At 42.2% G+C, this 71,835-nt stretch overlaps 1 protein-coding gene across 1 annotated transcript; it reads left to right on the top strand.

Moving 5' to 3' along the window:
* Window positions 1-22,150: 22,150 nt before the first annotated feature.
* Window positions 22,151-56,072, top strand: LOC126272716 (pyrimidodiazepine synthase-like). The gene is made up of 5 exons (XM_049975755.1): window positions 22,151-22,244; window positions 31,721-32,052; window positions 40,462-40,594; window positions 52,955-53,067; window positions 55,728-56,072. Exons 1-5 carry the CDS (start codon window positions 22,220-22,222, stop codon window positions 55,848-55,850), a joined length of 726 nt encoding a protein of 241 aa, XP_049831712.1. The 5' UTR covers window positions 22,151-22,219; the 3' UTR covers window positions 55,851-56,072.
* The last annotated feature ends 15,763 nt before the right edge of the window (window positions 56,073-71,835 follow it).

Below are 71,835 nucleotides of genomic sequence, written 5' to 3'. Positions count from 1 at the left end.
ACTTTTCTGGTTAATTCTTGTTAGTAGTACTAGGATGGATAACTATGTGTGCTTGCTGTGTGCGGATGCTGGCTGCAGTTCACAAACAGATGAAGACATTTTTGGTCACGCTCAGCGGTCTACAGGCTGTTGCCTCAGAGTGTAGCGGTCGCGGAGGTTCAGCGCGTCGTATGTGGCACCTCGGGTGTCGCTTATTTCGCCAACCGGCTCTGCTGTCAAGACACCTTCCAGAGCACCCGACTCGGGTGACCCGCCTTCACCGCACGACAAGTGGCGATCTGTTACGCGGTCCGTCGCTTGAGGTGGAGAGTGAATATGGAGGCTTGCCATCTGGCCGAGCCCAATCGCCCTGTGGTTGGATAGGTGGTCGCTTCTTCAGCAGGGTCTGAGCAGCCACACAGGGAGAGGAGTCGCAACCAAAGGCACTGTCGACAGTCTGACAGTCTTGGTTGCAGATTTCTTGACATACGGTATATGGTGGAGAAGTGTTTCATGGGTCACAGGTGCATTACTCAAGGGAAGCGGCCACTTGGGTAACAGAGTACTTATGGAGTGCACATGCAGGCCTACGGGCTAGCCAGATGTCTGTTGTCTTTTGATGACACTCGGCAGTCGATACACAGGGAACGAAATGAAACCCACATTCAGAGTAAATACACTTATACTGTCAAAACTTTAATAGCAAATCGACCAAGTATTCGACATCAAAGATCCTGAATTCACTGCCCTCCAGCAATGTTATAAAAAACGTTTTCTTCTAGCTCACTAATTTTTTAAACACGTTAGAACCGGTTGCATTATATCAGAGAAACCTGGAGGGTATTTTTCTTGATATTTTTTTTTGTTTCTCATTTTGTCCTCTGGGTTTTTTCTTGTGCTGGTGGTGTGTCAGGTTTTTACTGCTGCTGTCCCATTTCTTCTGTTTGTTGCTTGTTGAGCTGCCAGACGACAGCTGCCAGGTGAGAGAGAGCTGCCAGTACAGCTACAAGATATTCTTGAAGAATGCATAACAGAAAATGATTTGGCCGAACCGTTATCTAAAGCATCAGATTTGACCATTGGGGCTAGGATAAACTGTCTACAAATCGTAAATAGTGAGTATTTGAGTTACACACTTCATTCAAATTAAGACGTTTCCATCGATTTGTTTCAGATGTAAATACACTATTGCCTTTGCCTCATTGCGTATAAACATTCATTGAACGCTCCAGATTAAAAAGGAATGTTTTGCTTGGAAAACGAAGTTTATTCCTACACTGTTTTCAATGGAGACTGCCTCCGTGTCATCTATAAACGAAGTTATCAATTGCCGTCCAAACAGTGCAGACATGCTAATCAAGTGAGGCGGAGGTAAATAGGCAGAGTGAAGCAGAGGGCATGGTGTGATATCTATATCAGTCATGCCCATTTTCTGAATATGTCATTCGAGTCAGTTCTCTCATGCAGATGGGATCTATATACTGCTACTGCCACCTGCCAGCATCCAAATGGATTGACTTTTGTTTATTTCTCAGCCAAATATTAACCTTGTGTTGATATGTGGGATTCTTTTTACCATACATAATTACATAAGCTAGAGTGCCAGGAGGAAATTTATCATTATCAGTTACATGAACATGCAGCACTTTTTAATTTTTATTTTTTTAAATATCAAATACATTTTTCCTATGAGTCTTATTTATGACATAAATTGGATAATCAGCTACAAAATTATCCATATCTGTATTTATATCAACATCGCCTTTCAACTCTGTAATTCATTTAAAATTCAGAAAAGAATTGTAAGCATTCAAATAATTATTTGGTGGGTCTACGTTCCACAATTCTTGTGGAGAAATTTCATTTCATTCATTCTTAACATAAACTGCACACACTTTACATGATCAAATAATGACAAATCAGGCAACTGATTAATTTTTTGATTTGTCTGAAATGTAATGAATATGAAGTAAGACATTTGTGATACCGCTGAGTTACAGAAATTTGTAATATCTAATTCAGAATTCTTCTTACTACACAATGCAGCGACTTCCATAGTTTGTAATTCATACAAAGATATTGTTTTTTGGGATTTTTCATTATATTTCTTGTTGCTCTTGCTCATTATTTGGCTCAATTTCGATAACATATACCAACAGATTCTAAAACAATTCTACATTCATTAGTAAAAGAATCTCTTATTTCAATTCCAGCATCACTGAAAACGGACCATCTAAGACCAACTTCTCCAGCATTATAAGACCATGCAAAAATAACAGAAAGGTCTCCATATAATCTTTGAAAAATTCAGCAAGATTTCCAAAAGGATAAAGCACGTCTTTATTCTTGTTCTTTATTTTTCCACTATAAGTATATGACCTTCTATGCTAATGTTATCAGCAAGAGATGACGTCTAATGCTACAAAACTGATGATGAAATAAAAGGGTGTTCAGTACAAGATAAAATATTGTTTCCTTTTTTTATGGTTATAGAATCAAATAGCTTTGCCACATAATTACCTATTAATTTTTATTGGATGTTGGGTAATCCGACCCCTCAGCTTTAACTGTCTTAAAGCTGGTGTATAATAGACCATGATTAAGATGAAGCTATCCATCTGCTATGTGAATGTCAATTTCACTAACCTTGTTAGGAACATTTAGGTTGTATTTACTTTTGTCATTCAGAGGGCATAAGCACTACATAAGTCAATTAAATTATCATATACATCAATTACAGTAATTTCTAAACAGTGACTTTTATTGTGAACTGCAATATATGCAGGATAATATAGTTCATAAATTAGCAATACATGACATTCAGCATTAGGTTTGAATGAAACAGTAATGTTACTTTCTGATCTGTATGCTTTACAAACATTCCATCAGCTGGGATTAAAATTTATGTTGATTAACTTGAATGGAATAATTTTAGCAACATCATTAGCAACAGTCTTTTCATTAACAAGAATAGTTTGGCTACTAAATCCAAACGGACTTCCAATACTGTAATTTATATCCATACGCAATTTAACATGACTTTCAATAATAATAATAATAATAAAATAATAAAATTTCATATTCCTTTATGTGAATATATTAGTTTTTTCTTTTAAATCAGTAAATGTTTCTAAGCTTTTGAACGTCTATTGACCAACAGGAATTTCTATTGTCTCTCCAGTACAATACAGTTTATTATTTTTCGATTTAATACTTGGAGCTACAACTTTTGTATAAAAACCACTTGGTACAAGACTGCTGTAGTTTTCTCATATAGGAAGTGTCAATCGCTTTCCGAGAACACAATGACTTCCCACGCAAATGAAGTAAGTGACTCATTTACTATAAACAAAAATATTATTCATTAAATGAAAACTGGTTGGAAACCAAAACTAAGAAAACCAGAGGAGAAGTCGAAAAATAAACATGATAAGCTCTAGCCTAATTCTATTAAATGTGGAATAACAGAGTCAAGCAGAGGTGGAAACCTACATTAATGATCTACTATTGTATTCTAGCTTCAGGATGATTGAATTGGAATAAAACCAAGCATCTGTATGTTTACAAGCTTAGATCAACCAAAATATCAAGGTTTTATAAAAATGTGCAAAAGACTGTAAGATGAAAATAATCATATGATTACTACTTTAATTGAGAATAACAAAAAAATTATAACAATAAATGACTGTCAAGGTAATTCACTTGTAGTATTCGATGATTCCATTCTTGAAAATTAGGATTTAGTTACATAAGATTTTACTAGAGACAGAAGTAAAGGAATTAGGTTGTTTTTATTAAAATTAGCAAAACAATTAGTAAGACATGATCTAAATTTTTAAATATACTTACACAAGATGATACAAATTTAAATCATATTTACCATAAGTTTGTTGATGGTTATTCACAGTTTGATCACTTTAAAGAACATTGAAGTAAATGCTGAAATGACGATGAGTTCGAATTTTTTGCAATAGTTATAACTAGAAAACCCACTGAAGGTAGATACAAATATCAAATTAAAGATTTTTTAACACATAAAAATAATTTGTTAATGTTTGTCTATAGTAAATCGTTGCAAAATATAATCGTCTGAAAGGACTTAGTATGCAGAATGTGTACAATTCAAAAGTTATTAGAAAAGCTAAATAAAATAAAAAACTGAAAAATTGAAAAAATCATTAAAACTTTAGAAATAACAACCAAGAACAGATAATGTAAATGTTAACAAAGACAACCAGCCTGTTATTGATGCAATCAAGCAGGTAAAACAAGGAATTTCAGGATTAAATGATAATTTTCTGAAAGCTATTGCAGAAAATAGGGAAACTGAAAAATAAATCATTACATATCATAGGAATTTTCTAGGATATCAAAGTCCACATTACTAACAGTCTGATGATAAATGTTCTATGTTTGATTATACATTGAGTGAATGAGAAATACTGGTGCCACTGAATAAATATGAAAAATTAAAACAATGTGAAAGTCCACAGTTTGATCACACATTAAGTGTATCAGAAATGCACACTGCAGTGAATAATTGTGCAGAAGAGAAAAAAATAAAAAAGTGGAGCATGATGTTAACATATAAATATAGGTGAAAACTGATAAAATATATCAACTGTAGTAAAGTTAAAGTTTTACAATTAACACCTTATGGTAGGTTTAAATTTGTTTGTTGTTTGCCAGATGAATTCAACAGAAATAAATTAAAAATCGTTGAATAAGAACATGAAGGTACAGATGGACAGATGAATCTTTTAACTAAAAACAGATTACTATGGATTATTTGATTACAAAATTGAATACTGTTGATTTATCAAAGTATGTGAAGCTATTGTACCAATCATGAGCATTATGTTCTGATCATAATCCCAATAAAATAAAATGAAAAAATGGAAATTTAATGAGAAGAGATCAAGGAATTAATCCATTAGATGAAGCTTGTAAGCAATGTGACATCGTCTATAAAGGTCATAAAGATTTAGAGAAAAACCATGAAGCAGATAAAGAACTTCAGTTAGCTGTAAATGAGAATGCATGCTTCTGATGCTTTATGAGGAGAAAAATAAGCTGCAACAGCAGTTAGAGGAATAATGTATGGGAAAAAATTAGGTATGGACATTGAATTTGATGAAAATAGTCGAGAACTATAAAAAATATTCATCCTCATAAAAATGTTCACCTATACAGGGTGCTAAAAAAAGGTACAACCAAACTTTCAGGAAACATTCCTCACACATAAAAAAAGAAAATGTTATGTGGACATGTGTCCAGAAACGGTTACTTTCCATGTTAGAGCTCATTTTATTACTTCTCTTCAAATCACATTAATCATGGAATGGAAAGACACAGCAACAGAACGTACCAGCGTAACTTCAAACACTTTGTGACAGGAAATATTCAAAACGTCCTCTGTTAGCGAGGTTACATGCATCCACTCTCCGTCGCGTGGAATCCCTGATGCGCTGATGCAGCCCTGGAGAATGGCGTATTATATCACAGCTGTCCACAATACGAGCACGAAGAGTCTCTACATTTGGTACCGGGGTTGCGTAGACAAGAGCTTTCGAAGGCCCCCGTAAATTAAAGTCAAGAGGATTGAGGTCACGAGAGCGTGGAGGCCATGGAATTGGTCTGCCTCTACCAATCCATCGGTCACCCAATCTGTTGTTGAGAAGCATACGAGCACTTCGACTGAAATTTGCAGGAGCTCCATCGTGCATGAACCACATGTTGTGTCGTACTTGTAAAGGCACATGTTCTAGCAGCATAGGTAGAATATCCTGTATGAAATCATGATAACGTGCTCCATTGAGCATAGGTGGAAGAAACTAAAATGAGCTCTAACATGGAAAGTACGCGTTTCCGGACACATGTCCACATAACATCTTTTCTTTGTGTGTGAGGAATGTTTCCAGAAAGTTTGGCCGTACCTTTTTGTAACACCCTGTATAAAAGAATAACTTCAGTGCTGTTTACAAATCGCTACCTAGCGGTAAAAACTAAACAAAAAGCAATTAAAATTAAACTTAATAATGAACACTGGCATAGCATTCAAAGTTTATAACTAATGCTCAAAAAAGAAAGAGATAAAAAAGGTAGAAATTTTCTCATAACATTAAGTATACCCATTGTGGAAAAACTATTGAATATCTAACGAAAAAGAATACGGCTCTAGATTAACAAAGCAAGGAGGATTTTTTCCATTAATTTTGGCAGTATTATTATAACTGTCTGCAGCTCACAGTAGCATTCTTGCTTCCCGTGCATAGGGTCCGGGGTTCGATTCCCAGTGGGATCAGGGATTTTCCCTGCCTCAAGATGACTGGGTGTTGTTGTGTTGTCTTTATCATCATCATTCATCCCCATTACAGTCAGAGGAAGGCAATGGCAAACCACCTCTACTACGACCTTGCAGTGTTGCAGGTCCCCCACATAATTCCCTATGCTCCTCGGAGTAGGGGACCTCATCTATTATAATTAACTGCTATTTGTTCATTAGATGATGGATCAGCTGCTGTTGCAAATATAATTACAATAAAAATAAAGGTGATAACGAATTGGAAAACCAAAAATGGCACAATCAAAAAAACTGATAAAAAAAGGTTCAGGTTTAGAAAACGAAATCCAACAAATAATCAGCATGCATCCAAAAACATTATGTGATTTGGACATAGGAAAGCTTGCAAAACAATAAATATTAAACACTTTCAAGGCGTCTTCATGACTGATGAATTATGAGAAAAACCAAAAAATAACAAAGCTGAACTGGTAAATTTACATTTATCTAATTATGCACATGCTGGATTTGATACTATAAAACAAATAATAGAAAAATTATTTTTGATTCGTTTGGTGGCAACATACCAACATACCAAAATTTTGTCAGTCATTTGTAAGCATTTGTGTGTATTTGTACAATAACTATTGTCAGATAATTATAAATTCAATAACACTTCAAATTTAGTAAATGGACAATTTTTGCATATAAGATAAATGAACAAACTATTACTAAAGTAATAGGCGCTGCTCATGCAGTGACATATCTGAACAATCAAAAGGACTGTGTCTGTGATACAATATCCACTGTCAAAGTCTGTCTTCAGGAGTTCTGGGAACTGGAATGAAGCAAAACTTTTTTGATGTGTGTATAATCTCAGTAATCCGTTTATCTTATCGGAACTGATACTAAATATTTTAGTTTATAACTTCTGACTGCTAATTCTGTATGCAAAAAAGATCCTGTTCAAAGGTGTATGGTTGTACCGTCAAAATGTGTTTCATTTCCTATTAGAAAATGTTTACTGTGAGTGTAATTTCTATTTCTATTTTTCGTGGCCGGCAGTTTAACGTGGTGCCTGGTTCAATTAGTAAGATGTCCCACATATTTCTGTGAACGAAGTTTAGCGTTTTAGTAGCTGTATATTCTGTGTGATCTGAAGCATTATTTATTACCAGAATTGCAAATCGCTGTTCTGTAATAAGCGTCGAAATTAAATGAAATGCCGCTTGTTTTTTAATTTTAACATTGTTATAACTGGTTCAAATTTTGCTACTGTCAGGAAATGCACGTAATCGAAGTTTCCAATTTGTCAGTCTCCGAATGTACTCTGTAGCCAATGTGACACATTCTTAGTCGTTGCTCACAAGTCTCTAAATTATTTTCGACGCTGTTACATTAGGATAGTGGAGGAAAATTCCTACAGTGGAGGAAAATTCCTTTAGTAGGAGAAAACGAGCGTATTAAGAAACTGAGAAACGGTTAACACCCAGCACGGGCAGGCATCGTTTGACAGTCAATATGCATAGAAATCACATTGTCGCTGGTTTTGTAATTCTTGCGCTCAAATGCTCAGTATAATAACGCGTGTCTTCAGAGGAATTCTACCTTTCTGCTTTCTCTGTTACGTAATCATTTCTTTCTGATTCTTTGAATATTCTACCTGTGACGAAGTATTTTCTTTCCGTGTCCTACTTGTGTCCCTCACAGACCTAAAAATTCTTTCTGTGATTTATTATCCCCATTCAGTGACTTACATATTTTAGCTTATGTCTCTTGCACTAACCTGTTATACTCATCCACACTCTCGTTTAACCAACTGCATTCTCAACTAATTGCCATAAGAAAAATCAACTGTGTCAAATTTCTACCCCTCACGAAATAAATTATTTTCAAACACCAGTCACAAAAAACACAATATTGAGCTTTTCTGTAAATACAACAAGAATGAATTCAATATCTGCATAACAAAAAAATTGCGCGAAAAATCTGTACTCTGACGTTGTCTATCCTAAGCGAAGAAGATCGACATGTGTAAGCTTTCTATCAAAAACTTTCTATATGTGAGAATACTTAACATATGCTGATTTCAAAAAACTTTCACCTCATGTAACGTGTACGCTAGATATCTTATTCAGTTTCTGATCAAAGAGGTTTTCAAGAATCCCAAGAATGTCACACCAAAAATCACACACAAGTATGCCAATGAAAATAACAATAGCTGAAAGAGAAAATACAAATGGTAGTACATATAAGCATAGCGGTGATTTGCTTTCGAAAACCTGTGTTGCAATCTAGTCACGCAAAACCAGAGGTGTATCGTAGGCGAAGAAGTTCGACATGTGTAAGCTTTCTATTAAAAATTTTCTGTATATGAGAAAACATATACTGATTCCAAAAACTTTCACCTCATGTAACGTGTACTTTAGATATCTTATTCAATTTCTGATCTAAACTGACTGTTGGTTGGCCCCATGCTGCGCATGTGAACAGTCTCATGAAACAAAATTTAAGCATAATGAAATGCAAAATTTGAACTAAAGAAAATCGATCTAATTAAATGTCAAAGGAAACTAATTATGCGCTCAATGAAAACTATATAATTAAAACTCAGTACCGAAGTACATTACGAACGCTGCGTGATACGAAGTGCAATGTTAGACTTGGAAAACACACAAATAAACTGCGACTCTACTCGAAAAAAAAAACAACCAAAACACCTCACAATACTGAATATACACAGATTGCTCGAGAATGTGAGATCTGCCTGAAATAAAAGTGGTCTCTCTCTTGCTCAGCATGCTATTTTTGTGACTGGAGTGCTTACGTTCTGGAAAGCAAATACGAACCAGAATATGCTGTAGCTGAAGATAAACAATCTACTCCATTTTTCTTCATTTGTCGCAGCAATCTGTGACTTTTTATGGCTTAAGGTGCGAAGCACACCCAACAAAAGTTGTAGGGTAAGTGGGCTCTGAGGACACCTTTGATATCAAGTTGATAAACCAATTAATTAAACTAATCAATTATTATCTCCCACCCGCCCCTATAACCCACCCCAGTTGACGCCATGTGTTTTCCCCAGCTGGCACGTATGTCCTTGTCCATCTCCATGCCCACCTCTACGCCTCCCCCACCTACCCTATTTGTAGGAATTACGAATTTTGGTGGGAATTTCACATTTTGGAGGGCATTTAGAATTTTGGTTGGAATTTCTTCGTCCCAGGGCTGTGCTGACGACCCATTCTACCCGTCACCCTGGAATTGGTGGGAAATAAAAATGGTGAGCCCCTTTCTGGGACTTGAGCCCTGGTCCTTCTGGAGAGAAAGCCTAAGTGCACCACCCCAACGCATGGAAACTGTCCAGATGCAGGGGAGAAAATTTAGGTAAATGTTCTATATTTATATTCGTTGGGAAATTGAAGTAAAGATCGGTCCTAATTCCGTAATTAATCGTAAAGATAGATCCTAATTACATAACTATTTGCACAGTGCTACACACGGAGTGCCTAAAATCGCAATACAGTTCGAAAATACAACTGGCTGGGAAAAAATTTCACAATACCACTCGATACTAGTGGCACTCTGCGTTTAACCTACAGCTTGGCGGGAAAATGGATGGAGTGGAAGGTACTGTCTTATTTTTTTGGCGGGAATTGTGTTCAAGTGAGAACATGCTGGATTTGGACAGAGAGGGGTTTAATAAGTGTGTGACCTGTAAGTATACTGCTGAAGACTGCATATTTCGCTGCTTAACATCATAGTTCGCTACAGACACCTCCCCCTGCATTGCTCGACAATGACACTTCAGCCCACGTAACCAAAGCCAATACACGCTACCACAACTGACGGGAAACGCTTCACTGTTATAATTACACATCAGAATGGTCGTGAAAAAAAAACCAGCACTCGTGATCAACAGGTCAAAACACAACACATGTACTGGGGACTAGGGAAAATCGTGTCCCAAAATATTGCGACAGGAGAGAGGTGCTGCAGTCGAACGTGCATTCTCCTCAACGTATGATCAGGAACCAGCGAAATTAGAGGCACTCTTACCACCCCTCATCCCTTCCTCTCCATCCCTCCCTCACTCGCTCCACCTACAGTGGCGACACAGAGTTTTTCAAACTGTCAGTTGCTACTGCGCACCAGTCTCTTCTTTGCAGCATACCGGACTCCCTCTGGCGGACTAGCACGCGCTCGCCGGTCGCACCCAGCCCGCCTTGGGGTGATGCCGGCAGCACTATTCAGGTAGCAGCTCTTCGCCAACACAGAAGGCTTAACGTCCACTAAACAATGTGAGATAAATGACGCTAATATGTAACAGTGACCTGAGCAAAGCACAGCTGCCTCTGGAGACCACAGACACAGTGGGCCTGCCCCCACACCGCACCCCATAAGCGCCCGTCGTTCTGCAAGGAGAGGACTTCATTGCAATAATTGTATTTAACATCTCTTATAAGTGAGCGTCTATTTAAGAAAAAAAACACATAAATAGGCACAGTTCATTTTCTTATACTTGTATGAGCAGAATGGCAATATTTTGAGAGCATTCATTGTGTTCAAGTCAGAAATCGTCATGCACGAGGGCATTCCATTCTTCTTTTCAGATGGTTGAATTATCAATATAGATCGGCATGCATGCAGTCATTCTTTTACATTCGACTGTAGGATACAATTCACATCTCTCTCTCCCGTCGCCTCCACTTATTTTGTGAATTCCGTGAAGTGAAAAAAAAACTTTAGCCCTGCCGCCGATTACAGATCTGCAGAAGTCAGTATTCAAAAGTGGTATATCTGACAAATTATTAATTTATTTCACATCTCCTACACAGGTCCACCGTGTATAAAATCGAAGAAAACTTCCACTATTTTTGTTACGAAAACTACCGAACATTGCAGACTGCCCTCGTCATTTCGAAGTCACCAAAGTAAGGAAGTTTGCAGCTCGTGGTCTTGCGGTAGCGTTCTCGCTTCCCGCGCATGGGGTCCCGTGTTCGATTCCCGGCGGGGTCAGGGATTTTCTCTGCCTCGAGATGACTGGGTGTCGACTCGCAGGTCGCCGAAGTGGCGTCAGCTAAAAAGGACGTGCAATGGGGTCTCCCAGCCAGCAATGCTATACGATCATTTCATTTCGTTTCAAAGTAAAGAAGAAGCGAGAATTTAAACTCTCAAGAAAAATCATCTATTATAACCAATTTATTTAAGCATGATGGACAAATTACACGGCCTGAGAGACTCCCTCACTTTCAAACCAGTATCTATCAACTAATTGTTATGCATGTGTGTATTACAAACATTTCAGACATGTGAAATAACATTGCAGAATACAGCCTTTCGTGCCATTTGCTCACATATCGCAAACAAATTCTTTTACTTTCAACAAGCTACAATTCAAGAGGGTGTTACTGTTTTATACAGTACGGCAGGTCCTATTTTACCATAGTGATGTCATATCACACTCAACAAATTGTGAGAGCATGTTTTGCAACAGAACCTCCTATAAGATTTTACCGTGCCTCTCTTTTCTGTTACATCGAAAACAAATACCACCTGAGTGCTTACATTTGATATTTCTGCACCATAACTCCCTTCTACGGACCTGCCTGTAAAGTTTCTGTCATCCAGCAGACAATCAACTGATTTCTATTAGTTTTATTAGGAAAATAGGTGTAGTTTTGAGAGGACTATCCGTATCCAAACTTTAAACAGCCATATCACTCCTTGTAATAGAATCTCCTGTAAGATTTTACTGTAACAAATACCTTTTGCATGTTGACATCGAGCATACTACATATAAACAAGTCGCTCCACTGGAGCAGGTAGCCAGTGGTTGATGTCACTTGCAAGGCCTGTTTAGAGTTTTCTCAAACTTACTGGAGGTAGACCATATCCAACAAACTACCATTCACAATATAGGGATCCAGAGTTGTGCTTTCATAAGCAGCTTAATAATAAGTGAATAGCGCTAGTTTTCTTTTGTTGTACAGTATTACTGTTCTACTAAAGACCGATGGAAGATCCGGTTAAGCAGGTTAGTACATTGGTTTTCAAATGTAACACATCTAAGCAGTGTATGACATCAGCTTTGTCCACCACCACACATGTTGTTTTTTCCCCATGACTTTGAGGCCTGTGTCCGGTGTTAAACTTACATTAACACATTTCGATTCATATGCTCTCACGGAAAGCTGAACATTGCATGGTGTAAACCATGCAGCTCCAACAACACAAACTATGCCAGAAAAAAAAAACAAAGAGGTTATATCTCTCACTGAAAAAACGTGTAAGGCACCGTAACACATGGAAATGGGATAAGTCTACGGCATTGAGGAACGCTGCCAAACAGCTGTCTGAAGGTGATGATCTCTACATTTTATCCCGTACTCCACAGTGACAAATAGCAGATATTCAGAGTTCCACCAAGGCTCTCTCCACCTCAACCAAGTGGTGTCAGTCAATCATTATGTGATAATCAACAGTGTACCACTGGACTGACATAATGTGGAAGAAACTGTCAATATAGGAGGAAGTACTTAATAAACACTGCAGTAGATACTGTAGTCAATTTTATCAATTTTAACAGTTGTTTTGTAATTTCAACGCCAGCCAATAACACAGCAAAATGCCTCCCAATCTCCGTATCATCGTAAAATCTCCTCTCCATTGCTTTGCAAGTACCATACACTAGATTGCAAATGCACATAAATGATAGTGCAGTATGTACATTTGGTCGCATACATCAAACTATAACAGATAATGCCCTATAACGACGCAGTTAGGTTATCCATATACACTCCTGGAAATTGAAATAAGAACACAGTGAATTCATTGTCCCAGGAAGGGGAAACTTTATTGACACATTCCTGGGGTCAGATACATCACATGATCATACTGACAGAACCACAGGCACATAGACACAGGCAACAGAGCATGCACAATGTCGGCACTAGTACAGTGTATATCCACCTTTCGCAGCAATGCAGGCTGCTATTCTCCCATGGAGACGATCGTAGAGCTGCTGGGTAGTCCTGTGGAACGGCTTGCCATGCCATTTCCTCAGTTGGACCAGCGTTCGTGCTGGACGTGCAGACCGCGTGAGACGACGCTTCATCCAGTCCGAAACATGCTCAATGGGGGACAGATCTGGAGATCTTGCTGGCCAGGGTAGTTGACTTACACCTTCTAGAGCACGTTGGGTGGCACGGGATACATGCGGACGTGCATTGTCCTGTTGGAACAGAAAGTTCCCTTGCCGGTCTAGGAATGGTAGAACGATGGGTTCGATGACGGTTTGGATGTACCGTGCACTATTCAGTGTCCCCTCGACGATCACCAGAGGTGTACGGCCAGTGTAGGAGATCGCTCCCCACACCATGATGCCGGGTGTTGGCCCTGTGTGCATCGGTCGTATGCAGTCCTGATTGTGGCGCTCACCTGCACGGCGCCAAACATGCATACGACCATCATTGGCACCAAGGCAGAAGCGACTCTCATCGCTGAAGACGACACATCTCCATTCGTCCCTCCATTCACGCCTGTCGCGACACCACTGGAGGCGGGCTGCACGATGTTGGGGTGTGAGCGGAAGACGGCCTAACGGTGTGCGGGACCGTAGCCCAGCTTCATGGAGACGGTTGCGAATGGTCCTCGCCGATACCCCAGAAGCAACAGTGTCCCTAATTTGCTGGGAAGTGGCGGTGCGGTCCCCTACGGCACTGCGTAGGATCCTACGGTCTTGGCGTGCATCCGTGCGTCGCTGCGGTCCGGTCCCAGGTCGACGGGCACGTGCACCTTCCGCCGACCACTGGCGACAACATCGATGTACTGTGGAGACCTCACGCCCCACGTGTTGGCGGTACGTCCACCCGGCCTCCCGCATGCCTACTATACGCCCTCGCTCAAAGTCCGTCAACTGCACATACGTTTCACGTCCACGCTGTCGCGTCATGCTACCAGTGTTAAAGATTGCGATGGAGCTCCGTATGCCACGGCAAACTGGCTGACACTGACGGCGGCGGTGCACAAATGCTGCGCAGCTAGTGCCATTCGACGGCCAACACCGCTGTTCCTGGTGTGTCCGCTGTGCCGTGCGTGTGATCATTGCTTGTACAGCCCTCTCGCAGTGTCCGGAGCAAGTGCAGAATTTAAAAATATTACTATCTTTCCCTGTGTGGATAGGCGTCACACAATATTCTCGCATTCGTAGAATAAAGTTGGAGCTTGACAGATCCCCCGCACTTTGTCATTGATTAGTCCTCCCTGCAATACCGTCGCAGATTTAATCTGCAGCTGACCAGAAGTATGAGGGTCCTATACCCATTACATTCAATGTCTCATGAAGGAACAGAACAAGCCGTGTCTACAGCTGCTGCTCAGCGAAGACGGTTTCACACCAATCTTATCCACAGCACCCATCCAAGTCCACAAGATCTCTCCGGATCGGTCACGTCGAGGAGTTGGGGAGCACCCCTTATTGGTGTATTGTAGACAGAAGGCTGGTGCAGTGACATACAGATGGTTAAGAAGAAATGTGTGGTTTATACATGGAGCTCCAGACGGAAGGAGTTTGAAACATTTCACTTACATCAACTGTGCTATAAATTGTGAAGTATTATTGGAAGTTGAAAGTTGTGGTCAGGTCTTATGGGACCAAACTGCTGAGGTCATCGGCCCCTTAGCCTACGCACAACTTAATCTAACTTAAACTACGCTAAGGTCAACACACGCACCCATGCCCGAGGGAGGACTCGAACCTCCGACGGGGTGAGCCGCACGGACCGTGGCAAGGCGCCTTCAGACCGCGCGCCTACACCGCGCGGCGAAGTATTATTCCACTGTCTGGAGGCAGAACCAGAAAGGTACCAGCATGAGAGAAATGATCGTAGAGCATAAACCCAAACTCCTATGGTTACATCGTTCTGCACTTAATAAAGCTATATTATTAAAGCCGTATGGATTCCCAATTACTAGTGTCTGGAACGCAATGCTCTTAATACTCTAATGCAGGATATATTTGTCCAACTTCAGACATACAACCACCGTGCACGTCCTACCCCAATCACTAAGGTGACAAACTTTAAAATGATAAAACTACTTCCTTCTAAACTATTCTGGTGTTCTAGGAAGGATCGTCAGCATTTATCTGCTGCTAGTGCTGCTTATAAACCAACTACAACGAAGTCAGGAGACTGCTGTTCTGTCTCTTACGTAATAAATGTATTTTATACGTCTCTGTAAGTCGGAAACGTATGTATCCTCAATCACACTTCCCACGTCAGTCACGCCCATTATTAGTGATAGTAGTGGTTTCGATGAATGCCGGTATGCCTCACTAGAAAATACAAAGAAGAAAAAACGACATGAATATTTTAGACAGTTGGTACATTGAGTTTCCTACCCATGCCGTGATGCACGAAAATGCACACGAAAAGCGGCAACTTCTTATAAAGGGGTAAGCCCAACGATTAGTACCCAAAAGAGATTTGACAGTGTTATTGCTGGTTACAGTACCATCGCCACGGCTCTGGTAGCATTCCTCTTGCGCAAAGAAGTATTGGTCTGATGTTAGGTAGTTTTGCTCATGTGAAGGATAATAGAGTAATTTCGTCATAACACCAGCATGTCTCTCAAGTACAGCCTCCTCACAATGTTAAAAGTGATATACGTGGCATCGGTACACTCACCAAGCAGAAGAATTTAGGGAATGTCTGATAAACGTATTGATTATTCTCCTTAATACTTAGGAACTAACTTTGCTTGTGAGAACCAAGCGTAATTAGCTAATATCCATATTCGACTGCATGTATGAGAACACAAATCTGTATTGGGACACACATGTTTTCCGTGCTTTAATACAGCGCCTTTGTGTATTACTTCTATCGCCTTCGTTGAAGAATGTGTTACGAAAACCCAGGTACTTTACAGGAGGAGGGCGAGTGGGGGTGGTGGTGGTGGTGGGGGGGGGGGGGGTGGGTAGGTTAATCCTGAATGCAGACAGAGAATAATTTTATAATTTTTAACCTTTCCTTGGTCTTGCGTGTCAAGGTGCCCACAACCTATCTCAATTCCCTGCATTTCATGTTACTTTTTCTGTGATTTTATGTAGCCTCAGTCAATTTAAGTAATTTTGCAAGTTTTTCGGAATTTTACACAATTTTACTTATTTGCTATCAATTTGTCGCAATTACACCAGGTTTTCTTAAATTTTTGCCGATTTTATGAATTTTTTCATATTTTTAAAATAGGTTTCCATGTGCATATGATCATATTCCTGACATGCCCATGCATTGTTTGATTTGAGACGAGGACATTTGCTTGTCCTTTATACCCGCCTACTGAAAAGTCCTATGAATTCCCCTTATCCCCATGACCTACATGCATGCCTTTTGGCTAGGAAAACTTATGAAAAGTGTAGTAGCACTCGCCTCGTACTTTGATGAGGCTCAACGAGTGCTGCAGATTGGAAACTCATAGTCTGGAAACAAATCCGGGTGTTGCTACGACACATCAGAGAACTTGTCTGCAGACTCATGTAGCGATGCACTTGATGGAAACTCACAGTCTTGCACCCTTCTACACCTTCATCTGACTTCCACTCTACCGTGTAGGTATCTGCAGCAGACAGCAGACGTGTGCACACAGCTGATTTCTGCTGCTGCTCTGATATTTTTTCCCCTTAAGTGTCTGCTCTTATTGCTTACGAGATCAGCTTAGCTACTTTTGTTTATACCTTCGAACTCTGATATGTCCCCAAACACCGTAAGGACATCTACAAACTGTAGATCTTGGGTATTTTTTTACTATAGTAATAGGTTATTCCTTAGTTGACAGTGTGTCGACACATCCTGGAACGTGAGAGTTTCCCTTCGTCATATCTACAGAGTGCACATTGCTGACAGCGTAATTTGTAGACTAAAAGTTCGAAAGTTGTGCATTCGAACCGCAACAGTCCGTCGCAGAGAGACTGTGCATGCAATTACCAATCGCGAAGTCTAGATTTCAGCCACTTGCACGTTATTTTAGACAGTGCCAGAGCCCTGCAAGGTATACACTACGCACAACGATTCTATAGGCCGTGTATGCACATTTAAATTCGTCCTGCTAACGAGCAGAGCATCTTAGATGCAAGTTATATTACGTATATTTCGTAACAATACTGTATAGATCAACAACTAATAACAACAAACGAAGGCTTGCTGCGGCTGTCACACCTCCTTTTAAACTCTTATGGATGCACAATAACGGTACATGATCATCCTATCCTATACGTATTACGCTATTGTGTGTGTTAGATGCCCGTTGGAAGATTGGAGACAGTCTTTCCTGAGTATTATTTTTATGTACAAGATAGAACAGCACATTAGTTGGACTGTGTAGTATAGCAGAGCTCTCTAATGGACCCAGTCACTCACAACCACATATTCTACAGAGCAATGCATTTGCTCTTTTGCCATTGCCAAGAAATGCAGGAGAAGGCGTCTGTAGCGAACTACGACGTCAAACAGCGATAGATACAGTCCTCAGCTGTATGTTTACAGGTAACACTCTTACTCAACTCCTTTCTGTTCAACACCAGCATCTCGTCAGTTGAACACAATTCTCGCCAGCTTGTAGTTTACGGGTAGACTTCCAGAGCGTCTGCCACTAGTTTCATGGGTTATCGTGAAATTTTTTTCCAAGCAGGATAACAACAGTTGTATGGCATCGTCAGTTTTTGAGCTGTGCTTCGATTTTAGGCACAGCTTATGTATGCATATAGTTGTGTAACTAAGACCGATCTTTATGATTAATTGCCGTGCGGAGTGGCCGCGTGGTTAGAGGCGCCATGTCACAGATTGCGCGGCCCTCCAGCCGGAGGCCTTGGGCATGGGTGTGACTGTTGTTCTTAGCATACATTAGTTTAAGTTAAAGTAGTGTGTATGTCTAGGGACTCTAGGGACCGATGACCTAAGCAGTTGGGTGCCTTAGGAATTCACACACATTTGAAAATTTTTATGGTTAATTACTTAATTAGTACCCATCTTTACTTCAGTTTCCCAACCAAAATAAATAAAGTACACTAGCGTAACCTTCCTCTCCTCCATCTGGACAGCGTCCATGTGTTAGGATGGTGCGCTTAAACTTTCTTTCCAGAAGGACCAGGGTTCAAGTGCCAGAAAGGGCCCCGCCATTTTTAATTTCCCATCAATTCCCAGTCGTGGAGTGGGGTGGGACGTCAGCGCAGCACTGGGACAAAGAAATCCCCACCAAAATTCGACACTCCCGCCAATAGGGTAGGTGAGGGAGGAGGGGAGAGGAGGGGAAGGGGCAGGGACCCACATGCTCGCTGGAGAAAACACATGTCGTCATCCAGAGGTGGTGGTTGGGGTGGGTGGGGGTAATTAATTGATCAATTTAATTAATCTGCATATCAATTTGATATCAAAAGTGTCCTCAGACCCCCTTCCCCATTGCTAACAAACTCTTCACAACTTTGCTATGAACCATGGAGATAGATTTTACTCTAAAGAAAATCGCTCTTGAGAAATCAAACTCTTAGTATTGAGAAAAAGACAGCAAAACACAAGAAGACTCTAACAATTACACAATTCTCTCATTACAAAAATTGCAAATATTGATTTAAAAATCCCAAAATCTTCTCCAAGAGAATAAAGATCAAGAAAGTATTATAAATGAGTTTTCATCTGTATAGTGAAGTATTGCAGACAATTGCCTCAGACTCACAAACAACAGAACTCTTTCTTTGAAAAAGGCAACTGCTCCCTACTATGCCTGAAAGAGAACGCCCCAGCGCTGCACAGCTGACAAGCAACTCAGCTGCAGACGAAACTAAACACAGAGTTAAGGACCTTATTCACTGTGCATGCAGTGCGCTCTTTGATCTCGGTGCCAGTACACTAAAGATGAATTATTTACAACAGCAGAAAACATATGAAAACTTTACAACGGGAAAGAATTGTAGTTGAGAAACGGTAGAAGACTACAGGATGTCTAACGTAGGATTCCTGTTTGCTGAGATGAATGGCAGCTTGCTCTAAATGTAAAAAAAGTTTGAGCTAATGTACGCCAGAAGGGAAACACAATCCTATAATGTTCGAATACAGTATTAGTGGTGTCGTGCTTGACATAATCACTCCAGTTAGATATCTATGTACAACGCTGGAAAGCGATATGAAATGAATCGAGCACGTTAGGACTGCAATAGGCGAGGCGAATGGTCGATGTTATTTTATGGGGATTATTTAGGATAGTGTAGCTCATCTATAAAGGAAACCGCGTGTCGAACGCTAATGTTAAAAAGCAGACCAAGTGGCGGGATTTTTCCAGCTTGGTAGGAAAACGGCAAATGATGGACGAGTCAAGTAGCCGCTAAGGAGCAGACGAGCTCATGAAAGAAAAGTTTTCTTGCTAGAAGTAGTCTACTAACTAAAAAACATTGCCCTTAATTTCAGGATGAAATTTCTGAGGAATTGCATTTGGAGCACAGCATTATACGGAACTGAATCATGGACTGTGGGGAAAACGAAAAAAAATAGAATCGAAGCAATTAAGAACGACATAAGGATGACGAAAATTAATTTTATTGATAAGGTAAGAAATGAGGAAGTTCTTTACAGAATCGACGAGGAGGGGAACATCCTCACACACCGACAAGAAGAAGGAACAGATGACAAGGCATATATTAAGGCATCAAAAGATAGCTTCTAACGTACTGCAGGCTGACACAGAAGGTAAAGACTGGAGGGGAAGACAGTGATGTGAATATATCCAAGAAACAACGCTGGATTCAAAGGCTACTCAGAAATGAAGACGACGGCACAGAAGTGGAATTAGTGGCGGGCGGCACTAAACCAAAGGTGTGACGATCCTCATACCGACAAAAAAAAGTGAATATGTCAATATAGATATGGAGTTTTAAAATAATCGTAAAACTGAGTTTTGGTATTTTCGTTGCAAAGGAAACTATAAATACTGTATTACAAATGACGTTCTCTGCTTTTGATGATAATTCTAGTTCATCACGGATCATAACCACTTCTGCACTTAGCCATCCACCTGACATGACGAATAATTTTTTCAGCATAGGAAGATGCTCTGCAATATGGTGCGACGCCAAGAAAGATCGCAGTTAATTCTAAACGTTTTGTTGCTTCCGTTGTCGAAACAAAGCTTCTAATTTTGCTGCACAGTTACTCAGCTCATGTGTCCGAATCCGTCCTTTTTGCTAACAAAACATCACTTCCTGCACAGCTGGTTATTTTATCCCCACATTCGAGCAGAAGTGACCAAGTAATGAGCTTGCTAGCCGGCAGAGATTGTGTGCACTGACCGTAGTTTCCACAGGGGCCGCCGTAGACGCTGCGATTGCGAGCCGTGTGTGAAGTGGGCGGAGGCACTAACTATTGCAACAGAGGTACTCCTCTTCATGTCCACGGCAGTTCGCTGTCCTATAGGTCACTATTATTTAGGTCTAGACATTATTTCCCACTTCGTTAAAGTACCAGATTGTTTCTTCCACCTTCTTCGAAATTACAAGATTTGGCCTTCCTGGCAGCTCCGTTGCACTGTAGTACGTTCTACATTAAGAACGGTAATTATATATCTGCATTGGTGCCAATATGGCGTGACCCTTGCAGCTGATTTGCACACCAGCATATTGTAAAAGAAAACCATTAACGTTATTTTCGAGTTATTTAATGCGAGTAATGCCCCCGTAAATAAATGTTCTTCCGTAAATGAACCGAAGATATTATTCTTACTATTAATGTTTCCTTCTTACTGAATACTGTAACTTTTACAAACGTTAAAATATATCTAATTCTGGTCGTTTGTTGGCAGTTGTTTCAATGTGCCTCTGAAGCTTCGTTGCACAAAGATGTGGGGAAGAATAATTTTGATATTTGTACAGCAACTAAGGCTTGTTTCACATATTTCCAGTGATATTGCTCCACGTGCATATATTCCACATTTTACCAGTTCAGAAACTTGGTCAGATGCAGCATATCCCTTATTAGGTACCTTTGTCGTTATAAATAGTGGAGAACCTGAAAAAATTCGCCAGACTGCGTGCTTTTCCTGAGATTAAATATCTGTTTCGATATAACATATGGCTTTAGTTCTGAATGAAAATCTCGAATGTATGGCTAGGAGGTCATGTTTCAGTATTTTCGATGTTAATTGTATAAGGAATATCATATGAAATGACATGCGACTATGTCTGTAGCATAGCTAGATTAAAAGGTCCACTTAATATTACTTCATTCTGTTTGAAAAAAACATTAACAATGCATCTAGGTTTTCCGTAGACAATTCACAATCACCATTTGTTGCGCAAACGCTATGACTTTCCATGAATTTCTACAGCATAACCTCCGAAATGCCACTCACTAGAAAATTTAAGATCAGTGTTTTAGATACATATTCCTCCTTAGTGGCATCTTCGCCTTGGCCTTCAACTTCACTCTTCCATCTGGTTTGTGCTCCCTGAATAGCTGCGCATCCTAACTTGAAATCCTTACTTCACTTGGCCATAGCGAAACGACGAAAAGTTACACAACTACACGTAATACCTAGACAAACGAGTAGCAGCTAGACAGCCGTAGTGCAATACATAGCCGATTCGTCGCATCAGAATGGTTGGAAATTATAGCGACCAGCGATCGATCTGAGATTTTCCCACTCACGTGCGATCTACGGCCAGATGGTGCGACCTGCTGCAATCCGTCTTTCTTGTGTCCATCCTTCTACGTGACTCAGCATTTAATGAAAGGAACCACATTTCAGCCGTGTCAGGCCAAACACACGGGTTATCATTGTGACCGTGACTGCGCGAAAGACCTTTAACCGACCTACACGAGATACTTACGGTTCCTTTATAAGAACTGCCGACAGCGAGTACCACAGATATTCTGCCGCAGTTTGTTGGACACATACTTTTCACGAGAATCAGTTATGGGCGTGAAGTTCCTTAAGAAGGGTAAGTAAAGTATTATACCTGATTTTAAACCTATTCGATCAAGACCTCATTACACTTCCACTGAACTGAAGTATTGCTGGAAATAATTCTTGTATGCATGCGTCCGAAGTTTTCGTGACAGGGATGAGTATCAACGTGTTGAGCAAAAAATTTTCTCTATTTTATTACCACGAAAACCCTCATTTGCATATAAGAAGTGACGCAGCAAGGAGCCCCAGAGGGTTATAATATTTTGACGTGCCGTGAAATATTATTGTGTCTCTGTCGCCAGATATTGATCTCAATATTATTAGCATCATCAGCATCCCCATGTGTCCTGCACTACAGGCAGGTCTTTCACTGAGAGCTCATTCTCTTCCATTTTTTTCCTCATCTCCGTCTTTCTTCGTTGTTTAGCAGAGTGAGGAATATGTTTTGAGGCAGTCTCTGTCTTTGAACTTTTGACGGTTCACAATTTCTAATAAAGTACTCTTTCTTACTATACAGTCTGTTCTCATTGAGTAGGTAAGTCAGTCTATCTTGTTACTCTTCATTAATTCGTTTAACAGTCATTTCTCTTTCACCTTTTACGTACCTTCACATTCTTTTTTTGTCTTCCCATCTGTAGTTTCCTCCAGGCACAATGTTAAAAGGCTTTTAAGCGCTAGTCATTGCCTTTCCATAGGCCAAGACTTCTTACGAAACACTTCATCAGTATTTTCCTCTGATGCTCCTCCAAACGACCCACAAAATTCTATTTATTCGTATTACACATTTTAACATCCTAAATACTTTTAAATATCTTTTTGATCAAGCATTACTATTTAAATCGTCACATCCATTTAGTTTTTTCCTCTGTTTCTCATTATTTTCTACGTCTTTTTAACATGTATTTTCGTACCACGCTGTTCAAAGCTGTCTTCCAGTTCTTCCAGACTACTAATGACTGTCATCTTTTCTTCAGCTAAAAGTATCAGCAGCAAATATTTTGTGTGTGAGCTACCTTCTGCCTAGTGCAAGCCCTTCATGAAGAAAACAATTTACCGTTTCCTCCAAATAAATACTGAATTAAGTCTCTGACTAATATCACTCCTGAAACTTCCAGGCATATTAAAACTGTGTGCCGCACCGAGACTCGAACTCGGGACCTTTGCCTTTCGCGGGCAAGTGCTCTATCATCTAAGCACGACTCACGCCCCGTCCTCACAGCTATACTTCTGCCACGAATATTCTGTTCAAGAATCAGAAGAGCCGGAAGTACACTTTGAAAATGCCGAGAGATACGGGATTATTTCAAGTAGATTACAATGTAGTCAGAGATTCAGAAACCAGAGACTGAATTGGAAGACGTATCACGAAGCAGATATACACTAAGTGATCAAGAGCATCCGGACGCCTGGCTGAAAATGACTCACAAGTTCGTGGTGCCCTCCATCGGTAATGCTGGAATTCAGTATGGTGTTGGCCCATCCTTAGCTTTCATGACAGCTTCTAGTCTCACAGGCATACGGTCAATCAGGTGCTGGAAGCTTTCTTGGGTAATGACAGCCCATTCTTCAAGGAGTGCTGCATTGAGGAGAGGTATCGATGTCAGTCGCTCAGACATGACATGACGTCGGCGTTATAATACACCTCAAAGGTGTTCTTTAGGTTTTAGATCAGGACTATGTGCAGGCCAGTCCATTAGAGGGATGTTATTGTCGTGTAACTGTCACAGGCCGTGCATTGTGAACTGGTGCTCGATCTCGTTGAAAGATGCAATCGCCATTCCCGGATTTCTCTTCAACAATGGGAAGCAAGGAGCTGCTTAAAACATCAATGTAGATCTGTGCTGTGATAGTGCCACGCAAAACAACAAGGGGTGCCATGCCGCCCCCCCCCCCCCCCCCCACCCGTGAAAAACACGACCACACCCTAACACCATCGCCTCCGAATTTTACTGTTGGCACTACATACGCTGGCAGAAGACGTTCACCGGGAATTCGCCAACATCCTGCCATCGGATGGCCAAATTGTGTACTGCGATTCGTCACTCCCTACAACGTTTTTCCACTGGACAATCGTCCAATGTTTACGCTCCTTACAGCAAGCGAAGCGTCGTCTGACATTTACTGGCGTGATGTGTGGTTTATGAGCAGCCACTCGACCATGAAATCCCGCCTAACTGTCATAGTACTTGCAGTAGATCCTGATGCAGTTTGGAATTCCTGTATGATGGTCTGGATAGACGTCTGTCTATTACACTTCACGACCATCTCTGTCAGTCAACAGATAAGGTCGGTCTGTACGAATTTGTGCTGTATGTGTCCCTTCAGGTTTCCACCTGACTATCACATCGGAAACAGTGGACCTAGGGATGTTTAGGAGTGTGGAAATCACACGTACAGACGTATGACACAAGTGACAGCCAATCACTTGTCCACGTTCAAAGTAGGTGAGTTCCGCGGAGCATCCCATTTTGCTCTATCACGATATCTAGTGACTACGAGGTGGCTGACATGATGTACCTGCCAATAGGTGGCAGCACAATGCACCTAATATGAAACTCTGTGTGTTTGGGGGTGTCTGGATACTTTTGATCACATGGTGCAGACTCGGAACATAATTTAGAAGTGATGAAGAGTAGGCTGAAGTTCGAGAGATTAGTCAGGAAGAATCAATACTGGGGATACAGAGGTACTAAGGATGAAGAGATACGCTTAAAGTTATCTAAGGCTACAGACACTGCAATAAGGAATAGCGCAATAGGCAGTAAAATGGAAGGGGAGTGTACATATCTAAAAACGGCAATCACAGATGTGGAAAAAAAACTTAGGCACAAAGAAGGCAACTGCGATGAAACCATAGGTAGCAGAAGAAATACTTCAGTCGATCAATGAAAAGGGAAATTCAAGAATACAGAAATACAAGTCGCTGAGGACCAAAATAAACAGGAAGTGCAGGGGAGCTAAGACGAAACGGATGCATGAAAAATATGAAGAAATCGAAAAAAAATGATTATCTGAAAGGCTGACTCAGCATATAGGAAAGTGAAAATAACTTTCGCTGAGACTAAAAGCAAGCGTGATCACATTAAGAGTGCAACGGGATTCCGCTGTCGAATGCAGACGAGAGAGCGGATTGGTCGAAAGAGTAGACTGAAGGCCCCTATGACGGGGAAGATTTGTCTGATGTGATAGAAGAAGAAACAGGAGTCGATTTAGAAGAGGTAGGAGATCCAGCATTAGATTAAAAATGTAACAGAACTTTGGAAGACTTAAGATCAAAAATGGCAGAAGGAATAGATAACATTCTGTCATAATTTCTAAAATTATTGGGGCAACTAACAACAAAACGGCTATTCACGTTGGTACGTAGAATGTTGGCCTATTAGTCGGGACATATACCATCGGACTTTTTGAAAAGTATCATCCATAGAGTTCCGAAGACTGCAAGAGCTGACAAGTGTCAGAATTATTGTACATTCAGTTTAACAGCCCATGTATCCAAGTTGCCGACAAGGCTTATTTACAGAAGAGCTCAAAAGAAAATTGAGGATGTGTTAGACCACGATCAGTCTGGCTTTAGGAAAGGTAAAGGCACCAGAGAGGCAATTCTGAGGAAAACAGGGTTAAACTGTCAGGAGAGACAGGTTCAAAAAATGGCTTTGAGCACTATGGGACTTAACATCTGTGGTCATCAGTCCCCTAGAACTTAGAACTACTTAAACCTGACTAACCTAAGGACATCACACACATCCATGCCCGAGGCAGGATTCGAACCTGCGTCCGTGGCAGTCGCACGGTTCCGGACTGCGCGCCTAGAACCGCGAGACCACCGCGGCCGGCGAGAGACAGGTAATATACGACATGTACAAGAGCTAAGACGGAATAATCAGAGTTGAAGACCAAGAACGAAGTGCTCGGATTAAAAAGGGTCGCCCCTACTGTCCAGTCTATATCTACATCTACATGGATACTCTGCAAATCACATTTAAGTGCCTGGCAGATCGTTCATCGAACCACCTTCACAATTCTCTATTATTCCAATCTCGTATAGCACGCAGAAAGAACGAACACCTATATCTTTCCGTACTAGCTCTGATTTCCCTTATTTTATCGTGGTGATCGTTTCTCCCTATGTAGGTCGGCGTAAACAAAAAAATTTCGCATTCGGAGAAGAAAGTTGGTGATTAGAATTTCGTGAGAAGATTCCGTCGCAACGAAAAACGCCTTTCTTTTAAAGATGTCGAGCCCAAATTCTGTATCATTTCTGTGACACTTTCTCCCATATTTCTCGATAATACAAAACGTGCTGCCCTTCTTTGAACTTTATCGATGTACTCCGTTAGTCCAATCTGGTAAGGATCCCACACCGCACAGCAGTATTCTAAAAGAGGACGGACAAGCATAGTGTAGGCAGTCTCCTTAGTAGATCTACGCACCGAAGAAGCAATGATGAAAATAAAATAAAGGTTCAGGAGTGGATTTACAATTCAAGGTGAAACGATATCAATGAAACGATTCGCTGGTGACATTGCTGTCCTCAGTGAAAGTGACGAAGAATTACAGATCTGCTGAATGGAATGACCAGTCTAATTAGTGCAGAATACGGACTGAGAGTAAATCGAAGAAAGACAAAAGCAATGAGAAGTAGCAGAAGTGAGAACAGCGAGGACTGATGGTCATGAAGTAGATGAAGTTAACGAACTCCATTACCTAGGCAGCAAAATGATGATGAACGGATCGAGGAGGGCATCAAATCACATTTTCACTGGCAAAAAGTGCATTCTTGGCCAAGAGAAGTCTACTAATATCAAATATAGGCCTTAATTTAAGTAAGAGAATCGAAGCATTTGAGTTGTGGTGCTACAGACGAATGTTGAAAATTAGATGAGGTAAGGAATGACGAGGTTCTGCGCAGATCCGGAGAGGAAAGCGTTATATGGAAAACACTGACAAGATGAAGAAACAGGATTATAAGACATCTGTTGTCATCAGAAAATGACTTCCATAGTACTAGAGGAAGCTGTAGTGGGTAAAAAAGGTAAAGGAAGACGGAGAATGGGATACATACAGTAAATAACTGAGGATGTAGTAGGTTGCAAGTGAAACTCTGAGATGAAGACGTTGGCACAGGAGAGGAAGTCGTGGCGGACGCAAGTCAGTCAGAAGACTGATAAATAGAAGAAAAAGAAGCAATGACCCAGATGGCAAATGTTCGTCAGAGACAGGCGTATCGTCAGTAGTACCCGTGGGAAATGTGGCAGCACTGTATACGCGAAGCAGTCTCTTTGAGCAACTGTAAAACGGTGCAGGACTTAGACAGGGTTTCTATTTGGTGTGATGAGTGGCAGCTTGCTCTAAATGTAGAAAAATGTAAGTTAACCCTGATGAGTATGAAAACGATCCAACAATGTTCGATTACAGCATTAGTAGTATGCTACAAAAGGCAGTAGGCAGTCAGGTAGGTGAAATATTTGGGCTTAATGTTGCAAAGCGATATGAAACGGAACGAGTATGTAAGGATTGTAGGGCCGGCCGCTGTGACCGAGAGGTTCTAAGCGCTTCAGTCTGGAACCGGTCGACCGCTACGGTCGCAGGTTCGAATCTTGCCTCAGCCATGGATGTGTGTGATGTCCTTAGTTCGCTTTAAGTAGCTCTACGTTTTAGGGGACTGATGACCTCAGATGTTAAGTCCCATAGTGCTCAGAGCCATTTGAACCATTTAGAAGTATTGTAGTGGGGATGGTGAATTGTCGATTTTCGAACATCAGAAGAGTTTTAGCATAGTGTGGTTCGTTTGTAAAAGAGATAGCTGGTAAGACACTTTTGTGACCCATTCTTGAATAGTTCTCGAGTGTTTGGAAATCCCGCGAGCGAGGATTAAAAAGAAGACATCGAAGCAATTAAAAAACGTGCTGCTAGATTTGTTCCCAGTAGATTCACACAACACGCCAAGTATTACACAGATGCTTTGTGAACTCAAATGAAAATCGTTGGAGAGAAGGCGACACTCTTTTTGCGGGACGCTAATGTGCAAATTTAGAGAACCAGCATTTGAAGCTGACTGCACAACGATCCTACCACCACCAACGTAAGACATGAGAAATTAGGTTTCATTCGATGACATATAGCCATGCGTTTTTCCCTCCCTTTATTTGTAAGCGCAATAGGAAGGGAAATGATGAGTGGTGGTACAAAGTACCCTCCGCCACTCACTGTACTGTGGCTTGCGCAGTACGCATGTATGTGTACACGTAGATATAGATGTAGATTTAGATATCGTCAATGTAGGAAGGCCCTCTGGCCTAACATCCTCCCTTCCGTGTCAGAGACGCAATGTGCGACTCCATGCTCATACGGTTATAAGATATTTCCCTTTGTTTCCAACGAGGTTAAATCACATATACATGACCTTGTGGGTTCTCTACCGCCTTCAAAAGGCTACATGTATCTTTTTATGGCACTTGGCAGATGCTCGAGAGAGGCAGAAGCTATTCAGTGACGGGCAAATACGCCGAGACGATTGCGAAGACGTTCGTCGCAAATTGGTTAGTGAACTTCGGCTCTGCTCTCCATATTACAACAGACCACGGCCGGCAATTTGAAGCCAACCTTTTCAACGAATTGTCTAATGTGCGCTATTTCGAACGCCACCACACAACAAATTACCGCCCTTTCAACAATGGATTGGTTGAAAGGTGGCATTCAACTTCAAAGACTGCTGTCGTGTCACCAAGAAAAGTGGGTGGAAGTGCTTCCTATAGTTATTTATGGGACGATGGACGGTTTATAAATCTAACATCGGTGTGTCGTTGGCTGAAATGGTTTAGGAGGAGCCACTGAGGATTCAGGCAGACGTAGCAGCTGTATCACTGCCAAATCACACTGAACTACCGCTATTGGTATAGCAAATTCGGTAAGATGTCACAGAGATCCAGCGGACACTTGCTACGCATCTCGGCAAATACCCGATTTTACACAAAAAGCATTGGCCCATATACACTGGTTTAGTTTGATCCCCTCTTTAGCCTCCATACACCAGACCTTTCCAAGTGTTGCGACGTCAGACATCTTGCAAAACGGCAAATGCAGCAAGCGGCAAGGAAGCTGTATGGGGTATGCTCTCGCCATCTTTGGACAGCACACTAGGCACGGTTACGCAGTGCGTTAACACATCCACGTAGCCATTGATTACGCCCAACCGCCCATCATCCGTCACATATCCTGGTGCCGCAACCAACTGTCCACACGAGAACTGGACGAGAAGTTAGGTTCAACTACCCCTTACATCCTGGGTGCTACTACTTTAGAGGGGGGAAAGGAGGTGGAGGGGGTGAGGGATATAAAAATAATCTATCGGTCTAGTAGCTTTTCTGCCCATAATGAAATTGATTGTTATTATACTTTAAATTGGCGTTTTTATTTATGTGTGGTTATTAATGTCACATCCTTATTAATTGATCTGAGTAAACCTTTCATTATATAAGCTATATGAGCATAGTAGATAAATAATGGTTCTCTGGTAGTCTAGATTTATAAATTTCTCTTATAAAATGATATATTAGAAATAGGAAGCGGAAGACAAACTTTCACAATAAGAGCCCTAGATTACTAACTGTTTCAGTCGATGTTCGCCGAGGTTCAATAATTGAGCTTAGAATTTCCCGGCCCAATATCCGCCCATTAAGCAGAAAATGACTTAGAAGCCTAATGGATCTAAGAATATTCAGTAACTGGTTTAAAGAAAACGAATTAGCTGTAAATGAGGATAAAACTGAGAACATTTCATTTAGATTAATTAATTCTAATGCTGACTATATAACTGTCAAACTGATAGGTATGACTTTGGACAGTAAATTATCATAAGACAATTACACATATTTTTATTTATTAGGCTACCAAGAGTCACGTACTTAATAAGTAAACTTCGGGTATTTGTATGTGTTAACGAAAATGCTACTTTACTTGTACTATACATGTCTTCACAGCGGTAGAGCATGTTCATGCTGCTGTGCGGTACCTCTTTTGGGACAAAAAAATTATCATGTGACTGAAGACGACAGTGAGTGTACTGGAAATATCTTAGAAACGATGTAACCAATATGCCAGCTTTTAAAAGAACTGGATTTTTTTGACAGTGACCTTATTATTTACACTCAATTGCCAAGTGTACAAGAAAAAAATCAAACAAATATAAGATGACCAATTCATCAACATAAAAGATTTCACAGTCAAAAAATAGACGATGTCAATAAAACGCAGAAAATTTACACATATCTAGGCACCGCTTCAAGTCCATACTGTCCCATTAAAGATTTTCATAACTGGCTAAAGAAAGGCGTTTTAGGCAGTTAAAGAATTCATAGACTGCACAAAAAAAGACATAACAGTTTGTTGTATTTAAATTAGTATGTCAGCTTTTATGTTTTTATTGTTATCAGTATTATAGTTACGTAACTCACGTAGTGTTGTCCTAATACTGTGTTTATGGTTATAAAATTTACATTGTTTTCCACAGTGATGTGCGTAGCTTACTTTGAACGAACTATGCTGAAATCGATAGCATGAATAAGCCCGAAGATGGATGAACAAGCTGAAAAACTTAAAATCAGATTGGCTGAGGGATCGCAAACCTTAAAACCATCTGACCTGTAGACTAACACCTTTGTATAGCCATATGACCTGTAGACTAACACCTCTATATGTTTATATGCATGATGACGTTTTGACTATCTTAAATGCTACAAAATATACTTAGACATTACTAACTGACACTGACGGTTTGTATACCGTGTTGCCATCAGACAGTAACTGCCTGCTAGTGTTACATGAGGGCGATCTGAATTATATGTCCACTCTCACTACAATTACGCACGCTATCATTCAGCACTGTACATTAGCTTCCGTTGCAAGATACATCCTGTTACAGTTACCAAGTGGCCAGTAACCACATCATGACATATTATTGTTCCGATTTTCACAGTGGCAAAGTTTTTTAGGTAAGTGTATAAATGTGATATGTTTTAATGTAATTGAAATTACTGTAATTATTGCGCCATACCTCTAACCACATGATCCAGTGCCATGCAAATAACGCTGAAAGATGATCGTAACTGTAACAGAACGAAATGAAATTTCAAGCATCAGTTATGATAGGTAACAAAATTGTTTCTTTCATACGGCAGTTGACAGCTGTTGCCCACAATACACAGCAGATCTATAAAGCAGGAGCCCAGATGTCATTTAGCAAAATTGAGTAGCTGACCCGTAATTCTGGCATGGGTTTTACTCATTCTTCAATAGTCCTAACCCTTACTACTGTTACAAATTACCGCACGATTCAATGAAATGTGACAAATCTCAGCATGGTGATACACTTTTACTTCAGTCCTACCAATTCCTCAGAACAATTCTGAGGCAGTTCGTGACATGTTCAGGAAAACCTACTACGACTCTTCACATGAAACAAGTATCTTGCAAACTGCAGCACATTTGATTCACGTGTGTCGGCAGGTGACCCGCAGCCGCCGCCAGTGGAGGCGGGCAAGCTGCGACTCTACTCCATGCTGTACTGCCCCTTCGCGCAGCGGGCGCGCCTCGTCCTGGCTGCCAAGGGCGTCCCCTTCGAGATGGTTGACATCAACCTCAAGAGCAAGCCGGAGTGGTACAGCAAAGTGCATCCGGAGACAAAAGTGCCCGCCCTGGAGGTGGGTGGCGGCGAGGTGGTCGTCGAGTCTCTCGACATATCAGACTATTTGGACCGAAAGTTTCCAGAACCACCACTGTGGTCTGTTGACCAGGAGAAGATTCTTCGCCATAAACAGCTGCTGCAGCCGTTTGGGAAGGTTAGTTGCTTTCGCACAAGAAAATATTCCTTACATAACAAAAAAATGTGCGATTTTTCCGTTTCACGCTACATTCACATTCCAGAACTGTCTTACACTGAGCTTCAGCCTTTCACAGGCCACGCTGTAAAGCTCTGGGAGCACAATCGATAGGACAAAAAGGAGTTTCTAGAACGAAGTATGAGCCGGTGCGTCATTCGAGCAACACTCTCTCATTTGATGCCCGAGTAAGGCACAAATCTTTCATTTATTAATGTTTTGATACTACACATTTAATTTTCCACCTCTGATCCTCTCAAGTAGTTAATTATGCTGACTGCACAAGGAACATACTTCTGCAGTACAAACATTGTTTTTTTTAATTTAGTCAACAGTTTCCTGACTGGTTTGATGCGGTGACTCTCCACATATTCTTCTCCTGTGCCAAACTTTGGATGTAGTCCAATCTCTGTGTTCCTTTACAGTTTTTTGACCTCTACAATTCCCTCTAGTGCCATGTAAGTCATTCCCTGGTGCCTTAATAAATGCCCTATCATCCTGCTCCTTCTTCCTGTCAGTATTTTCCACATATTTCTTTCCTCAATGATTCCGTGCAGAACCTCCTCGTTCCTTACCTTATCAGTCAACCTAATTTTCAACATTCGTCTGCAGCACCACATCTTAAATGTTTCGATTCTCCTTGCTGCTTCCGTCATTGGCCATGTTGCTGCCTAGGTAGTAGAATTCTTTAACTTCATCTACTTCCTGTCCGTGAATCCTGGTGTTAAGTTTCACGCTGTTCTCATTTCTGCTACTTCTCATCGCTTTCATCTTTCTTCGATTTATTCTCATTCCATATTCTGTACTCATTAGACCGTTAATCCCATTCAAAGGAGCCTCTAATTCTTATTCACTTTTACTCAGGATAGCGATGTCATCATTGAATCGTAGCATTGATGTTCTTTCACCTTGCATTTTAATCCCACTCCTGAACCACTTTTTTTCTTTCTTACTGCTTACTCTTTTTTCAAAGACGCTAACTCTTTTTTGATTTAACAGCACTCAAAGGAGGAATAACACCTTTTTTTTATTTAGACACTACCCTTATTTTTTTTAACAGTTTTTCAGCTCTTGAAATAAAGAAAAGCATCTTTATGTTTAATTAATTTTTTTACTTTTTTATTTATTTATCTTTCTATTTTCTATCTGTTAGCGCTTGGAGGAGAGAAGGTGGGGAAGTGTCGAATACCGAGGCCTGCCCGCGACGCCGTGCTCCACCCTCACATTGCTCATATTAATTTTATTTATTTGTTTATTTCATGTATTTGTTCACATATACAAAGAGAAAAAAGAAATTAAAAGACCACCCTTCTGGGACCCTGGAAATCACGCATGGTGATAAATGATGACAGGCGGCCGATTCCAAGATGTGGGTGCGTCATGTTTTATACCGAATCGGGCAGCACTTACACGACGGGAACACGCCAGTTTAGAGGAGGCGTGGTAAAAACACTATTAAGATAATTTCAAAATACGCACGATAACGGGAACTGTATGCATCCTGTGCAAGTTCAGTTTACTAGTATTGCCAAAAATCAAGAAGCGAGTGATGATTATCTCCAGCCCAGCTCTCTATCCAGAAGACCGCTCGAGACTTTGTTGCGGAAAAATATTCCACCGCTGGGTAAAGAGAGAACTCAAGAGTCAGTAACATGTGGCGGCATTCATAGAAAACACGCGACCGTTTGGCGATCCAAATATTCTTACATCAAGTTGGCGTACGAAACATGATAGGGTACTGGGACGTACATATTAGAAATCGAATTACATTGTATAAACGATTACTGAAATAATAGATAACATGTACGAAAGCAACTTATATCCCAGTTTAGTGTACTGCATACTGCATTTAAATTATAAATAATAAATAATGATATGAAACAGTCATGACTGAGTCGTTAATACACTTCTGGAAATTGAAATAAGAACACCGTGAATTCATTGTCCCAGGAAGGGGAAACTTTATTGACACATTCCTGGGGTCAGATACATCACATGATCACACTGACAGAACCACAGGCACATAGACACAGGCAACAGAGCATGCACAATGTCGGCACTAGTACAGTGTATATCCACCTTTCGCAACAATGCAGGCTGCTATTCTCCCATGGAGACGATCGTAGAGATGCTGGATGTAGTCCTGTGGAACGGCTTGCCATGCCATTTCCACCTGGCGCCTCAGTTGGACCAGCGTTCGTGCTGGACGTACAGACGGCGTGAGACGACGCTTCATCCAGTCCCAAACATGCTCAATGGGGGACAGATCCGGAGATCTTGCTGGCCAGGGTAGTTGACTTACACCTTCTAGAGCACGTTGGGTGGCACGGGATACATGCGGACGTGCATTGTCCTGTTGGAACAGCAAGTTCCCTTGCCGGTCTAGGAATGGTAGAACGATGGGTTCGATGACGGTCTGGATGTACCGTGCACTATTCAGTGTCCCCTCGACGATCACCAGAGGTGTACGGCCAGTATAGGAGATCGCTCCCCACACCATGATGCCGGGTGTTGGCCCTGTGTGCATCGGTCATATGCAGTCCTGATTGTGGCGCTCACCTGCACGGCGCCAAACACGCATACGACCATCATTGGCACCAAGGCAGAAGCGACTCTCATCGCTGAAGACGACACGTCTCCATTCGTCCCTCCATTCACGCCTGTCGCGACACCACTGGAGGCGGGCTGCACGATGTTGGGGGCGTGAGCGGAAGACGGCCTAACGGTGTGTTGGACCGTAGCCCAGCTTCATGGAGACGGTTCCGAATGGTCCTCGCCGATACCCCAGGAGCAACAGTGTCCCTAATTTGCTGGGAAGTGGCGGCGCGGTCCCCTACGGCACTGCGTAGGATCCTACGGTCTTGGCGTGCATTCGTGCGTCGTTGCGGTCCGGTCCCAGGTCGACGGGCACGTGCACCTTCCGCCGACCACTGGCCAAAACATCTATGTACTGTGGAGACCTCACGCCCCACGTATTGAGCAATTCGGCGGTACGTCCACCTGGCCTCACGCGTGCCCACTATACGCCCTCGCTCAAAGTCCGTCAACTGCACATACGGTTCACGTCCACGCTGTCGCGGCATGTTACCAGTGTTAAAGACTGCGATGGAGCTCCGTATGCCACGGCAAACTGGCTGACTGATGGCGGCGGTGCACAAATGCTGCGCAGCTAGCGCCATTCGACGGCCAACACCGTGGTTCCTGGATGGTGGGTCTGACACACCGGTGTCAATGTGTTCTTTTTTCCATTTCCAGGGGTGTAGAACGTAAACAACAATAAGTGCAGCGTTATTCATAGATTGTATAAAAATGTATGTATGTAGGGTGTGACACTTATGGAACTATATGAAATAAAGTCGTCATAACTTCTGAACAGTTTCCGTTAGGACGTTCAAACTGCACTGTTGGCCGCGAGGCACCCTGGGAATTGGTATGCGCGTGCGCACGCACCTTCTTGTTGTATGCCATTTGCAGGTGAAAATGTCACGGTACAGCGTGCCTGGGCGTATAACGCCTGTGAAAGCCTACTATGCGAGCAATAACAGCCCAACTGCAGCTCCAAGGAAGTTGGCGAGCTAGTTCAAGCTGAATACAGCCGGCCCAAGTGTGCAAACAAGTTGATACGCAAGTTTGAAAGAACGGGTAGTGTCCTTGATAACAGTGTTGGCAATGTCGGTCGCCCAAAAAGGGTGAAAACGCCTCCGCATCCGCAGTGGCTACACAGTTGAATGAGTGATGATCTTCGTCGACACTACGACAGACGGCGCAGAGGGGACAGCTCGCCAGTCCTATGGCACGGAGCCCCTCATTAGTTGGATGCTTCCCACAGGTCGCATAATATCAAGTCGATCTGATATGCATCGGAAAGAAGCTGTGATGAATGTGCCGTCAAATCACGGGTCACTGCAACACTGGGACCTTACGTTCTAGTAGGCGACACCACGCAGGAAAAGGACGTAGAAATCCTTCGTACGCGGCAGGCGCGTTCGTGGGAGTTCGGCACGAGCGCAACAGAGTTCCACAATGAAGGCCGCTATTTGTGCAAACGTCGGTCTGATGTTACCGACCGGGAGCGGCGGCGATAGAGATACTGGCACAACGACTACAAGTAAATGGAAGCCTTGACACTGCGCCACTATTTACGCATCGTGGTCGTGTAAAGTGCTGCCACACGACATCTACATCTACGTGATTACTCGATCATTCACAATAAAGTGCCTGGCAGAGGGTTCAATGAACCACCTTTATGCTGTCTCTCTACGGTTCCACTCTCAAACGGCACTCCGTGCAAGCCCTAATTTATTTTATCGTGATGATCATTTCTCCCTATGTAGGTGGGTGCCAACATAATGTTTTCGAAATCGGAGGAGAGAACTGGTGATTGAAATTTCATGAGAAGATCCCGTCGCATTGGGAAACGCCTTTGTTTTAATGATTGCCACTCCAATTCACGTGTCATTTCTGTGACACTACGTCCCCTATTTCGCGATAACACAAAACGAGCTGCCCTTCTTTGTACTTTTTCGATGTCATCCGTCAGTCCCACCTGATGCGGATCTCTCACGGCATAGCAGAACTCCAGAATAGGGCGGACAAGCATAGTGTAAGCAGTCTCTTTGGTAGACCTGTTGCACCTTCTAAGTGTTCTGCCAATGAATCACAGTCTTTGGTTTGCTCTACCCTCAATATTATGTATGTGATCGTTCCAATTTAGGTTATTTGTAATTGTAATCCCTAAGTATGTAGTTGAATTTACAGCACTCAGACTTTTGTGACTTACCGCGTAATCGAAATCTTGCTGATTTCTTTTAGTACTCAAGTGAATAACTTCGCACTTTTCTTTATTCAGGGTCAATTGCCTCTTTTCGCACCATACAAATATCTTATCTAAATCATTTTGCAAGTCGTTTCGATCATCTGATGACATTACAAGACGGTAAATGACAGTATCATCTGCAAACAATCTAACACGGCTACTCAGATTGTCTCCTATGTCGTTAATATAGATCAGAAACAATAGAGGGCCTGTAACACTTCCTTGGGGAACGGCGGATATTACTTCTGTTTTACTCGATGACTATCCGTCTATTACTACGAACTGTTACCTTTCTGACAGGAAATCACGAATCCAGTCGCACAACTGAGGCGATACTCCGTAGGCACGCAGTTTGATTAGAAGACGCTTGTGAGGAACGGTGTCGAAAGCCTTCTGGAAATCTAAAAATATGGAATAAATTTGACATCCCCTGTGGATAGCACTTATTACTTCATGAGTATAAACAGCTAGTTGTGTTTCACAAAAACGGTATTTTCTGAATCCGTGCTGGCTACATGTCAATAAATCGTTTTCTCCAAGGTGCTTCATAATTTTCGAATAAAGCATATGTTCTAAAACGTGATATAGGCCTGTAATTCAGCGGATTACTCCTACTTCCCTTTTTGGGTATTGGTGTGACTTGAGCAATTTTCCAGTTTTTATGTACGTATCTTTCTGTAAGCGAGTGGTTGTATATAATTGCTAAATATGGATCTATTTTATCAGCCTATTCTGAGAGGAACCTGACTGGTATACAATCTGGACCGGAAGCCTTGCATTTATTAAGTGATTTAAGCTCCTTTGTTACACCTAGGATATCTACTTCTATGTCTCTCATCTTGGCAGTTGTGCTTTATTGGAATTCAGGAATGTTTACTTCGTCTTCTTTGGTGAAGGAGTTTCGGAAAATCGTGTTTAATAACTCTGCTTTAGTGGCACTATCATCAATGACTTCACCGTTGTTATCGTGCAGTGAAGGTATTGATTGCGTCTTGCCACTGGTGTGCTTTATGTATGACCAGAATCTCTTTGGGTTTCTGCCAGATTCTGAGACAGAGTTTCGTTGTGGAAATTATCGAAAGCATCTCGCATTGAAGTACGTGCTACATTTCGAACTTCGGCAAAACTTTGGCAGTCTTCGGGATTTTGCGTTCTTTTAAATTTGGAATGCTTTTTTCGCTGCTTCTGCAACAGCGATCTGACACGTTTCGTGTACCATGAGGGACCAGTAACATCACATATTAATTTATTTGGTATATCTCTCTCAATTGTTGTCGATGCTATCTCTTTGAAATCATTCCACAACTTTTCTACGCTTACATGATCAGATTGGAAGGAGTGCAGAGTGTCCCTTAAAAAGGCGTTAAGAGCATTTTTATCAGTTTTTTTTAAATAGATATACTTTGGGTTTGTTTTTTATGGTTGTAGATGTTACGGTATTCAGCCTAGCAGCAACTGCCTTGTGGTCGCTAATCCCTGTATTCGTCACAACACGCACTATTGGTCCAAGATGATTTGTTGCTAAAAGGTCAAGTATGCTTTCGCAACCATTTACGCTTCGAGTGGGCTCAAGAACTAATTGTTCAAAATAATTTTCTGAGAAAGCATTCAGTAAAATTTCGGATGATGTTTTATGCCTGCCGCCGGCTTTAAACGTATAATTTTTCCAGCATATCGAGGGTAGATTGAAGTCACCACCGGATATAATTGTATGAGCGGGGTACTTATTAGAAATGAGACGCAAGTTTTCTTTGAACTGTTCAGCAACTATATCTTCTGAGTAGGAGGGTCGGTAAAACGATCCACTTAATAGTTTAGTCTGATTGTCAGGTATAACCTCTACCCATACTATTTCACATGAACTATCTACTTCAATTTCGCTACACGGCAAACTACCTCTGACAGCAATAAATACTCCACCACCAATTGTATGTAATCTATCCTTTCTGAACACTGTTAGACCGTTTGAAAAAATTTCGGCTGAACTTATTTCCAGCTTTAGCCAGCTCTCTGTACCTACGACGACAGCTGACGTTCGTAAGACCAAGTCCTCCTAAAAGCGGGGCGGTGAATGTGTGTGTTACGGCGTACTTTGAAGATGGACCCAGCTGTCAGAAAATGCCTTCATCCCCATTGAATACAACGACCTATCGTAATCAGCAGCGGTAGAATCTGTGCAGTATGAACCGTCATTCAGGTTGTCATCACACTGCAAAGTGGCGTAGGAAACTGTGACTGATCATCATGCTGGTAATTCTCTAAACTTGACGAGGGCTGCCGCCGCTGTTCGGCGCGTTGATGATCTAGTGATGATTCTAAGAAAGCGGAGATGTTAGGCACAGAGCAGCGGCGCCAGACCTCCTGGGGGTAGCCCGCGAACAATAAACAGCGCCTTGGATCTTCGCACACTCGCCACACTTCCAGCCGTTCGTCCATGAACCGTGATGGTGTCGAGGATCCATGCTAACTCCTCTCGAGAACGAACCAGCAGCAGATCATCTGTGTATGCACGATACGGGAAGATGTAAACAGGTAAAGTGAGAATCCAGACAACTACGTCGTCAGTAGACTTATGAGTGACTGCATCAAGGGGCATAGACAGAGGGCAGCCTTGTCGAACCGACCGTTGAATCGGTATCCGACCCGCCACACGTCCGTTCAGCTGGACCAACGAACGCGCTCCCAAAACCTACGGCAACAATCGCCGCAGGAAGTCTGCATGCCTCTGCCATCGCATTCAAATCACGAGTCTCCAGTTGCCGTCAAGACGTTAACTGCGCCACCTGGCGTAGTTTGTGGGATGGAGAGGACACGTGGTAAGAGAGATCTGCAGAGCGCCGCCAGTAACTGCGCAAAAATCTTGTGATCATTATTTAATAAAGTTATAGTGCGATAGAGGTCCAAAGTAATTCCAAGAGTTGGTTTATGAACGGGAACAATAATGCTGTGAAATAAACTTTCTTAAGAGTGAAAAGCTTATGTGCACGAATCAGCATGGTTTTACAAAGCATTACTCATGTGAAACTCAGCTTGCTCTTTTTGTTTCGTGTTCCAGAGTTAACTGTGAAAGATCAAAATTTTCGAATACATTAATGATTATGGAATACCACCTCCTTCAGTCACCTTCTTCTCATTTATTTACCGAAGATATTCGCCTTAGAAAGAGATGGTTAATTTCCGGAAGAGATTAGAGAACAATTTATAATTCTTAATAGGATTCATATTTTCATTTGTATGTATTATTCATGATTAAATTTTTAATAAAGTATGAACTGACATCATAAAAATTGCTTCTAATGCTATTTGTTAACAATTTACTGTGGAAAAAATTGTGACACCTTGAGCTTTTGTATCTGTAAATACGCATTATGCAATCTCTTCAGAATAATTCTCTAGTGTCAAAACCGAGCACTAGGATGATAAGTGCTTGACATAGAATTTCACTTGTTGTTGTTTCAGGCGTTTATTATGTGTTGTAACACCAGTCTCGCCTGCCGTCATTTTCAACTAAAAACACCGCTTGCTATGCTCTGACATAAGCTTCTTTTTGGCAGATGATCCCAGTTTACATGAAGCTCCTAGGGCCCAACGCTTCACAGGCAGTGGAAGATGTAGTGTACTCTATTGCGGCTGGCATTCAGCCCTTTGAGAATGAACTTGCAAAGACAGGATCCAAGTACTTTGGAGGTAAGCCATCTCAGCTCTTCCTCGACTCGATGTAGTAAATATGGCAGTAGTTGTTGACCGTAGTTACTGTGATTGCATGGTATAGGTAGGTAGTAATGAGCACTCGAAGAAAAATAGTACAACAGAACTTGGCAAATTTATACCACCAGTAGAATGGGTACTTACTACCTGGTGCACTTTGTACTTAATCACAGTACTGAGGTACACATTACCATTGGCATCAAAATGAAAGACATCACCCATTTGACCTTGAAATTTGCGGGTGATTGTGCAAATTGCCTACGTCCAGAGGCAATGATGTAATAAGCCATACCCTTTTATTAATTATCTTATTATTGTGACGTCAGAAGCCACACTGGTTTTTTCGATGATTTCATCAAGAGATACTCTCTCTCTCTCTCTCTCTCTCTCTCTCTCTCTCTCTCTCTCTCTCTCTCTCTCTCACACACACACACACACACACACACACACACACACACACACACACACACACACACATTGCATAATGCACTGTTCCTCTCTCCTCTTCTCCAATCAGAGCCTAGTGTTTCAGCCACCATTAAGGTGAAACTTCCAATTACAAAGTTGCCCCCTCTGAACTGTGCTCAAAAGCATCCATAAGACCTGAATTATTTATCAAAAAATACGTCACGCACTTGAAAAAGTATCCTACATGAAAATGTGTTCTTTACTGTATTCAAAAAATCTTTTATAAACTGGCTCACCAGACACATTGGTTAACTTCGTTGGAAGCTATGTCTTCTTCACTATAAAATATCATAACAGGTACATAAAATATTCTCCATAAATAGTATAAACCCAACATTTGCCTATCCAGTGTAGCTAATGAATTAGTAATGAGTAGTTGTCAAACATAAGTCTCACCTTAAATACTAGTCCATGAAACTTCGAAAGCAGATCAACTGTTGATCTTATGCTCCTGTTGCTTGTCCTTCTCAACAGACAGTTACACTGGTAAAGCTTTCGAAGTTCATCTACGTACCAAGCTTGGCTTAAGACACAACAGAACCTCCAATTATTCACCACGTTTGTGATGCTTGTCAAAAGTCACATTTTTCCTTCCAAGTCTGCAAAAATGCACCGAAATGCAAAAAATTTGCAATGTTTACTTCAAACTGGTGTCGAAAACATGATTCAGACATCTAAACTAAGTACCCCAATACCATTTTCATGCATGCCTAAGAAGACAGATAGATTTGTTATGGAATGTGAGTTCGAGTATAAAACATAAACAGTTAAAAATCAAAGCATGCCTAAGCACTGTAATTAATGAACCACTAATATCAGGTGTTGAAGATGAGCTATACTTTAAATAATATTATGAAAAACTTCAAAAAAGCGAAATAAAATCAGCTACAGGTCTAACCTCCTGTTGCGTGTCATCGCTAACAGCTCCAACCTTGTGTGAATGCTCTGAAAAGCTAATCATTTGCATATCACCGCATCTTCTTCCTGTTGATTAAATTTTGCGTCTGTAGTACGTCATCCTAGTGGTGTAGCAATTTTAATGGCCAATAGTGTATTATTTTCTGCAGTTAAAAGTCTTGTGAGGTTAGTTTTACATCAGTCTCTTATGTTTAACTTTACATACACTGTTAGGTTATGTTATTTGTCAGTATCCTGGAGTGTAGTACTCACTTAAGAGTCGACAGATACGTTTGGGACACTAGTTCGGTCAGAGTACCACATTTAGTTTAAGAAACAACAGGGCCTCAGATTAATTATTTTTCACTTCTATGATGCTTGTCATGTGTCTCAATGTTCTTTCCAACTCTAAAATGTATAAAAAATAGGTCAGAAACGCAAAGCAGTTGAATAATTAAGTATCCCATGTTATTTTCCACATAAATATTCATCAACTCAGTGCCTAAGATACGACTGTCAACTCCAAAGTGAGTACTCCAATGCTATTTTCATGTTGACTCAGAGATCGAGACATGGCAGCACGATCCGTTACAGTCATGCGGATAATATGCCTGTCATCTCGACTACTAGTGATATGAAGCCGTTGGGATCCTGCACAGCGTTCCGTATTACCCTCCTGAACCCACCGTTTGCGTATTCTGCCAACAGTCATTGGATCTCGACCAACGCGAGCAGCAATGTCGCGATACGATAAACCGCAATCGCGATAGGATACAATCCGACCTTTATCAAAGTCGGAAACGTGATGGTACGCATTTCTCCTCCTTACACGAGCCATTACAACAACGTTCCACCAGGCAACGCCAGTCAACTGCTGTTTGTGTATGAGAAATCGGTTGGCAACTTTCCTACTGTCAGCTCGTTGTAGGTTTCACCACCGGCTCCAACCTTGTGTGAATGCTCTGAAAAGCTAATCATTTGCATATCACAGCATCTTCTTCCTGTTGATTAAATTTCGCGTCTGTAGCACGTCATCCTAGTGGTGTAGCAATTTTAATGGCCAATAGTGTATAATTTTCTGCAGTTAAAAGTCTTGTGAGGTTAGTTTTACATCAGTCTCTTATGTTTAACTTTATATACACTGTTAGGTTATGTTATTTGTCAGTATCCTGGAATGTAGTACTCACTTAAGAGTCGACAGATACGTTTGGGACACTAGTTCGGTCAGAGTACCACATTTGGTTTAAGAAACAACAGGGCCTCAGATTAATTATTTTTCACTTCTATGATGCTTGTCATGTGTCTCAATGTTCTTTCCAACTCTAAAATGTCTAAAAAATAGGTCAGAAACGCAAAGCAGTTGAATAATTAAGTATCCCATGTTATTTTCCACATAAATATTCATCAACTCAGTGCCTAAGATACGACTGTCAACTCCAAAGTGAGTACTCCAATGCTATTTTCATGTTGACTCAGAGATCGAGACATGGCAGCACGATCCGTTACAGTCATGCGGATAATATGCCTGTCATCTCGACTACTAGTGATATGAAGCCGTTGGGATCCTGCACAGCGTTCCGTATTACCCTCCTGAACCCACCGTTTGCGTATTCTGCCAACAGTCATTGGATCTCGACCAACGCGAGCAGCAATGTCGCGATACGATAAACCGCAATCGCGATAGGATACAATCCGACCTTTATCAAAGTCGGAAACGTGATGGTACGCATTTCTCCTCCTTACACGAGCCATTACAACAACGTTCCACCAGGCAACGCCAGTCAACTGCTGTTTGTGTATGAGAAATCGGTTGGCAACTTTCCTACTGTCAGCTCGTTGTAGGTTTCACCACCGGCTCCAACCTTGTGTGAATGCTCTGAAAAGCTAATCATTTGCATATCACAGCATCTTCTTCCTGTTGATTAAATTTCGCGTCTGTAGCACGTCATCCTAGTGGTGTAGCAATTTTAATGGCCAATAGTGTATAATTTTCTGCAGTTAAAAGTCTTGTGAGGTTAGTTTTACATCAGTCTCTTATGTTTAACTTTATATACACTGTTAGGTTATGTTATTTGTCAGTATCCTGGAATGTAGTACTCACTTAAGAGTCGACAGATACGTTTGGGACACTAGTTTGATGCAAATTAGATCTTTTACAAGTGTGTGATGTAGTTTTTTGATAAATAATTCAGGTAGTTTGAATACTTTTGCACACGGACAAGACGACACTACATTGTAGCTCACTCTCTCTCTCTCTCATTTTAGTGTTGGCTAAAATATATTAGCCTGTGATTACGTGTGTGTGTGTGTGTGTGTGTGTGTGTGTGTGTGTGTGTGTTTGGTAATTTTTTTTTGGATAAATATTTTTGAATATGACACAAAACGAACAGTCGAATTCTTTTGACCATTTCGTGTGTGTGTGTGTGTGTGTGTGTGTGTGTGTGTGTGTGTGTGTGTGTGTGTGTGTGTGTGTGTGTGTGAGAGAGAGAGAGAGAGGAGAGAGAGAGAGAGAGAGAGAGAGAGAGAGAGAGAGAGACGGGGGGGGGGGGGGGGGAGGGATGGACAGGGAGAGAGAGAGACATCGAATTTACTGCCCAGCATCAGCTCTAACTTCTTTTAATGTGCTGCCAATTTTCAATTTTCCTGCCTCAGTTTTTTATGAGCTCATCAATAGAAAGGTTCATGGCTTATGATGTCACAATAATTAGGTCATTAATGAAGAGCACGGCTTATTATATATACATAAATTGCATGTAATCACCCTGCACTAGCTCTTGCTCTTCTCAAGATCAAGTGGGTGGAATCTTGGATTGTGCAGTCAATGGTTCAGTAATGAGTGTAAGTGTAAAGTCACACCCTTGTCCAAAGCCATGCCCCCCTTCCTAAGCCACATCATCTTCCTAAGACTGACCCTCATCTTTAGCCATGCATCCTTCTTAAGTCACACACCCCTTCCCAAGACACACTAACGCTTCCTTGGCCACTCCCTCCACTCACTCACCGCTGCCCTCACCTCCCCTTTCTTCACCTCCAATCACGTCTCAGTATCTTAATGACCATTAAATTAAGTCAGTTACGGTTCAGTATTTTACCAGCAATAGAACGGAATAGTCAGTCTGTGTGTATTCCAAGAACTGCCGTCTTGGCCATTTTCATAAGTATCTAAATAGTCTGAATTTTGCGTAACTTGGGTCCATGTTGAAAGGTTTCTGAAAGACTTGAATTATTTGTCAGAAGCACATAAAAGGTGTAACTTACAATTTTTCCACACCTACAATGTCTTATTATTTATGGAAAATACACAAGCTTTCTCAGTAGAAAACAATGTTTATGTAAACTGACACAATGTCATTTTCATATCTAAAATATCTGTCAAAATTATCTCAGTTTCATCAGCAAGACATACTCTCTCTCTCTCTCTCTCTCTCTCTCTCTCTCTCTCTCTCTTCTGAGAATCATGTTATGTACACATCTCCAGTATTGTGCGTTGTAAGAGACTGAATGAATAATCTCTAATGTGAGATATCTATAACGACATTTCTAGCTCAGTGTTAGATGGCATATGTATCTGTAAAGGCCATGTTAACTCATTACCAGCTGGAGTGTTTCACGCCTGCTGTTAATTTCACAATGAATGCATCTCCGAAAACTTTCCACGTGGCACAGCTCTGGTGACATGATGGAGGCAAGAAAAGGCACACAGGAGATGACTGCCTGCAGACAGTTCAGCAGCATAGTTTTGATTTCGGATTTGTGTTTAGGGTGTGTATGAAAACCCCAAGAGCTGAAGCGTCATAGCCGGCCGGAGTGGCCGAGCGGTTCTAGACGCTACAGTCTGGAACCACGCGACCACTATGGTCGCAGGTTCGAATCCTGCCTCGAAGATGGATGTGTGTGATGTCCTTAGGTTAGTGAGGTTTAAGTAGTTCTAAGTTCTAGGGGACTGATGACCACAGCAGTTAAGTCCCATAGTGCTCAGAGTCTGAAGTGTCATATTCTCGCAAGTAATGACTTAAGCTGTGAAGACCAAACTTGGTACGAGGGTTAAATGATACATCATATTTTTGAGTTTACTGTCATATTGTATAGTTTTTGAGCGACAGTAACGAATCAACTTCGCTCCATTTTCTGATCACAACTTTTCTTTTAATTCGATGCAAATGAACATTCACTTCAAATTACATCGAGTTGACACTTAAAGAATTTTGCAACTGTGGCATTCAGAATATTTTCATATGTATTCCATGCTATAAAAACCATGTAGTATTTCAGACAGTTATGATAATTGGTTGTTGTTGTTGTTGTCTTCAGTCCTGAGACTGGTTTGATGCAGCTCTCCATGCTACTCTATCCTGTGCAAGCTGCTTCATCTCCCAGTACCTACTGCAACCTACATCCTTCTGAATCTGCTTAGTGTACTCATCTCTCGGTCTCCCTCTACGATTTTTACCCTCCACGCTGCCCTCCAATGCTAAATTTGTGATCCCTTGATGCCTCAAAACATGTCCTACCAACCGATCCCTTCTTCTAGTCAAGTTGTGCCACAAACTTCTCTTCTCCCCAATCCTATTCAATACCTCCTCATTAGTTACGTGATCTATCCACCTTATCTTCAGTATTCTTCTGTAGCACCACATTTCGAAAGCTTCTATTCTCTTCTTGTCCAAACTAGTAATCGTCCATGTTTCACTTCCATACATGGCTACACTCCAAACAAATACTTTCAGAAACGACTTCCTGATACATAAATCTATATTCGATGTTAACAAATTTCTCTTCTTCAGAAACGCTTTCCTTGCCATTGCCAGTCTACATTTTATATCCTCTCTACTTCGACCATCATCAGTTATTTTACTTCCTAAATAGCAAAACTCCTTTACTACTTTAAGTGTCTCATTTCGAATGTTTTAATAATGCCACATGATCTATCATAATCAACGATTGTGCAAAATCATGCTACTTGCTTTGTGGATGAGGGTTAATGTTATGAATGCAAATTAGAATGCTTGATGAAATAGTATAAAAATGTTATAAGGCTGCTGTAAACCATTTGAGAAAGAATCGGAATTTAGTTGCACTGTGTTTATTCACACAGTTCTTTTTTCCCCCATGTCAGTTTACCTTAGAAAACTGTAAAATATGAACGCAGGCCCGACAATGATAGTTGACACAAGAAATAGGCTTTCAGATCTCAAAAACTATTCGGATATCAAAGTCACGATGAATGAGCCTTAACTTGATAGTGGACGTAAGATACTGAATCTCCCTGTAAAATATTACCCACTTTGTCTTCAAATCATTTTTTCTATAATATAACTGTTCCGCATACAGCTACTTCTCGAAAATGGCTTCTCATCACAAAAGATCGCTGTTTCATTGTGTGAACTCATAAACGCTGCCCATACTCAATCGGAAATTGTATACAGAACTTTGTATTTACTACCTTTGCAAATGAATGACTATTAAATATACTAGTTTTCATGTCTACAATTGGCTTAGATGCTCAATAAAGAGACGACCACATTTACATAAATGTAGCACTTTATAATGGAAACTGTATGTAGTTTGAATTGAATTATATATCTATTTATCAACATCATTAACACCTAGTCTAACTGTAAGTGTTAAATGTGACAATGGTTTTGCAAGTTCTATTTTAATTCATCTTCAGTTAAAGCCTACCACAGTCTGATGGCCAGGGTAAAGCATATGTAGCGACCTAGAGCCTCTCTCTTGGTAGATTTTATGTTTCCAATACAGCTGTTGAGAGAATGTGTTAACCTTGCAGGTATCGCACACAAAACGTAGCTTTGTTTTGTATTTTAATGTTTTGTGAGAAAAAAGAAATTTTAAGTTGCAATCGTTTCCACGACAGTAACCTTTTTCTGTCGTATTTTAAAGTATAAGCAAGGGAATAATTTAATTAATTGGATAATCTACACTATGATAACGGCTTGGCAACATTCCTCATATTAAAACAGAGACAGTGTATAGATAACTCTCGTCTCTCTACACAAAAGGAAATGTTCTGAGTGATCCACTGACTCACCATCACCCAACCACTAAGGACAGAAACTTGAAATTTGGAGAGGTTGTCGATCTACACTGCAGGCATTGCTTAAGAAGAGGTTTTTCGAAATTCCGTCCCTAAGGGGTTGAAATTGTGGATGAAAGATTTTTTTGAAAAGTCGCTATCAAGCGAATGTTGAATCTAGAACTACGAAAACCGGTATTTGGTTTCTTGGTCAGAATTTTTTAAAAAAAGTATGCGTTTCAGCAGTTGTGGAAATTAAACCTCTGGAGAGGATGAAACAGTGGGTGAATTTTTTAATGAATCATTATTAAGAGTAAGACTTTTTAATGGCTACCTCTATGACTTTGCGGTTACAAACATTGAAAAAATTATGAGTCTCAGTGGTTTTGAAAATTCAACAGCAAAGGGAGTGAAATAGTTTTATAAATATAGTTTATTATGACAGCATTTTTAAAGCTGTATTTGTATTTGGCTTCTCTGATGGAAACAAAAAAATTTTGTATCAATGTTTTTGGAAATTCAACCCTAATGGAGTGAAGAAAGGAATGAAAGTTTTTACAGGAACATTTCATTATAAAAGCATTTCTGAAACTAAATACATGGAAATTTGTATGTTGCTTCCCAGCTAGAAACAAAATACTTGTTTCAGCGTTTTTAGAAATTCAGCTAGTAAGATGATGAAATATGGGAAATTAATTTTTAATTTACTTGTCTTATCAAAGGCACACAATAATGCAACTCGCACATGCCACTGGATGAGAGTTACCTCTCAGTTGCTATAAGGCGATGTAATGCTCAATACAACTTTTTAGTCTGATATCTGTCAGTGGGTTTTACATCTGTCAGCTGAAGAGTATGGTTCTGGCTGTTTGTTTAACACGTGGCTTTGTTTGTGTAAGCCAAGTACAATGTTTCTAGAGTGTTGATTTGTAGGAATCGTTGTGCTTAAGAATATATAAATCCAATAATATTTTTAAGAAGTTGCAAGTCTCTTATGAAGATTTAATAAAATTTAATACCTGCCTGCAGCTTGCCTAGATTAGACACGCTGTTTGTGCAATTACATAAGAGCAATGGGGGTGACAGCATACAAATTAGATTGACGAAAAACAAAAGAAAAAAATACCTGTGCAGGCAATACAGTTTACGCAAGCGCAGTAGAGAGCACTAAGGTAGTTACATAATAAATTCTCACGTTTTAGTGTCATCAACACAACGATTATCCTTGTAAACACACATATAGATAACGTAAAACAAAGCTATAAGTATAATAGTAACAGATGAATAGTACTTATACCATATACATATCAACTAGCTGGAGTTAATGTTACCTCGAAAAGTTTACGTGCAGTTGGTGAACGCACACTGAATTGCCTTGAAAGGTGGTTAATGCCTATGAACCCATGCAACAAAATTACAACTTCTGTTCAGTTAAGCGTGGAAAAACAATCCGAACCGTGCTAGTAATTTTATTGTTTGACGAAGTCATGTAGATTAAATAACCAGGTGTAACGTTTTAAATGTAACAAGCACGTGCGATACAAGGAGAGAAGAACACTGTTGAGAACTGACGCGATTGTTTCCTGTAACATACATATCGCATAAGAATCACAGAATTCAGCATGACGGGATGTTCCATGTTAAGAATTTCTTGTTTTGTTACAGATAAGAACAGCAGTACTTCTTTCATCCGCTTCCTCACCTCTCAGTATACCATTCACGTAAACATGGCATTATTAAAAATGTAGCAAAAACTGATTTTGATTCTCTTGTGTTAGTACACAGTGCAGGCAATGTATCTGGTCCAAGGCACCGACTGCTCGCAGATGCATGGCGTCCCAGCTTTTCACAATCAAGCTGATAGACAATGAGGCGAATGTACAAGTGCTAGTCATGGTTGGTGTGCTGATGCTTACCTGACAGTAAGTATCACCTGCGATCACACTTAACCAATCCGTATCATTGTCTGACAGGTGCATAGTAATCTCAATGCGTTGTGTAAGATTACGATGCCATATAGAATCTGCCAGTATCAGATACTGGAAGGCCATGTTTGGACATAAATAAGGGTGGTACATGACTGTGAAACACAAAACGGTTCAAAAATGGCTCTGAGCACTATGGGACTTAACATCTGTGGTCATCAGTCCCATAGAACTTAGAACTACTTAAACCTAACTAACCTAAGGACATCACACACATCCATGGCCGAGGCAGGATTCGAACCTGCGATCGCAGCAGTCTCGCGGTTCCGGACTGCGCGCTTAGAACCACTAGACCACCGCGGCCGGCTAAACACAAAACGGGCCAGCGAGGCGTTTGCCTCTATGGATTACTAGAACCTAGCGAGAGCTGGAGCCCTAGCAAGTGTAAACACACTGGTTTATGAAATGGAGAGGGGTAGAGGTAGATGGTTATTGAGAACTCACAGCGGCGTGGGTGTTGTCATTAACACACGCACACTTTGATATTAGTATGCCATGATGTTTTCATTGGTTGCAACTGAGTATTTGACTGGATACGGACGCCAAAATACCTATTCAGATTCCGATATCCTATTCATGTAATTAATTCCAATAACAATGAGGGCAGCAGGGTTTCCATTGACCTTCACAAGCAGTTACTAATATTCATATAGACCCGATTAAATGGCTGATGGTTTAATGTTGTTATTCAAATATCTCTTGACAAAAAGTAAAAGCTCTTATTCTCACAGAATCGTTTACATGAAGTTTCTCAACTACCAATACAGTGTACTCTGGCTTCAATATGTTGATGAACAACCATGAACAGAAACTTCCTGGCAGATTAAAACTGTGTGCCCGACCGAGACTCGAACTCGGGACCTTTGCTTTTCGCGGGCAAGTGCTCTACCAACTGAGCTACCGAAACACGACTCACGCCTGGTACTCACAGCTTTACTTCTGCCAGTATCCGTCTCCTACCTTCCAAACTTTACAGAAGCTCTTCTGCGAAACATGCAGAACTAGCACTCCTGAAAGAAAGGATACTGTGGAGGCATGGCTTAGCCACAGCCTGGGGGATGTTTCCAGAATGAGATTTTCACTCTGCAGCGGAGTGTGCGCTGATATGAAACTTCCTGGCAGATTAAAACTGTGTGCCCGGCTCTACCAACTGAGCTACCGAAGCACGACTCACGCCCGGTACTCACAGCTTTACTTCTGCCAGTATCCGTCTCCTACCTTCCAAACTTTACAGAAGCTCTTCTGCGAAACATGCAGAACTAGCACTTGCCCGCGAAAGGCAAAGGTCCCGAGTTCGAGTCTCGGTCGGGCACACAGTTTTAATCTGCCAGGAAGTTTCATATCAGCGCACACTCCGCTGCAGAGTGAAAATCTCATTCTGGAACGATGAACAGAATGAAGTTTGCACCAAAAATCAGACTTTTCCCTTTGACATAAAATGTACACTGATCAAACAGAACATTATGACCAGCTAAATAATAGTCAGCATGTCCTTCGGCACGAATAACAGCGGCGATACATCGTGGCCTTGGTAGGTCGCCGGAGGGAGCTGGCAGGTAATTTCCGTAAATTCCGGCGAGAGGGACGATGAGCTCTGACGTTTCGTTCAACCGCATTCCAGACGTCTTCGATCGTGTTCAGATTTGGCGACTCGCCACTGCATCTCTCGAACCACCCAATCACGCTCCTGGTCTTGTGAGGTGGCGCAATATGTTGTTGAAAAATGCCACTGCCTTTGGGAAACATGATCGTCATGAAGGAGTGTAGTACATGGTCTGCAACCAGTGTATGTTCATGGACTTGCACGAGCTCCACTGGACCCATGGATGGCCACGTGAATCCTCCCCAGAGCATAATGGAGCCGTTGCAAGATTGTCGCTATCCCGCAGTAGAAGTGTAAAGAAGCTGTTCCCGTAGTAGACGACGGATTCGCGCCCTCCCATCGGTATAGGAAGAAAGTGTCAGGATTCTATCATACCATGAAACGCTCTGTTACTGTGCCAGCGCCTAGTGCCGACGGTCGCGTCCCCATAGTTACCGATTTCCTTGTGTTGACACCAGCACAGGCATGCGTCGTGGTCTGCGGAGGCCCATTATCAGGAGTGTTAGGAGCACTGTGTTTTCAGACATACTTGTACTCTGATGTTAGTTCCGTAACAGTTCGCTGCCTGTCGTGTTTTACCAGTCTCCCAGCATACGACGTGTGGCACCTACAATGAGGGGTGTCCGCCCAACTCCACGGCATCTGGAGAATCCACGTCCTGAAGTCACTCACCACAGCGCCCCTCGAACACCCAACAAGTCGTGGAGTTTCCAAAATGCTCGTGGCGGGTCTCGGGTACATCACAATCTGCTCTCGGTCAAGCTCAGACAAATGACGCGCCTTCCCCATTCTACACAAGGACAGCACGCTCCCTGGTAACATATGCACCGTGCATATGTCTGTCTAGCGGTCATTTCAGACCAGGTGGCGCTGCTATCGCCTGGACCGGTTTATGTCGATACTAAGTCGGCTGTCATAATGTTCTGGCTGATCACTGTATGTCGTCATCAGTGTATGCTTCGAAAAAAAAACTTATTAAATGAATGACTGGTCAGTGCCCTGCATCACGTATATGCTATAGTGACAGGCTACAACAACAAGTATTTTGAATAAGGAAATGTCATCTTGATGGTACACATCGCTTTGGTCGAAGATAAATCGCCGCTGCCTTTGTTGTTCACAGTAAAATGAAGTGTACTTAAAGAATAGACATTGTTTCAGGTTGTAAGAGGTGCAGCAGTTTATTCTGGGGTTTAATTTAGATTCAGCATTTCACAAATTATGTTTAATTTACGCTCACTTTAATCGTCTGAGATATCACTGAGAAATAAAATGGTCCTGGTCACGGTGACTTACGTACCCTTTGCCTGAGACGTGGCGTGTCCTCACGCTGCTGGATGTGTGTGTTGCAGGTGCGAGGCCCGGCATGCTGGACTACATGATCTGGCCGTGGGCGGAGCGCATGGAGGCGCTGCGCGCGATGCACCCCGACGTCAAGCTGCCGCTGCAGGACTTCCCCAGACTCGTGAGTCTACTCTGATCGTCTCGTTCATCACTCATTGCCGTAAAGACCACGAGACCATGTTATAGACAATTCTTTGATTTAAATTCTCAGGAAGACACTCCTAACAGCGTTGAAACCCGGTTACGTCGTTAAAAATAGTGACCGAGGGCTGTATTCTTTCAATTGTAACTATTCACGGTCTCTGAACGTGCAGCCATGTATAAAATTTTGTTTTTATGCAGAATACTTATAACATGGCCCCTATAAGCGAATACCATCACAGGTCTGTCCCGATGCTCGACTGGCCTGGCACACTGTGTCCCAAGCTGAAATTGTTCGTCTATTAATATCAGTTTTTCCCTCGCTTCTGACGTAGTGTCAGAGACAGAAATTATGGCAGAGATAAATTCCCACACGTCAACTACTTACAAATCGCCATTCTTGTCTCTGGCTTAGTGCCCCACCTCATACATCGCAATCACTTAGAGCGACTCTGCAGTTTTCTGCCTCCTTGTTGCTCCACTCAAAACAAATTGTGCGTGCAATACTGCCGTCGCAGCTCCGCGCCCGCGAGTGCTATATACCTTCCCTGGCCTGCTGGCTGTTGACTGTTACCACACTCCATCACCGACCCAGATTTCATGGCACAACCGTGCCTTTATTGAATTTTGACAAAATTTTCCTATCCTTCGACTAGGACTAATACTAGCGCAGCACTTCTCTTGAAATTCAAGTAGGCTAGTATCATTGGAGGGGTGGATCAGAATTTGGCGCTAGAGAAGCTCGTTCAGAGCCTACTTGGTGATTTGAGAGCAGTGCAGATACACTAGTAGTTTCTGTTCTTGTGGAGTGGTTCCTCTGGCATACTGGGTTCTGGTGTTTTCTTCGCTTTTTACGATTCGGCTAGATTAGTGTATCGGCAGTGATAGTTGGAGAATTTTTTTAGCTTCTCACGGCACGTCTAGTTTGTGGAGGACTGGTTCTGCTGAATCAGGGTGCGATACTGGCAAGGCGGTCTGGTCCAGGAGGTAATCCACTGCAGTGAGCTTCGTCAGAGTCTGGTTCATCGTAGCCGGAGCGGCCAACCGGACGACCGGCGACTGGCCAACTCCGCGTTCGCACTCGTCTCTGCACGCTTCCACATCGTGAATCAAACGAATGACGCACGCGCGTCGATTGTTACGTTATTAAAATTTTATATGGTCACATTTGTTTTCCTTTCATTGATTCCCGACAGGAGTCAAACACTCATGTATTTATGAACGTTGCTTTATGGGCGTTTCTGTAGCGGCTTAATGTACTAAGCTTCGAAATTACTCCGAAGAATGACACTTTAAGGAATTAATACCCACGTTCGTGTCTTAAGTAAGTTCTTCAAATGAATCAGCAATAAAGACACAATTTAAAATAGCTACTGTCCTACCGTAATATCGAATACCTACACTCCAAAACACAGAAAGAGCAAAACAAAAAAGAGAAAAGCCACGCACCACGAACGAGTAAACCGAATGGGACGGAAATCGGCAGATGTGATGTATATGTACGGACAAACAAATTATTGCATTTTCAGAAAGATAGGGTGATTTGTTCAAGAGAAAGAGCTTCACAAATTGAGCAGGTCAACTCCGCGATGGTCGATCTCTGGCCCTTATGCAAGCACTTAGTCGGCTAGGTATTGATTGATAGATTTGTTGGATGTTCTCATGAAGAATATCATGCCATATTCTGTCCAACTGGCATGTTAGATCATCAAAATCTTCTGCTGCTTGGAGGGCCGTGCCCGTAATGCTCCAGTGCTGTCAGTTGCGGAAAGATCCGGCGTCCCGGCTGGCCAAGGTAGTGTTTGGCAAGCACGAAGAAAAGCAGTAGAAACTCTGCCGGGTGCGGGCGAGCATTATCTTGCTGAAATGTAAGCCCAAGGTGGCTTGCGGTGAAGGGCAACGAAACTGAATGGCTCTGAGCACCATGGGACTTAACATCTGAGGTCATCAGTCCCAGTGCCTCGAAAGACTACCAAAGTGGTCCCGCTACGAAATGACACAATACCTCAGGCCGTCACTCCTGGCTACCGGGCCATATGTTGGGTGACGGTCGGCTGGTATCCCACCACTCTCTGGGGAGTCTCCAGACATGTATTAGGCCTGTAATCTCGTTGATTGGAGTAGGCTTGTCTTCAGTGATGAACCCCGCTTCGAACTGAGACCTGATTACTAGCAAAGAGGTGTCTGGAGGCGCCCCACACACCGGTGGGATAACTGTTCAAATCGCTCTGAGCACTATGGGGCTCAACTGCTGTGGTCATCAGTCGGGATATCTGTCCGATTAACAGAAGCGATGGTCTAGGGTGCTATTTCTTTTCATAGCAGGGCAGCTTCGGCCGTCTTTTCTTGTCTTTGAGTGTACACGGAATCTAATTTGACGACAATAAAGCCGATTGTAAGTAAGCAGTGAGATGGTACGGCTTAAAGCACTCAAAATGAAATACAAAAATTTGAACATTTAGAGAAATTCGCTTGTAAGTACATAAAATTCTCGCCGCGACACGTATTAAAGCTGTACTGTCGTCTTACAAACTTCCGTTTACTCTGATGTTACCCTAAACCAGTACTGTCGTATTACAAACTTCCGTTTATTCTGATGTTACCGTTGTAAATGAGATAACAAAGAGGTTTGGTTTGCAGATGGCGTGGGGAGCGGCCATGAAGCAGGATCCAGCGGTGAGAGCTTCAGTCATGAGCGTGGAAGCGCACGCCGCATTCATCAAGAAATACAGAGACGGAAGCCTTGACTACGATAAACTGTAGCAGGCACAGCGTGCCGTTTGCCAGCAGATCACTGTTTGCGGCATCGCAACTGTATCACCTTGGAAGATGGGTTGCAGTTCTTCGACGTTCGACAATGATCTGAGTTGAATAATTTCACTAATGGACATTAACATGAAAACTGCTAAATATAGCTCCCTTATTTAAAAAATGAGTATATACACATGTAAATTAAATAAACTAATATGGTGCTTTATTATTAAATGTGTCTTTATCTTTCGATTCGTTTTGTGAATTCTTTTCTTTTGAATGTGTTTAAACAGACTGACGAGAAATCTTTGTTCCTGATCCCAGAAGCTCAACTGTGTTTTATTACCGCGTTTTAATCAGTTGCTGCTGTGATTAATTCAGAAGAACGTTAAGAAAAAGTCAAGCATAAAGCCAGTCCAAACAACACTACTTATTTATAGCACAAAGCAACATACTCATGTAGTGTACTGTTCGTGAACATTACATGTAGAATACCCTTGCAATATAACGTGAAAATATCACCCACACAATTCTTACTACTGTTGCCCAAGAAACAGAGCCTGTTACAGCAAAGAAACCAACAAACACAGCAAACTACATAATACATATACACACTTTTTGTAACGACATAATGTTGTACTTTGCTAAAAGCTTCCCTACTGCTCACTTCAAACCAGTCTAAAAAAGAAGTAGCCGACGAATGCAAAGAAGTTTTTAACTAGATTTCACGAATAACTGATAAGCTATTTCCGCTCAACAAAATGTTTTGCTACTGAAGACTGTTATAGAGTTGTTATTTAGTCAGTGGACTGTTGACCAATGCACTCTGGTGCTGCGTAATCTCTGGCCGTGCGTCATTCGTCTGAAAAGGCTGGGAGAGGTTTCGCAGCAGGAGCTATGTCTAGTATTGTGACTAGTTCCTAGACCAGCCTGTGCTATCTAGTGACAGTGGTTGGAAGGTGAAGTATTTTAGCGACACAAGAAGTTTTAGCAAAAGCAACTGATTTGAGGAAAGTGTTAATGAGGTAAATGGTCGAAACTATTTGCATTATAGAGATGTAGCACATTTGGATAACCGGCCTGTGTGGCCGTGCGGTTCTAGGCGCTTCAGTCAAACCGCGTGACCGCTACGGTCGCAAGTTCGAATCCTGCCTCGGGCATGGATGTGTGTGATGTCCTTAGGTTAATTAGGTTTAAGTAGTTCTAAGTTCTAGGGGACTGATGACCACAGAAGTCCTATAGTGCTCAGAGCCATTTGAACCATTTTTGAACATTTGGGTAGTACACATAAAATGTATTTTATCGAAGTTGTGGAAAGCGATCTAGTGAACATAATATCTACAACGTTCTTCCACTAAGGATCCTGGTCAATATTTTAATCTTGATAGTCAATGAAAAAAAATGAGATTTTTCTGAATCCCTTAAAATGCCTAAAAGTTATTCAAACTATTTGAAGCCAGACTTTATTGACTAACATTCCTGCTTTTGTTCGTCTACAAGAAAACTCCGAAGCCGCCGTAGAATAATCTAAAATGTGTGAAACGAGCTTATACCCACAGTCTAAACTGGAGTAACTGTGGCTGTGTTCACTGCATGATACACTAAGGTCAGTTCACTTGGAGCGACATTATGGTGTTCCACTGCATTATTTTTACTTACGAACAAGTTCTGTAGTTTCTCTGATTCAACATTACATCTGTCTTTCAATGTTTGTCCTTTAAATTCTGTGTATTGACGCAAGTCATTTTTTCCGCGTGAGAAATACTAAAATCCTTTATGCATAAAACAAAACAGAAGGTATTCATTCAGTCCCCGTTTAACCCAAGAAAATGTATTTTCCCAAATATTCAGATACACTTGAGTGTGTTTACACTTCAGATTTTTTGGGGAAGCCATGTATGAACCTTCAATTCCGCGTTCACTCATTCTAAAACTAATTAAAACAGCCATTTTACTACACTAGTACGTAAATTTCATTGTTTAATATTTATGGTGGAAATACGAGAAAGTGTACTTACCAACTGCTCTTGCAAGAAAATAGCTGAACCAGAAATGCGTCCCGCTCTGTCTACAGGTTAACAGAAACTGGTAATACTGAAATAACGGTTAACAATCATAATAAGCAACGCAACAATGGTTTGTGGCTGCTGTTTGCTGACGCTGCTGTGGTGTTCGGCAAGGTGTAGTCGTTAGGTGACTGTAGGGGTATACAAGATGACTCCGATAAAATACCTAGTTAGTGTGATGAATGGAAGCTTGCTCTAAAAGTGCAAAAATATATGTTAACGAAGTTGAGTAGGAAAAAAAATCCTATAATGTTCGAATATAGCATTAATAGTGTGCTGCTTGAAACAGACACGTCGATTAAATATCTGGGCGACATAAAATGGAATAAGAAAGAAAGCATGGTAGTAGAGAAGGCAAATGGTCGACTTCGGTTTACTGGGAGGTTGTAAGAAAGGAGACAGCATATAGAACGTTGGTACGACCCATTTTTGAGTGTTACTTGAGTGTTTGGGACATCGAAGCAATTCAGGGGCGTGTTGCTATAATTGTTATCGGTAGGTTCGATCAAAAAGTTCAGATGAACGCGAAATCCCGAAGATTGGCTAAAATTTACAGACGCGCGAAATTTGGCACGAACTTCAGTGCGAGATGCCTTTAATAGGTTCCACAACGAAACATTGTCTCGAAATTTGGTAGAAAATCCGAAGAAATTCTGGTCGTATGTAAAGTACACAAGCGGCAAGACGCAGTCAATACCTTCGCTACGCAATACCGATGGTACTAAAGCGGAGTTATTGAACCCAGTTTTCCGAAATTCCTTCACCAGGGAAGACGAATGGAATATTCCAGAATTTGAAACACAAACAGCTGCTAGCACGAGTTTCTTAAAAGTAGATACCTGAGGGGTTTCGAAGCAACTCAAATCGCTTGATACGGGCAAGTCTTCAGGTCCAGATTGTATACCGATAAGGTTCCTTTCAGATTACGCTGATGCAATAGTTCCCTACTTAGCAATCATATACAACCGCTCGCTCACCGATAGATCTCTACCTACAGATTGGACAATTGCGCAGGTCGCACCAGTGTTTAAGAACGGCAGTAGGAGTAAACCATCGAACTACAGACCTGTATCATTGACGTCGGTTTGCAGTAGGGTTTTGGAGCATATACTGTATTCAAACATTATGAATCACCTCGAAGGGAACGATCTATTGATACGTAATCGGCATGGTTTCAGAAAACATCGTTCTTGTGCAACGCAGCTAGCTCTTTATTCGCACGAAGTAGTGGCTGCTATCGACAGGGGATCTCAGGTTGATTCCGCATTTCTGGATTTCCGGAAAGCTTTTGACACCGTTCCTCACAAGCGACTTCTAATCAAGCTGCGGGCCTATGGGGTACCGTCTCAGTTGTGCGACTGGATTCGTGATTTCCTGTCAGGAAGGTCGCAGTTCGTAGTAATAGATGGCAAATCATCGAGTAAAACTGAAATGATATCTAGTGTTCCCCAGGGAAGCGTCCTGGGACCTCTGCTGTTCCTGATCTATATAAATGACCTGGTGACAATCTGAGTAGTTCTCTTAGGTTTTTCACAGATGATGCTGTAATTTACCGTCTAGTAAGGTCATCCGAAGACCAGTATCAGTTGCAAAGCGACATAGAAAACATTGCTGTATGGTGTGGCAGGTGGCAGTTGGCAGTTGACGCTAAATAACGAAAAGTGTGAGGTGATCCACATAAGTTCCAAAAGAAATCCGTTGGAATTCGATTACTCGATAAATAGTACAATTCTCAAGGCTGTCAATTCAACTAAGTACCTGGGTGTTAAAATTACGAACAACTTCAGTTGGAAAGACCGCATAGATAATATTGTGGGGAAGGCGAGCCAAAGGTTGCGTTTCATTGGCAGGAAGATGCAACAAGTCCACTAAAGAGACAGCTTACACCACACTCGTTCGTCCTCTGTTAGAATATTGCTGTGCGGTGTGGGATCCTTACCAGGTGGGATTGACGGAGGACATCGGAAGGATGCAAAAAAGGGCAGCTCGTTTTGTATCATCACGTAATAGGGGAGAGTGTGTGGCAGATACGATACGCGAGTTGGGATGGAAGTCATTAAAGCAAAGATGTTTTTCGTCGCGGCGAGATCTATTTAGGTAATTTCAGTCGCCAACTTTCTCTTTCGAATGTGAAAATATTTTGTTGAGCCCAACCTACATAGGTAGGAATGATCATCAAAATAAAATAAGAGAAATCAGAGCTCGAACAGAAAGGTTTAGGTGTTCGTTTTTCCCGCGCGCTGTTCGGGAGTGGAATGGTAGAGAGTATGATTGTGGTTCGATGACCCTTTGCCAAGCACTTAAATGTGAATTGCAGAGTAGTCATGTAGATGTATTACCGAGATGCTTCGTGTACTCAAGTGGGAACCCATGGAGGAAACACAACGTTGTTTTCGCGCAACACTATTGAAAAACTTAGAAAACCAGCATTTGCAGTCGACTGCAGAACGCTTCTACGGCCACCAATGTATATTTCGCCTAAGGACCACGAAGATCAGGAAATTAGGGCTCGTAAGGATGGATACAGACAGTCGGTATTCCCCTCGCTCTATTTACGAGTGGAACAAGGAATGAAATAACTAGTAGTGGTACAAGGCAATCTCCTCTATGTGACTTGTGAGTATGTAGATGCAGACATAGATATTAGCCCAAATACGATGAAACACCAGCCCTCCACCCCGGATAATCCAGTACCGTAGTTCGTTCAACTTGAGAGCCTGTTTCTCTTGGCACCCATTACCTCAGACGACGATAAATATAGTTAGGTGGTCGCTGCACTGACTAACAAATAGCTACGGAAGTACATCCTAGATTCGGCGCTAAGCGATGCAAAATACGCCTCTATTAAGCTTGCGATAGTAACGCGGCTGCAAAATGGTTCAAATGATTAAAATGGCTCTGAGCACTTTAGGACTTAACATCTGGACTCATCACTCCCCTAGAACTGAGAACTGCTTAAACCTAACTAACCTAAGGACCTCACACACATCCATGCCCAAGACAGGATTCGAACCTGCGACCGCAGTGGTCGCGCGGTTCCAGACTGAAGCGCCCAGAACGAGGTTGCAGTCAGTACCTAAGCGACTTGAAAAATTGGTCCACACTGAAGTATTCTGCGACCACACACCATCCCACTTACTTCTTGGCCTTCGTACGCTTGCAGGCAACGCAATTAACGACGATATACTGTGGAATATGTGGTTCACACGCTTGAGTTCCGATGCACAGAAGTGACAGGTGAGATAGACGTCGCTAGCCTACGGATGCGCAGAAATGGCTAGCGGCAGACGTTCGAGATCAGACTGGTGATTGAATAATGTAGCTATCGAATGATGTCTCAACTGTCTCCGTCAGAACAGTTTTATCTTTGAGCAGTCCAAGCACAAGTGACTGAACGGTCTAAGCAAGTCGCGGCCCTACAAAACCGCGCACAACTGCGTCATGAGGGCGACGCTCTTCCAGCAGAAAACATGCGTCTGCTCACAGGAGAGAATATGTACCGGCATAACAAAACACTTGTAGTTGCAGCTCGCCAGTGTCGACCGTCCTGTGACAAGGAAAGTGTGGCTGCGAATCAGTAGCAACGGCGACTGATTACGAACAGGACCAATTGTCAACCGTTCGTATATAGCACTCTAACAAGCTACAGTTTCTCGTTGACACAAGTGGTGATCTCTCACTTTTCTCTTCAACTTGAAAAGAGAGTTGGTGCAGTGGTTAACATAGTAGACTCGCATTCTGGAGGATGGCGGTTCAAATCTGAATACGACCATCCTCATTTAGGTTTTTCATGATTTTCCTTAATCGTTCCAAGCAAAGGTCGAGATGGTTCCTTTAAAAGGGCCCCGTCGATTTTCTTTAAACCCTTGAAACAATCCGAGCTTGTATTCCGTCTCTAATGACTTCGATGGCGACGGGACGTTAAACCCTTATTTTTTTTCCTTCTTATTTATTCTCGCCTTCAACGGCGGAATACTCATGGCAGTTACTGTATACTGCGAATGGATCTTCAATCAAAAATTTAGCGGCTACATCAACTTACATTTAAACTTCAGTCTTTGGCGTGCAGTCATTTGGAGATTGGTTATTGCCGGTGAGGTGTATCCGTTTGTTGAACACGATTTCTTGTTTTATAGCCTGCTCCCAGATCTTCAAAATCGACACTTCTTCGACTCTATAACACTGTTGTCTAGTGACGGACACCTGTTCCCTTCCAATCACGTTGGCATCGAAGTGATTGTAGCTGATGCGCTATACAACGACTTACATTGTCAGTTCCCTATCGACACCTGTCCACGGCTTCTCCAGCATCGGTAAGACACTCAACGGCACAGCATACTGTCAGCATGCAATGACTGACAGTTCAGGTACGGCCTCGTCGTCTGTATACAGAAAACCAAACATCACAAAGCAAGAGTTCTCTTTCAAGGTAGCACTGGGGATCTGTCGCCCTTCAAATACTAGCAGGGCCTCTGCACCCAAACTGTACCTAAGAAGTGTAACAGGTGGCGCCCTTGTCGCGACTATCGTCCGCTTAACGCAAGAACGATACTTCATCGTTACTCCATGTCACATACTGAAGAGGTTGCTACGCACATTAATGGTTAGATTGTTTCCTCCACAATCGACCTCTTCCATGTTCTTTATCATATACCAATTGCACTAGAAAATGTACCAAAATCGCTGTATGCACTTCATTTGCACATTACGAATTTGTACAAATGCAATTCGGTACAGGCAATGCAACCCATTTTTACAATGACTTATGCAGGAAGAAGCTGGTGTCTTAGACTTGCGTTACATCTACACTGAGAGAAACAAAATCCAAACACCAAAAATAATTAATGTAAAGTAAAGAAATTTCGGAAATACGTTTTTGTAGGTAACACATTTAAGTGATTAACGTTGCAAGATTACAGATGATAGTAAGCGCGAGATAAGCCATTGCAAATGTGAAGTGCTGGTACATTTATGTTGTTGTTGTTGTGGTGGTCTTCAGTCCTGAGACTGGTTTGATGCAGCTCTCCACGCTACTCTATCCTGTGCAAGCTTCTTCACTCCCAGTACCTACTGCAACCTACATCCTTCTGAATCTGTTTAGTGTATTTATCTTTTTGTCTCCTACGATTTTTACCCTCCACACTGCTCTCCAATGCTAAATTCGTGATCCCTTGATGCCTCAGAATATGCCCTACCAACCGATCCCTTCTTCTAGTCAAGTTGTGCCACAAGCTCCTCTTCTCCCCAATTCTATTCAATACCTCCTCATTAGTTATGTGATCTACCCATCTAATCTTCAGCATTCTTCTGTAGCACCACATTTCGAAACCTTCTATTCTCTTCTTGTCTAAGATATTTATCGTCCATGTTTCACTTCCATACATGGCTACACTCCATACAAATACTTTCAGAAACGACTTCCTGGCACTTAAATCAATACTCGATGTTAACAAATTTCTCTTCTTAAGAAACGCTTTCCTTGTCATTGCCAGTCTACATTATATCATCAGTTATTTTGCTCCCCGAATAGCAAAACTCCTTCACTACTTTAAGTGTCTCATTTTGTAATCTACTTACCTCAGCATCACCCGATTTAATTCGAATGCATTCGATTATCCTCGTTTTTCTTTTGTTGACGTTCATCTTATACCCTCCTTTCAAGACACTATATATTCCGTGCAACTGCTCCTCCAAGTCCTTTGCTGTCTCTGACAGAATTACAATGTCATCGGCGAACCTCAGAGTTTTTATTTCTTCTCCATGGATTTTAATACCTATTCCGAACTTTTCTTTTGTTTCCTTTATTGTTGGCTCAACATACAAATTTAATAACATCGGGGAGAGGCTACAACCCTGTCTCACTCCCTTCCCAACGACTGCTTCCCTTTCATACCCCTCGACTCATAACTACGATCTGGTTTCTGTACAAATTGTAAATAGCCTTTCGCTCTCTGTATTTTACCCTTGCTACGTACAGAATTTAAAAGAGAGTATTCCAATCAACATTGTCAAAAGTTTTCTCTAAGTCTACAAATGCTAGAAACGTAGGCTTGCCTTTCCTTAATCTTTCTTCTAAGATAAATCGTAGGGTCAGTATTGCCTCACGTATTCCAACATTTCTACGGAATCCAAACTGATCCTCCCCGAGGTCTGCATCTACCAGTTTTTCCATTCGTCTGTAAAGAATTCGCGTTAGTATTTTGCAGCCGTGGCTTATTAAACTGATAGTTCGGTAATTTTCACATCTGTCAGCACCTGCTTTCCTTGGGATTGGAATTATTATATTCTTGAAGTCTGAGGGTATTTCGCCTGTCTCATACATCTTGCTCACCAGCTGGTAGAGTTTTGTCATGACTGGCTCTCCCAAGGCTGTCAGTAGTTCTAATGGAATGTTGTCTACTCCGGGGGCCTTGTTTCGACTCAGGTCTTTCAGTGCTCTGTCAAACTCTTCACGCAGTATCATATCTCCCATTTCATCTTCATCTACATCCTCTTCCATTTCCATAATATTCTCCTCAAGCACATCGCCCTTGTATAGGCCCAGTATATATTACTTCCACCTTTCTGCTTTCCCTTCTTTGCTTAGAACTGGGTTTCCATCAAAGCTCTCGATACTGATGCAAGTGGTTCTCCTTTCTCCAAAGGTCTCTCATTTTCCTGTAGGCGGTATCTATCTTACGCTTAGTGAGATAAGCCTCTACATCCTTACATTTGTCCTCTAGCCATCCCTGCTTTGCCGTTTTGCACTTCCTGTCGATATCATTTTTGAAACGTTTGTATTCTTTTTTGCCTGCTTCATTTACTGCATTTTTATATTTTCTCCTTTCATCAATTAAATTCAATATTTATTCTGTTACCCAAGAGTTTATACTAGCCCTCGTCTTTTTACCTATTTGATCATCTGCTGCCTTCACTATTTCATCCCTCAAAACTACCAATTCTTCTTCTACTGTATTTCTTTCCCCCATTCCTGTCAATTGTTCTCTTATGCTCTCCTTGAAACTCTGTACAACCTCTGGTTCTTTTAGTTTATCCAGGTCCCATCTCCTTAAATTCCCACCTTTTTGCAGTTTCTTCAGTTTTAATCTACAGTTCATAATCAATAGATTGTGGTCAGTGTCCACATCTGCCCCTGGAAATGTCTTACAATTTAAAACCTGGTTCCTAAATCTCTGCCTTACCATTATATAATCTATCTGATACCTTTTAGTATCTCCAGGGTTCTTCCATGTATACAGCCTTCTTTTATGGTTCTTGAACCAAGTGTTAGCTATGATTAGGTTGTGCTCTGTGCAAAATTCTACCAGGCGGCTTCCTCTTTCATTTCTTACCCCCAATCCATATTCACCTACTACGTTTCCTTCTTTCCCTTTCCTACTACCGAATTCCATTTACCCATGACTATTAAATTTTCGTCACCCTTCACTATCTGAATAATTTCTTATATTTCATCACACATTTCTTCAATTTCTTCGTCATCTGCAGAGCTAGTTGGCATATAAACTTGTACTAGTGTAGTAAGCGTGGGCTTCGCATCTATCTTGGCCACAATAATGCGTTCACTATGCTGTTTGTAGTAGCTTACCCTCATTCGTATTTTCCTATTCATTATTAAACCTACTCCTGCATTACCCCTATTTGATTTTGTGTTTATAACCCTGACCAGAAGTCTTGTTCCTCCTGCCATCGAACTTCACTAATTCCCACTATATCTAACTTTAACCTATCGATTTCCCTTTTTAAATTTTCTAACCTACCTGCCCGATTAAGGGATCGGGCATTCCACGCTCCGATCCGTAGAACGCCAGTTTTCTTTCTCCTGATAACGATATCCTTTTGAGTAGTCCCCGCCCGGAGATCCGAAAGGGGGACTATTTTACCTCCGGAATATTTTACCCAAGAGGACGCCATCATTTAATCATACGGTAAAGCTGCATGCCCTCGGGAAAAATTACTGCTGTAGTTTCCCCTTGCTTTCAGCCGTTCGCAGTACCAGCACAGCAAGACCGTTTTGGTTATTGTTAGAAGGCCAGATCAGTCAATCATCCAGACTGTTGCCCTTGCAACTACTGAAAAGGCTGCTGCCCTCTTCAGGAACCATACGTTTGTCTGGCCTCTCAACAGATACCCCTCCGATGTGGTTGCACCTACGGTACGGCTATCTGTATCGTTGAGGCACGGAAGCCTCCCCACCAACGGCAAGGTCAGTGGTTCAGGGGGGGGGGGGGGGGGGGGGGGAAGAGAGAGAGAGAGAGGAGGCACATTAATAACCGCCATTAATTTGCAGAATGTTGAATTCAAACATACCAAACATGCATACATTGTGGTGCACTGGTGCCAGATGTCAGTTTGTGGGACAAAGTTAAATACCTATTGCTCTTGGTCGGTCGATACAACGACAGTTAATGCTGTTGCGGATTGGGCTGCAGTTGTCCAATGACATCCCGAATTGCTCGATTGGAGACTCATCCGGTGCTTGAGTAGGCCAAGTCAACATGTCGACATTCTGTAGACGATGTTGTGTTACAACAATTTGGCCGAGCGTTATCCAGCTGGAAAACACGCCTGGAATACTGTTCATGAATGGCGGCACAACAGGTCCAACCATAAAGTTGACGTACAAATTTTGGAGTCAGGGTCCGTGTGATAAACACGGGATTGTTCCTGCTGCAATAGGAAATCTCGCCCCAGACCATGACTCCAGGTGTAGGTCCAGAGTGTCTTGCACGCAGACAAGTTGGTTGCAGGCCTCGCTGTAAACAACACACGGCCATTACTAGGACCGAGGCAGTTTTAATCACAAAACGCAAAAGACGTTCACACTCTTCTCAAATTGACTCACGCTTAACACCACTGAAGTCATCGCAAATGATGGTAGTTTGGGGTCAGTGAATGCACGTTACAGGGCATCTGGCTCGGAACTGTCCTTGCTTGAAGTAACTGATTTTTAACCGTTCGTTGTGTCGCTGTGGTGCCAACTGCTGCTCAAGCTACTGCTGCGAATGCAGTAGATGCGCCAGAGTCATACGCCAAACATTATGGTCCTCCCTCTCGGCACTGCCTATTGGCCGTCCGGAGTCCGGTCTTCTTGCGATCGTACATTCCCGTGACCCGTGACCCGGTCGATATCAGCAGTTATGTGCAATGGCTACATTCCTGCCAAGTCTTACTGTAGTACCGCAGAAGGAACATCCAGCTTATCGTAGCCCTATTCCACGACCTCGTTAATACTCAGTACGGTGTTGGTAAGGGCTACTTTATCGCCTTAAAGGCATTACTGACAAACATCAGTTTACCACGACCAGTCTTGAAGGTACCTGATGCTCACGACCGTTACAGAAAGTATTTAAAGCAAACCTGATTTACATCATAGTGCTACGGATCAGAGCAAACAATTCGAGCGATATCTCTTTCTACCACTTGCAGCACTGCTTGGAATGGACCATATTCGAACCTGTGCCTAACACCAAATCATTAATAGCCTCATGGAATGGCTCCAACGACAATTAACGCACTGGACTGACGACCTTACAGTTCTCCTACTGCGCCTCCAGACAGATTTCAAAGAGCATCTCAATGCAGCAGTGGTTGCATTAGTGTATAAACAAACACATCGACCAACAGGAGTATCGTTACTGACACGTTATACATTATTACTGAAGCCTCGGACTTGACGCAGTATCTTTGCCGTCCTGCAATTTCAAAAGAACATTCTACCCAGAAACTTCGTTTTCTGTGACTCACTCTCGTGGAAAGTGGTACCCTTCCAACATGATAACTACTCAAAATCCTCTCTGTCCACCATATTATCGTCTTTACATTGGCACAAAATGATTAAACATTTCATATGATATGCATGACACTTCCACCACAAGGTCCCTAAACAGACTGAAGCTATCTTTTACCCTAGCTGAAAGCTACACTGGTATACACTCCCGGAAATTGAAATAATAACACCGTGAATTCAATGTCCCAGGAAAGGGAAACTTTATTGTCACATTCCTGGGGTCAGATACATCACATGATCACACTGACAGAACCACAGGCACATAGACACAGGCAACAGAGCATGCACAATGTCGGCACTAGTACCGTGTATATCCACCTTTCGCAGCAATGCAGGCTGCTAATCTCCTATGGAGACGATCGTAGAGATGCTGGATGTAGTCCTGTGGAACGGCTTGCCATGCCATTTCCACCTGGCGCCTCAGTTGGACCAGCGTTCGTGCTGGACGTGCAGACCGCGTGAGACGACGCTTCATCCAGTCCCAAACTTGCTCAATGGGGGACAGATCCGGAGATCTTGCTGGCCAGGGTAGTTGACTTACACCTTCTAGAGCACGTTGGGTGGCACGGGATACATGCGGACGTGCATTGTCCTGTTGGAACAGCAAGTTCCCTTGCCGGTCTAGGAATGGTAGAACGATGGATTCGATGACGGTTTGGATGTACCGTGCACTATTCAGTGTCCCCTCGACAATCACCAGAGGTGTACGGCCAGTGTAGGAGATCGCTCCCCACACCATGATGCCGGGTGTTGGCCCTGTGTGCCTCGGTCGTATGCAGTCCTGATTGTGGCGCTCACCTGCACGGCGCCAAACACGCATACGACCATCATTGGCACCAAGGGAGAAGCGACTCCCATCGCTGAAGACGACACGTCTCCATTCGTCCCTCCATCCACGCCTGTCCCGACACCACTGGAGGCGGGCTGCACGATGTTGGGGCGTGAGCGGAAGACGGCCTAACGGTGTGCGGGACCGTAGCCCAGCTTCATGGAGACGGTTGCGAATGGTCCTCGCCGATGCCCCAGGAGCAACAGTGTCCCTAATTTGCTGGGAAGTGGCGGTGCGGTCCCCTACGGCACTGCGTAGGATCCTACGGTCTTGGCGTGCATCCGTGCGTCGCTGCGGTCCGGTCCCACGTCGACGGGCACGTGCACCTTCCGCCGACCACTGGCGACAACATCGATGTACTGTGGAGAGCAGTTCGGCGGTACGTCCACCCCGCCTCCCGCATGCCCACTATACACCCTCGCTCAAAGTTCGTCAACGGCACATACGATTCACGTCCACGCTGTCGCGGCATGCTACCAGTGTTAAAGACTGCGATGGAGCTCCGTATGCCACGGCAAACTGGCTGACACCGACGGCGGCGGTGCACAAATGCTGCGCAGCTAGTGCCATTCGACGGCCAACACCACTGTTCCTGGTGTGTCCGCTGTGCCGTGCGTGTGATCATTGCTTGTGCAGCCCTCTCGCAGTGTCTGGAGCAAGTATGGCGGGTCTGACACACCGGTGTCAATGTGTTCTTTTTTCCATTTCCAGGGGTGTATATATATATGTGCAGCTCCGGTGACTACCATTTCCCCAAAAAGTGTGGCGATAGTATTTATACCATAATCTAACAGTGGATGACAGCTACTCGATCTTAAAACTGTAGTGTGTCCCAAGAAGTTGATATTGTATGTACCGTAACCTGACAGTGGGCGTCAGTTATCAGATATAAGATATTACCCCAAACTTCAAAAAGCACTGTAACAAATTGCCCCATACATTATTATGCTACAACAAAATTATAACAAATAGCCCTATACCTAACCACCGTTACACAAAACGGTAAATATTGCCCCCTATTTCACTAAATTTTATAAAACGCATGAGACAGAGCTGTATTAATTTTTCTTTATTATTACTACCGATTTTTGTAATGCACCATCTTCTCGGTATCTGTATCATCCAAAAAAGGCAAACCAGAAAAATACGAACATGGATCTTTTGGTTCAAGGCTGTATGCAAGGTAATACCTACGAAAAAGATTAATATTACTCACACATTCGAAAAATTTCTGGCCTTGTGAACCATATATTAACAGAAAATCTTCAATGTTGTGCTTATATACAGAGCAATAACAACAGAAAAGGGTAAGACCCATTGGAACAGCAAATAATGACTGATCATCATGTAAACATGCGAACACAGTAGATACCAAACATTCTAGCAGTCAGTGAAGTTGAGATGTCACTCAAACTACTTCATGTGATGATTCCACAATATTCTTTGACATATTTAATTAATAATTATAGAATGACAACTACTACAGCTATTTTACTGCAGTATAAAAGAAATAACACAAAAAAAGTTTTGCATCAGCCTGGTTTCCAACTCCTGAAGATAGACATTGACTGTGGATATTGTAACACAGACACAGTCCCTTTGACTGTTCACAGATGTCACTAAACCCGTCCAAAGATGTAAACGACCATGCATTAGTATCCCCTATTGGACGGGGATGGGGAAGGGGAAGGGGGGGGGGGGGGGTCCGACAGCCGTTCAATTCCAGTCATTCCACCAGGAAGGAGGTACACTGCTATTGTTGCCTGTAGTCCAACCATGCCTACATGGTCAATACCGCGGTTCGATCGCGTCCGCGTTGTTACTTTGTGCCAGGAAGGGCTCTCAATAAGGGAGCTGTCCATGTGTCTCGTAGTGAGCCAAAGCGATGTTGTTCGGACATGGAGGGGATACAGAGAGACAGGAGCTGCCGATGACATGCCTCGATCAGGCCGCCCAAGGCTTACTACTGCTGTGGATGACCGCTACCTACGAATTATGGCTCGGAGGAACCCTGACAGCAACGCCACCATGTTGAATAATGCTTTTCGTGCAACCACAGGACGTCGTGTTACGACTCAAACTGGGCGCAATAGGATGCATGATGCACAACTCCACTCCCGACGTCCATGGCGTTGTCCATCTTTGCAACCACGACACAATGCAGCGCGGAACAGATGGGCCAAACAACATGCCGGATGGACCGTTCAGGATTCGCATCACGTTCTCTTCAACGATGAGTGTCGCATATGCCTTGAAGCAGACAATCGTCGGAGTCGTGTTTGGGGGCAACTTGTCAGGCTGAACGCCCTAGACACACTGTCCAGCGAGTGCATCAAAGTGGAGGTTCCCTGAAGTTTTGCGGTGGCATGATATGAGCCGACGTACGTCGCTGGTGGTAATGGCAGGCGCCGTAATGACTGTCCGATACGTGAATGCCATTCTCCAACAGATAGTGCAACCATATGGGCAGCATATTGGCGAGGCTTTCGTCTTCATGGACAATTCGCGCCCCCAACGTGCACATCTTGTGAATGACCTTCTTCAGGATTAACGACATCGCTCGACTAGAGTGGCCAGCACGTTCCCCATACATGAACCCTATCGAACATGCCTGAGATAGGTTGAAAAGGGCTGTTAATGTCCATGTGACCCATCAACCACTCTGAGGGACCTACGTCGAATCGCCGTTGAGGAGTGGGACAATCTGGACCAACAGTGCCTTGATGAACTTGTGGATAGTATGCCACGACGAATGCAGGCATGCATCAATGGAAGAGGACGTGTTACTGGGTGTTAGAGGTATCAGTGTTGAAAGGTGGCTACACTGAGTCACAGCGCCAGAGATTGCGCCAAAGAGCATTCAACCGCCTCCACTGGCAGTTGCCGCTGAGAAGTTGGAGAGAGTAGTGGTAGTTCTGAGGTAGGCGTGATCTGTGCGTGTTGAGACGTCGATAGAGTACTAGTTGTTCTGTTGGGCAAGACACCATATGTTATTCGACTGGGGATGTTGTAATGATCAGAGTATTTTTTTCGTCAATATATATGAAGGTAAAGAATTTTTTATGTCCTATGTAACAATGCCTCTTGGTCACAGGTTCAATCAACAAACCATCTGGCTCGTGTTTTTGTATTAGACTGTAATTCTGGTTTCTGTATGCAATTATAGTATTTATGGTTTTTTTAATTACTTTAGTGTAAAAGGGTGTTTAAAATATCTTGTCGTATCATGGAAGAACTGTGCCAGATGTGTACGTTGAATCACACTTCCACACACAGAACAGTTACATATGTGCTTTGTTGTTTCGTAGCTCTTAT

The sequence above is a fragment of the Schistocerca gregaria genome, chromosome 1 (assembly GCF_023897955.1).
Source record: "Schistocerca gregaria isolate iqSchGreg1 chromosome 1, iqSchGreg1.2, whole genome shotgun sequence".
Classification (NCBI taxonomy): domain Eukaryota; kingdom Metazoa; phylum Arthropoda; class Insecta; order Orthoptera; family Acrididae; genus Schistocerca; species Schistocerca gregaria.
Note: the sequence above shows the minus strand (reverse complement) of the source record. Positions and strands in the feature narration are given on the sequence as shown.

What these genes read in the sequence shown, in the direction of transcription:
- LOC126272716 (XM_049975755.1), top strand. Translation starts at nt 22,220, where the DNA reads ATGGGCGTGAAGTTCCTTAAGAAGG. An exon ending in CGTGAAGTTCCTTAAGAAGG is followed by an intron (nt 22,245 to 31,720) that starts GTAAGTAAAGTA and finishes GTGTGTCGGCAG; the next exon opens with GTGACCCGCAGCCGCCGCCA. An exon ending in TGCAGGACTTCCCCAGACTC is followed by an intron (nt 53,068 to 55,727) that starts GTGAGTCTACTC and finishes TTTGGTTTGCAG; the next exon opens with ATGGCGTGGGGAGCGGCCAT.